This window comes from Nannobrachium achirus, assembly GCF_963921795.1.
Source record: "Nannobrachium achirus genome assembly, contig: SCAFFOLD_185, whole genome shotgun sequence".
Lineage (NCBI taxonomy): Eukaryota > Metazoa > Chordata > Actinopteri > Myctophiformes > Myctophidae > Nannobrachium > Nannobrachium achirus.
In genome coordinates this window covers 48,425-120,513 of record NW_027664575.1, presented here as the reverse complement: position 1 = coordinate 120,513, position 72,089 = coordinate 48,425, and the positions used below count along the sequence as shown (strand labels likewise).

The 72,089-nt window shown below is 48.5% G+C and overlaps 2 protein-coding genes across 2 annotated transcripts; both read left to right on the top strand.

Moving 5' to 3' along the window:
* Nucleotides 1–11,995: 11,995 nt before the first annotated feature.
* On the top strand, nt 11,996–15,198 carry LOC308280921 (von Willebrand factor A domain-containing protein 5A-like; the record flags this gene model as incomplete). Its single annotated transcript, XM_080755223.1, has 2 exons — nt 11,996–13,778; nt 15,164–15,198. 2 exons carry the CDS (start codon nt 11,996–11,998, stop codon nt 15,196–15,198), a joined length of 1,818 nt encoding a protein of 605 aa, XP_080611349.1.
* Nucleotides 15,199–15,866: 668 nt separating this feature from the next.
* Nucleotides 15,867–18,476, top strand: LOC308280920 (von Willebrand factor A domain-containing protein 5A-like; the record flags this gene model as incomplete). Its single annotated transcript, XM_080755222.1, has 2 exons — nt 15,867–17,682; nt 17,998–18,476. 2 exons carry the CDS (start codon nt 15,867–15,869, stop codon nt 18,474–18,476), a joined length of 2,295 nt encoding a protein of 764 aa, XP_080611348.1.
* Nucleotides 18,477–72,089: the final 53,613 nt, after the last annotated feature.

The window sequence follows — 72,089 nt, the reverse complement described above, 5'->3', positions numbered from 1 at the left end:
TGACAGATCTATACAGATGTGTTGGGGCATTTGCTGAGAACGTATGCATTCTCACTGAGGCCAATGCCAATGTAATGCTCATGTTTGAAAGCCCAGCAAAGGTTGAGCTGTTGCAGGGCAAAATTACTATGAACTTGATCTACGGCGACTCGCTGGCCATCATACATGACACCCTTCTCCATGAGGAAAAAACAAACTTTCAGGAGGATGGCAAAGAAGTGGATTACTACAACACTGACATGGTCAGGCTACCCCTTCAGGCACGCGAGGATGTGATACTGAGACGTAGGATCATGAATTTTTGCCTAGAATCAGGCATGACACTACAGGAATTTGCTGCCTACATTTATGCTGACTAGTGGGCTGAATTGTATGTTCAAGTAAAACTAATAAATGAAAACTCTGAAACAGGCTACATTTTGCATATCTTGTACTTATGAGAACACTGTGTGTGTGCGGGCGCGCACGCCCATGCCTTCCTGTTACAATGCACGTCTGACACAGAGCACAGAAAACAACTTCTATTCAAAATAAACATAAATGTATTTAATCATACATCCATTATTATATCCATTATAACATTTTTGAACACATATATATTGAAAGACATTTGATTACAGTAGGTTAAGAGTCTTTCAGATCAGGCCAATCTCGTTGGCAGATCACACAAGAGCGTTGATATGCGCTTGGGACCCATGCTCGTCACCGCTGTCTATGTGCTGTTGGAGTGCCTCCTCTACAGTGCTCTGGCTTACGGGAACCCTCATTGCATTTACATCCCTGGTGATGGCTAGAGTCAGGGCCTGGTTGTCGATGTAAGCAGCAGCGTTGAGGTTGGCAGCAGCACGTCTGACAACAATTTCCACTGCTGCAGCCAATTCGTCAGGGTGAATGCCATCATGTAGCAAGCTGAGGACATGGTCCAGATTACTGATTTCTCTTATTGTATACTCGATATCCTTATCGTACTTAACGATTTCTGAGTCTGGGAAGGAGTTGAGCACGGCTTGCGTTCTCCTCTCACGGTAGTCCTTGCACTTATCCTCCAGGTCAGCCTTGAACTTAGAGATTGCGTCCACTGAGAGGACGAGATTGGACTCACTCTTTTCATAAAAGCGCATCTGGGACTCGCGAGAGCGGTGATGAACATATAGTGAAGCAAAAAAGTTTGCACCCGAGAATATTGCAAGAAAGGCAAGCCGTGCCAGACCACGGCAGATTTTACCGGCAGGCCCCTGGGAGACCCAACTCTGCATCTCAGTGGGAGATGTAGCGATGGTGTGTGCTGACATTGATGAGCCTTGTCAATGCTATGTTCATGATGTTCCTTGCAGAGTCTGCACTTGAGTACAGGTACAAACCTGTTCCGCTGATCCTAGGTGATAGCTCACTTAAAAGGCCAGTTTGGGTCTCACCAACATTTCTTGGCTTCAGGGCCAGATCTGAGTAGTTGCCAATGCCATAAGTACCACAAAAAGCAACGCCTAGTTCAGGTGTCATCAATCTTTCCTGTGGTAGCGAAGGCGACTTGGTTCGGTTCACAGCGTCCTGGAAGGGGTCGCAGTTCAATGAATTGAGATAATCGTCAATCTCAGAAACAGGGTTCACTTCACAAAATAGCTTTATGTTGTGCTCAGGACCTGACCCCATTCTTTGCCTGCGCTTGCTCAGCTCGTAGATACAGTACACTGAGCTGAAGGGTGGTAGCAGCGTAGGCATGCAGCTGTATGAAACTGTACCACCAGGTCCGGCCAGGGGGTCAGGTTCCAAGTCCCCGTTCAGGTCCTGGGAGCGGCCACGGATGAATATGAATGGCCTGCGATAGCCGGCTGAGCGTTCTGACTCGGGGTAGAAGCCATTGTAGGCGTCGGCCACCACAATTGCATATGGATCAGACTCTGAGAGCACCACATCACCACCGACCACGTCCTTCATGTACATGTTGGGCACATGGATCCCAGGAGACTGGATCCCCTCGGGCATCACCAGTGCCTCACAAGACTGTGTCACTGTTATCTCCCTGTGGGTGTTGGAATCCGTGGGGTAGCATATGATCTTGCTGCCCAGGGTGTAAAGCACCGACTTCTGCCCGATGAGTGTCATTCCCACACCTTTGAAACGAGTTCCACGGAACAGCAGGTACGCGAGCCCCGAGTAGTAATCTTTATCATAGTGCTCCAAGATTACTCGTCGGGTAAGCAGGGTGGTGTAATGCATGGCCAGAAGCACCTTTGGCACAACCTGAGGCAACTTTTTCAGCATGTTTACTCTGGACGCCCATATGTAAGTGATTACCGAGCTGGAGCTAAGCCCCGGGTCACCTACACGCTTCGGCTTGGTGGCAGTCGGTTCGAAGGCCTTAGAACAGTTCTTGTAGTTCCTTGGCTGCACTGTGGCAAAGACATAATCTGATCCCTTCAATCTCCCGACTGTGAGCCCGGTATTGTCTACGGAGCCAAGCTCCTCGTGAAGGTTTGCGTCATCCGGTCTGTAAAGTAGTGGATGTTGATGAAAGGAGTCATCGTTTTCGTTTTTAGCATAAAGCCTTGCACCGAGAACGGGCAGGATAACCCAGTACATGAGGTTGCAGTAGTCAGTGTCATCCTGGGTGAAGTACTCTGGGTAGTCGTATTGGTTGACTCCGCCCGCTTCGGTTTCGGGGATCAGCGCTGGTGGATCACAAAACAGAGGCAGGGAAGCAACCACTGTGTTCTTGCGTCGGTCACCGACCACACTATTGAATATCTCCAGGAGAGTGTGCTGGAACTCCTCAAATAACGTAAGCACCAGAGCATGGTCTTTCTCCAATTTCCCATCGGGAATGTCCCTTGCTCTGAAATATTGTGCCGTGAAAACTGCAGCAATTGGGTCACTCATGATACATTGCAGCTCACGGATACCGTGCCTGAAAGATTTGTCTATGGTTTCACATTGCTCTTGGAATGGGTTTTTTCTATACGCTGCTTTTCTGACTTTTATCACAGAATCGGCGCCATCCGAGTTGTTCAGGCCTACCTTGATTATGTGGAGGTACTCTCCAATGCATATTTCCTGTTCTTTGCCCAGCTTGCCAAGAAGCTCGCTTCCGATCTGAACAAACTCACCCTGGAAGCTATTCATCATTGATGAGTTAAACAAGGCCACCCGGGGCCTTACAATCCAGTGTGTAGGCTCTGGGTCAATGGGCCTGTTTTCCTCTTGGTTAGTGGGAATTGCCATGTACCGAGGGCAAAACTCAAGCACACAGGCTGGGTTTGCCGTCTTTGCCAGCCAGCTCTCCGCTTCACCCAGCCGAGCCAGTTGGTCCACTGGCACAGAGGGTCTGCCTTTGAACAAATCAACGATATCCTTTGTGAGAGCCTTGGCACGATCTGCGCTGAACAGTTCTGGAGGGTTGGCCTGCTTATGTATTTCTGTACTGAGAACTTTAACAACCTTGCCATCATGCTGGATTATGTTAGAGACATTCGGGGATCGTTTCATAACTTCTACATAGGTCAACTCACCCTTGGCCGACCTGTCGCAGAGGATCTGGCTAGGCCTGATTGAGGCCAAAGCAGGGGCCAGGCAGCCCAAGGTGAAGTACTCCCACTTGTGACCCCGTGGGTTGGAGAAGGCTGTGGTCTCCAGTGAAGTGTCGTCATCCGAATTGATCTCCAACTGGTTTGTGTCTACACGTAGAATGGGCACTTCTGAATTTCTGCCTCCACTGATCTTCATGACTGGTACTGGAATCATCTCCCCCTGCTGCTGAGCCGAGGGTCTGATGAATGGCAGTTCGCTGCGAGACGTTGAGCTACCTGAGAACTGCATGACATAATCACATGTGCGATCTGGAGACAGCATCTCCTGGGTCAGGTCGTACTCCACAGATTCAGGGTTCATTTTTATCTCCCGTGTCTGGCACACAGGCAGTGCCTGAAATAGGCTCTGGCCCATAATCAGAACCTCGTCCCTGTCACTTTTAAGGACATTGCGCATGTTCTCAATTACAAGAGTGGTGGAGGCAGGGCAGATGTTTACGATTCCGCAGAAGAGCTCGGTTATCATGAGGGCCCAGTAGAGCCGCTCAGCACGATTGGAATACTTCACACGCTGCACCAGCAAGTCAACCAGCGTGGGCTGACGCACACAGTAGATCAGCACAGACTTAATCTTTGTGATCTGCCAAGATACACTGGCTGAGTCAAACACTTCACCAACTATTTGCGAAGCCTCTGTGCGGCTGATCATGGTCAGCTTATTTCCGAATCTCAGGGTAACAAACTTAGAGAGCATGGTGTATATCTGCTTGAACTCCCTTTTCTGAACGCTATTGCCAATTGAGTCGTAGGCACCCTCCTGGGCCTCTCGCTGGTCAATACTTGTGAACTTTTTTACCAAGACAGACGCCGTGGGCACGTGTTCAATAGGCACCATCATTTTGTAGACCAGCCCAGCTAGGAGCCGAGACAGCTCGTCATGTTCTTGGAACAGTGCCCTTCCTGTCTCTGCTGCACCAAACTGGAGAATGGTCTTCGTATTGATGGATGCGTTTTCTGCTCCGGGGCCAAAGATGTGACTGACCATAGCCTTGGCTAATGATCCCGGCGGCCACTTAAGGAACCCTGGAGTTTTCATGGAATATTTCATGATAGTTGAGGGCTTGACCACAAATGCATTATCCAATACTTGTGTGCCCGTGTTCCCGGGGTTAAAGGTAAACGAGTTGTGTAAAACATTAGCAGTCATCTTGGCGGGTATTCAGCTATGGGGTTGTGTTCATGGCCTAAGGTTCAGATGATCAGACTTGCGTAGTTCGGGAGTCTGACTGGCTTGAAGTCCGGCTTCTTCGTATGCTGCATAGGCAAAAAGCCAGGCACTCTATTCTCAATGTTAGCCAAAGACCTGGCCATTGCTTCCTCTGCTCTCTCTGCACACATTAGTAAGGTTGGATCATCAGGAGATCTGCGTGCCCGCTCAGAGAACGAAACTGAGGTTATGGTCCTCGCTACAGCACGGTGCAATTCTTCAATCTCATTTTCCATTACGGCCTTGTCAGCGCTGCCCAGAATGTCTCTCTCTCGGCTGTCATCGTCATCATCACTGTCCTGTTCCATGTAGCTGGAGCAGAAAAGCCAGTGTATGAGTCTGATCATTAAACAAGGCATACTCTAGGCCTAGCAGGCGATGGGTCAACATAACAGAGAAGCTTATAGCTGTTAGTATTGTTACCTCAGGACGACGTCAGCCCCACAACATCAAGCACAATGCAATAATGTACAATACACTCAGATAACTTGGGAGGTTTTTATTCAAGGGTCATACACTCATGGAAAAGGAAGAAAAGGAAGAAAAGGAAGAAAAGGAAGAAGAGAAGCTGGCAAATATTGCCCTAGCTAACCGGCGAAGAGAGCTGCGTGGAGGAAACTGTGGCTGGTTGGACGCATCGCGTGGTGTGAAGCAGCCTGAACTTATTCCTCTGCACAGTGCACCACACAGGGACACTGGGGAGCAGGCAATGGTTGGTGAAGACCCGCAGTTGAACATTGTCATTGACGAGATTGTCAACACGTTCAGTCCCCACCTTTCACTTGAACTGCTGCTTTATAATGTGTTGGGCAGCAACTGTGAGAGTGCCTCTGCCCTTGTTCGCTTTCTTGTCACGCACTACTCGTCAAACCACGTGTGTGATCATATCAGGGACACACTGAGAAACCTGGTGCGCTGGATTGTGCTCCACGGCTTCCTGCCCTGCTCTTTTGTGCCCTGGAGGGGGCTACGGAACCTGCGCTTGGGCCTGTATGGCAGGACGGCCATCACCAACGTGGTCCGGGTCACCGGAAGAAGTTTGAATTCAGGTGTAGTAGGTAGGGCCTTATCAGGCATTAGCCCAAGGGACGCAGCCTTAGAGGCCACACAGGAGCATGAGGCCCACAGGAGGGTGCTTGAGCTACTACTCGATGTGCCTGTCAGTAGGCTTGCGGATCGGCTGAAGAGGCTCATGGAGAACAGTTTGCCCAGAGATCTCACAGCCGTGGTTTGCAAGCTGATCGGTGACTGGATTCGAGTAGAATTCGAGAGAGATACTGATATCAAGATCTCTATCGTAGCCCTGTGGGAGGTGCTCAAGACGCTGGAGCACGGCCGGTGTCCAGTAGTGCCGGAGTGCAGGCCTTCAGACTGCCTGGCCTTCTATGACCCAGTCACAGACATGGTCACGGCTTCAGTCGATGGTGCGGTTTATGAACATGCATCGGTGTGGCGGGGAGATGCATCAGGTGAGACATTATGCACCCTAGCCAAGAGGGCCTACACCCGGGTCAAGGGATTTTCTGAGCTATTAGACAACACTATGAGGGCTTTGCTCACCTCGTCCAGCCGTCAAATCTACACGTCTTCAGGCCCCTCGCTGCAGTCTTCAGCTGTCGGCCGGCTTGCTGATGTGGTACTGTCGATGAGGCAAGATGGAACTGGTGCCCCTTCACCTAAGGTTCCCATAGACCGTATCACAGATCTACTGCTCAATGACAGAAGATCTGAAGTGTTGGGTATTCCCCCGGAGGCACTGAATGATATACTATTCAGGCCCAGTGCTGACCCGTCCACGCACAAGTCAGCATGCCTGTCTCATAATCTGAGCGCAATGCTCAGCTCCATGGTCGAAGACAGCAAAGACTCAGTTGTACTCAAGGACTTCCTCAGGACCTTGTCTAGAGACCCCGATGGGGCCCTGTGTGCACTCAAAGCTCAGTGCGATGTGTTCAAGGACGGAAGGTTGATCGCCGCTGCAGAGGCGGCTGTGAAGCGAATGAGGACCGCAAATGCTGTAGTGGAGCCTATCACAGACCTGGGACCAGACGTTAGACTGCTGTGTCACTACCCTTCGTCAGTCAATATTGCGCAGGTTGAGGATATCCTCAGCGTATGGACCAACTTCTGGCGGAGCACACTGTCAGGCTTCAGCCACTTCAACCGAAGGCATAACGCTATTCAGTACACCAGCAGGAACCAGCTTCGTGAGTTGGATTCGGGCTCCCCGAGCCACGCATTCCACAGTGTCTTTGTTAACCTGCTCAACACCTCGGGACGCACATTTGCTGACGGTCTGGCGGGTAGAAGGCCAGACAGTTTGCTGGCTGTAAATGAGATCATGTTGGCCCGTGACAGCCTCAACCCCTCGGCCTATGGTCTGCTGCTCGCCAACAAATTGGGTCTCAGGCTGTCGGACATAAAGCATGGCAGTTTGGATGAGAGCAGCGACAAAGAAGAACTGGCAGTCACATCAGCTCACACCTCAAAGTCAGACGATCGAGGGGATGGTGTTCTATGTCAGAAGCGGCACCAGGCAAGTGGGGATCGTGCTTTGCCTCGCTGGAGATATCAGGAGCCCTCTGCTTACCATGGGCCTTTGCGAACAAGTGTTCAGGATGGGCAGGGGTTGCGTTGTCATCGACACCTGTTCCAGAAACCGAGCAGGTCGCAGGGGATGGACTCACACAGGACTGCTGGTTACCTGGGGCACAGTAAAACCCAACATTTTTCTTCAGATCGTCGATGATTGGAACGGGATCAGGAGACTTGTCCGAAGCAGAAGACAAGACTGCAGCAGCCATATGTACTTTTGGTCTCTTGCTCTTTAGACGCTTTATGAGCTGAGAACCCCTGGAGCTTAACCGAATGCTTTTGATCTGTTCTGAAGAATGAGTTAAGGTTCCCATGCCACCTTTTCTGAGGGCTCTGTGTCCTTTGTTCACCTGAGGTGCACTGGGCTTAAGCATCTTGCTCTCGGTTTCAGCTTTTGGAGAGCAATTGTGGACCATGACATCTGCAGCTAGGGCAGCATATCTGTCCAGGGGGTTCCCGTTGGTCGTGCAGCGGACAAGCAACCGATCTCTATTGATCATCACGTCGGGTGTCAAGACGTTATCGAATGTGAGCCTCATGGATCTTTTGTTGCTCTGGCCCAAAGCGTCCTTATCTAACATGGGGCTGATGGGCCTGCTCTGGTCCAAAGTTGCTCGACCTGGCAGATTCCAGAGGACCTCCAGGCTGAGCTCACTTATCTCGTGGAGTGGCACCCAGGTCCACACTGACACCCTCTCAAAGGGATCTTGGATGTGTAGCAGTATATCATATGGGATTTGTTCTTGAACCAAGGTTTTCAGGAAATTGTTGATACGATCAATTGGCTCAACGTTGTTCGCAAAGCACTTCTTGTGATTTCGCGAGGTGTTGTAGCGCACAAATCGGAGACCCTTGTTGGTCATCATCACTCCTATGAATTGTTGCTGGAACATAATAGGACCTTCGCCCAGCTGCTGCAGAATATTAGCTTCTAGTGTCTCCTGAGGCAGCTCAGTTTCTTGCTGCTCCCGTTGCCTCTGTTGCTGAGCCATAACTAGTCCCCAATGATCCTACTCAGCACTAGGCTCAACCGGTCCAGGTTGTCACTAAAGAGCTGGTGCGTTTCCAGCTTGTTATCAATGTTGAGCATGCGCAAAGATTCGGCGAGCTCCTGTGTGTGATCGAGGTGCTGTACTTTGTAAATAGGTACAGTCCAGCCAGATGAGCCTGGCACGACCCACCTGTGGGTATTGTCCAGTTCTTCAACCCTGTGAGCTGGGACGCTGACGTTTCTGCAGCAAATCTCATTGAGTGCATGAAACCAAAAGTCATGTAGCTGGAAAAACTCCCCGCACGCTGGGCATTTTGCCTCCTTGCGGAGCCCTCTGGTTGGCCTTGGATCCAGGCCCCCTTCGTGGAGGCTCGAGCTCGCCTCATCCAGGACTATCCTCGGGAGATCGAAAGAAGCAGTAGTCCCTTCACTTTCAGTAGCCTTCAGTCGCATGAGGCCAAAAATGCGGCCTGTCTCCATATAGAGGAACCTCCATTCACCATCTAGCTCTGAGGTGGATGACTCTTTTGCACTGTGAGAACCCTGCGCCAAGTTCATACTCTCAAGCACCTCAACACAATCATTGGCCTCTCTCAGCATCTTCTCTTTGTTGGCCACCAAGTCCATCAGTTCCTTACAGCGAGCTCGCCTGGTGATCTGAGACCTGACTCTAGTCGAAGAGAGACCCGCATCTGCCAACAGATTCTCGTAGTGTTTGTTCACTATATCCGAGATCTTGGAAACATACAGAGGACACTGCGGGGAAGCCGTCAGGGACTCGGACTCTGTGCTTCTCGACATGGTCCCAAACAGCGATTATGAGTTCCGCCCTAGCGTGGAACTTACTCTCTGTCCTCAAGTATATCTCATGGTTAAGTATCATTTTGTGGTGCACCCCACTGGGGTTGTTAAGCAGCCAGGTGGCCAGTTGCACAAACTCAGGGTTCTTGAAATTGTAGTTCATCAGCACCTTATCCTGGTATGAGGAATTTGAACTCTTGTATTTTTTGATGAATGCCTGGCCAACCTCACCACTGTACTGGGTCCAGTACTTGGGTGAACTACGATCCACAATGTCGATGAACCACGTTTCTGTCAAGTAGAGGAGACACAGTTTCTCTTGTGATGTGAGCATGCCACATCTTTCCTGGGCTAGCTTGCAGCAGAGCCTGTTGAGGTGAACATGGAGCTCGACCAGGTGTGCCACCCTGTTCAGGGCATTTGGCAGCTCGAGCTCTGCATTCTTAACTTTCTGTGAATTGATGGCCATTGATGGGAAAAGCTGGTGACTCTGGCTGCCACACAAATTGACTGAGGAGAAGAAGAAAGGCGTGTGGAACTCAGCATTGTCCATCTTCATTTTCAGCACCACTGCAGCAGGGTTGGCCACGCCGTATATGTAACACGTGAGATTTTCATTGCTGACCGTGAACGCTTTTGCCGATGTAACTGCCCGGCCCTGAGCCAAGGAAATGGTCTCTAATGTGCTCCTGAAGTAAGGCTGCAGTGAGCGCTTAGCGTTGGACGTGTAGTTGGCGCTTTTGCTCACAGCGGTCGTGAACTCAATGCAGGTGTTCTTGTAGCCATGCTGCGAGCATAGCCTCTTCTTGTCTGAGACAAAGCTGAGCCTAGATTTTTTCTGTGTTTTGGTGGTGTTGGACTGCACCTCGGCATACTTGCGCAGGGACCTGGAGAACACTTGAGAGTGGAACTTCTGGTTGCCCACTGTGTTTACATGCAGCACGTGGAGCAGCACGTCGCCATCCAGGCGCACCACACAGCTACCCTTTTCCCTCAGCAGCGCATTAGGACTTTCCGGTCTATCTAATTGGGTGCAACCCGCCTGTCCAGCCCCTGTAAGGTTCGGGACTGAAAAGCCAATGTAAAGCCTGTCTGTGCATTTCCGAATCCATGCACCAAAGGGCAGCGAGCCAGCAGAGTCTTGAAATCCGTGACTCATACAGCCTGCTTTTGGACCTTGTAAGCGGACCTCCTGATAACAAGATTGGACACCAGCGAGTCCGTGAAGCCCATTGCTTGCAGACCTTGTGCTGACCCCAGTTTTTGTGTTCATGGCCATGAAGAAAAAGTGCCGATTTGAGCTCCAGGGGGCACAGCGCAAGCACAGGTTCAGGCCTGGAGAAGAATTCCTCCAGATTGAACAGCAACAACGTTAAGTGCCCTGCATATACCAGGGCCAAATGGGTCCACAGCAGTTCCACAGCAATCTTACAAGTGGGCGAGACGTCCGGTGAGCGTAAGACATGTCCCCACTCAGGGGGCAAATGGGCCGGGAGGTTTGCAGCAAGGTACTCAAGGACTCTGATTTTGAACGATGCAGTGCCGTTCAAGTGTGTCAACCGCAAATCTGTGGCCAGGGCCTCTGCATTCTCCCTGGCTGTCTTGTGTTTTGCTTTGAGTAAACAGAGACGACAGTAGGTGGGCACCAGCTTTTCCAGGAACTCCAATGGTGCAGGACCAGACGGCTGCAGGTTTGCAAAACCCCCATGCAGCCGCTCGTCGAACTCTATGTAGGCCAAGCACTGTGGTGACCACACTGCCCTTCCAGCAAGCAGAAGCCTGAAGTCGGCCAGGCAGTCTATTAATTGCCTTGAGGAAAGTATGTCACCCTCAAGTGGGACACGCCGAGCAGTGGCCCCTGCTGCAATCTCATCAACCAGGTAGCCTAGGAACACAAAGTAGTTCCTTATGCACACGTGTGTTCCCGAGCAGATGGAGAACCGAACCCCCGGGCGATTCTTTGTAGCCTCGGCCATCCTTGCATGTTACGGAAGGTTACCTGAGAGGGAGAATGATGGAAGTTTGTGTGTCAAACCACAGGCAAAGAGGCCAAGGACATATGAGGAGTGTGATGAAATCAGGTTTGAGATTAAAGATATACCAATGGCACTCGTTGCTGAGTATGAGCACCTGTATATCAAACTCAGGGCTAAGCTGCTCGACCTGCAAAATCTGGTGAAAGCCAAGGTGCTGATGATCACCTCAGAGGCCAAGTCCTATGCGTTTATGAACATCTATGGCCTATGTTCCCTAGGGATATCTAGTCAGCCGTTCAACACTGGTGTGGAACCTCTCACATGTAAATTCAGTGGTGCTACAGAGAATATCGTTACGGTGTTCGGGGAGCTTAACCCTATCCTGGGCGCTCGTTCAGCCCAGTCTGCACAAGGACAGATACAGCTCACATGCTGTAGCGAGTCTGATTACCAGAGAAGTGTCGAGGAGTCCATGAGGCTCCACTCTGTGGCTGGCCAAAGGTACCCGAGAGTGAGCAGGGTTGATTTGGGCCACAGCTTGGGTAGCATGGAGAACCGCTTCGTACTCAATGTAAGAGAGGACTTGCATGCTATGGGTCGTGCCTACGGGCAGCTGGTGGCTCTGGTCGAACTGCTGCACATCAACCAACTGCTATTTCTGCATGGTTGAGACTGTAGTGATAGAGCGCAGGGTTTGTTCGTGTAACAAATGTGTGTCTTTATTATCGTTTGATATGACAAAAAAGTTCAAGATAAACACTGGTTGATTTGGGGCACAAAACAACTAAATGTTCTACTAATCTAAGCATCTAGGTTCATTCTTCTAGCTGGTACAGACAATATGGCGAACTGTGGAGGTTTACTTTCTTCCTATGCAGAAGAGGTAGAGCAGCTTCCGCTGAACAGCATTGAGGTGTATGTTGAGGTGAGAGACCATGTGGCGACAGTGAGCTCCTTTCTGCAGTATGAGAAGAACCATGAGGAGAGCCCCATAGAGGCCGTCTTTGTCTTCCCTCTTCTTGGCAATGCTGCCGTCTGTCATTTCAGTGCAAAGATGGGACAGTCAGAGGTTGTGGCCGAGGTGAAGGAGAAACAGGGGGCTCGGGAGGACTATGATGACGAACTTAGCTCAGGCCAGCAGGCCTTCCTATTGGAGGAGAGCGAGCAGAGCCCCGACGTGTTCTCTTTGAGCGTGGGCAGTCTGCCTCCAGGGGAGAGTGCCTGTATCAGGCTGCAGTACGTCACCGAGCTGGCTCTGGGGGCTGACGGTGGGCTGAGGTTCTGTCTGCCTGCAGTGCTTAACCCCCGCTACCAACCTGAAGGTAGATGGGGAGGTCATCAGCCCCCGGTGGTGACCTCTGTCCCAGCTTTTCTAGCGCCCTACAGTCTGTCCTTTTCTGCCCGAGTGATTTCTCCTCGACCCGTCACTAAAGTTGAGTCAAACTGTTCCCTGGAACCTCTTCAGTACCTCAACAGGGAGCAAACCAAGGCCACGGTCAGCCTGGCTGCAGGACATAAGTTTGACCGAGACGTGGAGCTGTTGATTTATTATCAAGACGCCCACCGGCCCACTGCTGTAGTGGAGGCGGGACAGGAGTCTGTCGAAGCTGGCTCTCTGATGGGCGACCCGGTGGTCATGCTGAGCTTGTACCCAGAGTTCCCTAAAGCTGTGATGTCGTCAGTGACTACATGCGGGGAGTTCCTCTTTCTAATGGATCGTTCTCTAAGCATGCATGGTCATACTCGCATCGGAAGTGCCAGGGATACTCTGCTGCTCATCCTTAAAAGTCTGCCCATGGGCTGCTACTTTAACATCTATGGTTTTGGGGGTCACTTTAATCACATCTTCCCCAAGAGCGTGGAGTATAAACAGGACACCATGGAGGAGGCTTTGAGGAAGGTGGAGAAGATGAAAGCTGATATGATGGGAGGAACACAAATCCTTCCGCCCCTCAGACATATATACGAGCAATCTTGCATTCCCGGTCACCCCAGACAACTCTTTGTCTTCACTCGCGGTGCGGTGCGGAACACCAAGGATGTCATCGAGCTAGTGAAGAAGAATGCCGGCTCTCACAGGTGCTTCACTTTTGGGATCGGGGAAGGGGCCAGCTCAGCTCTCATCAATGGGATGTCCAAGCAGGGAGGGGGTCATGCCCAGTTCATCACAGGAACCGAGAGGATGCAACCCAAAGTGATGCAGTCACTTGACTTTGCCCTGCAGCCGGCTGTGGTGGATATTTCCCTTGAGTGGAACCTGCCAGTGGGGGTGTATGTAACACCTCTGTCTCCACCCATCACAGCCCTTTTCCGGGGTCAGAGGTCACTGCTTTATGCCCAGCTCACTGGAGAGAGTTCAAGTGCCAGTGACGGCAGTGTGAAGGTGAGGTACAGGCTGGCTGACCAACTTTTTGGGTGCCAGCTCCACTTCAGTCTCAAACCAGCAAAGGGCGAGAGCGAACTGACAGCCCACAGGTTGGGGGCTCAGACCCTCATTCGTTCCCTGGAGCAGATAGGCGAGCGAGGGCAGGTGGATGAGGTCAAGAAGAAGGTGGTGGAACTCAGCATCGAATCAGGAGTGAGCAGTGCCTTCACCGCCTTCGTCCCTGTCAACAGAGGAAACTGTGAGATATTGCCAGGGGCATTTAAAAAAAAAAAACGAAACGAAGCTAGCAATCCCACTTTAAAAACGAATTAAAACTAAACTGTACTTGAAAACAAAGCCTCAAAACTAATAAAAATACAAGCCAATTGAAAAAATCCAAAACTATTATTACCTTGCTGGGGAGCAGCAAGCATCAAGAGCAACTCAATTGCGGTTTTGACGGAATGCATTATTATGAACAATGAACGAAATCAATCTTTGAAATAAATAAAACACCATTTCAACTCAGAAAGCTTTGTGTATCTTTATTGTCCTTTGATATAGTGTGCAAGATGACTTTAAGACAAACTAACTCATTTAGCATGAGTAGCCCAAGTAAGTTCTCATGACTTGGGTATTCATACCCAAGTGTTATGCAATGCTTATGTAACTGACCATTCAAGGGGCTGCTGTCTCTCTGGACCCGTATCCTCCCTGAGCGAGCAGCGGGGATAAAAGAAGTCTCATCCTGCAACACAGGCTTACCACAACCATTGTGTTTCCGGCACCATGTCGTGCTGGACAGCGTTTCGGCGGGTACAACCCTTTTTTAGACCCCTTTGTACTTCTGTGGCAGTGGGCAAGGACTTGTACTGTTTCCGGGCCCGATATGGAGGGGACCCCATTGTTGTGTATGTCTTAAACACACATACTTTGCAGTGGAAAGAGCTCCCAGGGACAACCAGAGGAGGAGGAGAAAGTCCCCCCATCCGATGGGACTTCACGGTTGTGTCGATAGACGATACTATATACCTCTGGGGAGGTCAAGAGGAGAATGATGAGCAAGAGAGTGCGTTTTGTGAGGTCCTTCATGCATATGATGTCGAAACCGAAAGATGGTTCAAACCTGAGGTTTCTGGGGCTGTTCCGGAGGGGAGGTACTACCACTCAGCCTGTGTTTTGGGGAAGGTCATGTATGTACATGGAGGATACATCCCAAATCGATCTGAGGCCACCAACGACATCCACACGTTGAACACTGACACAATGGTCTGGTCTTTAGTTAACACCGGAGGCACTCCAGTGCGTGCTACAGAATGTCACTCTGCCACCTTTATCGGGACAAAGATGTTTGTTTTTGCGGGAAGGTCAGACAATTACAGGGAGTACAATCCAAATCCCTTCCTTGCAATGGGGACGAATGACATGAGAGTTTTTGACACACAGACCAACTGCTGGAGCAGTTGGTGTTCTGCACAGCCTCTTCCAAAAGACCGCTGGAGTCATTCGGCCTTTGCCTACATTGGAGAGCTGTACATATTTGGTGGTGAGACCTTTAAAAGAGAATTCTGCGCCGATCGTTTTAGGAGAGAATTCCATGAAGATATGTGGAAATTCACTCCAAATACCTTCTCCTGGAAAAAGGTTTCTCCAAAGGGGATGGAGGGCCCATCTACTAATGGTGATTATGGGCTTCAGTCGATGAGCTCGCAGGTGGTGGGAGATCGTTTCTTTGCCGCAGATGAACCCGCGAGACCCGGTGCCTTGTTCGTCTTAGACTTAAATCCTAGTCTGTCTACTTTATGCAAGCTAGCAGTTATTCAACACGATCTAGAGCAGTCTGAACTCCCACATCAGATCAGGCGGGATTTGGCTGAAATGTATATAGACACTTAGACGGGAAGACAAGATCCCCCTAGACTGATATTGTCATATGAAGATGTGCCCTTAACAGATGGGATGCGTTATTGTGGACTATGAATGACATCGAGCTTTGAAACAAATAAAAAAAAACTTTTCAAGTAACACGGTTTTGTGTATCTTTATTGTGCTTTGATATAACAACAAGGTGAAGACCATTAGCAGAGCTGAAAATCATGTAATTTCCGTGCACCCTCTATTTACAAGTTCCCTTTTGGGTCTCCAGCTAAAAGGTTTGGGGGCCCCTGGTCTAATTTATGTGATTGACAGGAAAGATGATCTGAGCAGTAGAGTTTTGTCAGCAATCATTATGAAATGGACTGAAGAATGGATAGAGGAGGGGAATGGGAGGCGCATACATTGGCTCAGCCTATATATTCTACTGCTCAAAGCATGTAGGTTCATATTTCTAGCTGGTACAGACACTATGGCGAACTGTGGAGGTTTGCGTTCTTCCTGTAACGATCAGGTTCCTCTGAAAGGCATTGAGGTGGAGGTTGAGGTGAGGGATCATGTGGCGACAGTGAGCTCCGTTCTGCAGTATGAGAACCAGGAGGAGAGCCCCATAGAGGCCGTCTTTGTCTTCCCTCTTCCTGGCGATGCTGCCGTCTGTCATTTCAGTGCAAAGATTGGACAGTCAGAGGTTGTGGCCGTGGTGAAGGAGAAACAGAGGGCTCGGGATGAGTACAACCATGTACTGAGCTCAGGCCAGCAGGCCTTCCTATTGGAGGAGAGCGAGCAGAGCCCCGACGTGTTCTCTTTGAGCTTGGGCAGTCTGCCTCCAGGGGAGAGTGCCTGTATCAGGCTGCAGTACGTCACCGAGCTGGCTCTGGAGGCCGACGGTGGTCTCAGGTTCTGTCTGCCTGCAGTGCTTAACCCCCGCTACCAACCTCAAGGTAGATGGGAAGGTCATCGGCCTCCGGTGGTGACCTCTGTCCCAGCTTTTCTAGTGCCCTACAGTCTGTCCCTTTCTGCCCGACTGAGTTCTCCTCGACCCGTCACTAAAGTTGAGTCAAACTGTTCCCTGGAACCCCTTCGGTACCTCAACACGGAGCAAACCAATGCCACTGTCAGACTGGCTGCAGGACATAGGTTTGACAGAGACGTGGAGCTGTTGATTTATTATAAAGACGCCCACTGGCCCACTGCTGTAGTGGAGGCAGGGCGGGAGTCTGTCGAAGCTGGCTCTCTGATGGGCGACCCAGTGGTCATGCTGAGCTTGTACCCAGAGTTCCCCAAAGCTGTGATGTCGTCAGTGACTACATGCGGGGAGTTCCTCTTTCTAATGGATCGTTCTGGAAGCATGCGTGATCATACTCGAATCGAAAGTGCCAGGGATACTCTGCTGCTCATCCTTAAAAGTCTGCCCATGGGCTGCTACTTTAACATCTATGGTTTTGGGACTCACTTTAACCACATCTTCCCCAAGAGTGTGGAGTATAAACAGGACACCATGGAGGAGACTTTGAAGAAGGTCGAGAAGATGAAAGCCGATATGGGAGGAACACAAATCCTTCCGCCCCTCAGACATATATACGAGCAATCTTGCATTCCCGGTCACCCCAGACAACTCTTTGTCTTCACTGACGGTGAGGTGAAGAACACCAAGGATGTCATCGAGCTAGTGAAGAAGAATGCCAGCTCTCACAGGTGCTTCACTTTTGGGATCGGGGAAGGGGCCAGCTCAGCTCTCATCAATGGGATGTCCAAGCAGGGAGGAGGTCATGCCCAGTTCATCACAGGAACCGAGAGGATGCAACCCAAAGTGATGCAGTCACTTGACTTTGCCCTGCAGCCTGTTGTGGTGGATATTTCCCTTGAGTGGAACCTGCCAGTGGGGGTGTCTGTAACACCTCTGTCTCCCCCCATCACATCCCTTTTCCGGGGTCAGAGGTCACTGCTTTATGCCCAGCTCACTGGAGAGAGTTCAAGTGCCAGTGACGGCAGTGTGAAGGTGAGGTACAGGCTGGCTGACCAACCTTTTGAGTGCCAGCTCCGCTTCAGTCTCAAACCAGCAAAGGGCGAGAGCGAACTGACAGTCCACAGGTTGGGGGCTCGGACCCTCATTCGTTCCCTGGAGCAGATAGGGGAGAGAGGGCAGGTGGATGAAGTCAAGAAGAAGGTGGTGGAACTCAGCATCGAATCAGGGGTGAGCAGTGCATTCACCGCCTTCATCGCTGTCAACAGAGGAAACTGGGAGATGGTGCAGGGACCACTGTTACGCAGAAACGTTCCGGTGCCGGGTAGGCATGCAGCTCCAAGGCGTGGCGGCTTTTCCTTTGGAGCAACTCAATCAGAGTTAAACGGACCATCGGGGACATTTACATTAGGGAGCAAGACCCCAGGCCAACCAGAGACCCCAGGCCAACCAGCAGGATCAACGTTATCTAGCCTTTTTTCTTTTTCCTTTGAATCAACACCATTTGGGGCCAAGCGCCATGGCCATCATGGCCATCATGGCCATCCAGCAGGATCATCGTTATTTTGCCTCAGAACACCAGAGTCTCCATTCGGGGGTGGCGGACAAACAGGGGGATCTCTATTCCGCGGACAACCAGGAGCAGCTCAGAACATGGAGTTAGACATGGGGATGGAGATCGACAGACCATCAGGGAACATGACCATCGGATCCAGTGAAGAAGGAAGAGGAGGATTCGAGAAGGCTCACAGTTATCCGTCGCCCAGAGTTAAATTGCTGTGGCTGATAGGACTTCAGAGAGCCTGTGGCTCTTGGATTGAAACACCAACACTGGAAGATGTGCTGGATAAGAGCGAGTACCAAATTGAAAACTCAAGGCCTGCACAGGTGGACGACGAAGTGTGGACCACTGTTTTGGCTTTGATCTGGCTCTATGGTACCAAGTTTGAAGCCCAGGAGGAGTGGCAGCCTTTGGCTACGAAGGCGATAGCCTGGCTCCATGCTCAAAATGGCTCAAAGCCGCTGGAGTGCTTTGCGGCTGGACTTGACTTCCTCGAACTCAGGCGGCTGAAAGATGCCAAAGGGCTTTGCCAGCTAGCTATACGCCTGTGTGTTTAGTGCTGCACAAGAAGAAGGCCCTGGATTAAATTAAAAAAAAAAACTTTATTCTTAGTTTATTCTTTTCAAATAGTTTATTAGGTCAACTTTGGTGCTTTTAGAAAGGGGAGAATTGATTGTTTTTGGAATGCATTATTATCAAATCAAGCTTTGAAATAAATAATACATTTCTTTTCAAATAACACAGTTTTGTGTATCTTTATTGTGCTTTGATATAACAACAAGGTGAAGACCATTAGCAGAGCTGAAAATCGTGTAATTTCCGTGCACCCTCTATTTACAAATTCAGGGGTGGGGCTGCTATTAGGGCCAGCCCACACATGCCATTAGAAATATAAAGAGCTGAAGTCTCACAGTGGAGGAGGACAAAGCAGTGGTGTTGTCGAAGGAAAAAGGGCATAGGGAGTTTGCAATGGAGAAGGGAAAGGCAGTGCTGTTTTTGAAGGAAGGGGGGTGTAAGGCTTTCGACATGCAAGAAGAGCTTAACAATACTGCCTTTGAACCAGGGAGCATAAGCATAGAGCTGGAAGAAAAGGAATGTATTGTTTTGTCCAGCTTGCAGCAGAAAATCCACACCAGAGAGAAACCCTATGGATGTATTCAGTGTGGAAAAGGGTTTCGTTCGCGGTCAGGCCTTAGCTCACACGTCAATCTCCACACCGGAGGGAAGAGCTACAGGTGTATGCAGTGTGGGAAAAATCTTTCTTCTTCGTCAAACCTTAGGACACACGAGAAAATCCACACCGGACGGAAGAGCTACGGGTGTATGCAGTGTGGGAAAAATCTTTCTTCTTTGTCAAACCTTAGGACACACGAGAAAATCCACACAGAAGAGCAACCCCATGGGTGTATGCACTGTAAGAAAAGGTTTAGTACGGCGTCAGGCGCTAAGAGACACGAGCGAGTCCACAGCGGAGAGAAACCATATGGGTGTCTATTTTGTGGACGACACTTTAGTCGACCGGAAAGCCTTGAAAAACACCAGAGAGTTCACACTCGCGAGAAAATCTATGGTTGTATGCGGTGCGGACAAGGCTTTGGTTACCTGAGAACCTTAAGAGCACACCAGAAAACGAACCCCTATCTGTGTGAAGTCTGTGGGCGGAAATTTGTTAATTGTTCTAACCTTTATTTACACCAGAATATTTACACTGGAAAGCAGTGTTCTTCACCATCAGGCCTTAAAAAACACCCGAGGATCCACACTGGACAGAAAGTCTATGAGTGTGACGCCTGTCCATTCATGTCTTCTTCACTATCAGGCTTTAAACGACATCAGATGGTCCACACTGGAGAGAAGCCCTTTGAGTGTGTGCAGTGTGGACAACACTTTAGGCAACGGGGAACCCTTGAAAAACACAAGAGAATCCACACTCGCGAGAAACCCTATAGTTGTGTACAGTGTGGACAACGTTTTGCTCACCAGGGAAGCTTAAGAAAGCACCAGAGAATGCACACTGGAGAGAAACCCTTTGAGTGTGACTTGTGTCTATGGAAGTGTTCTTCATCAGCAAGCCTTAGCCGACATCGGAGGACCCACACGGGAGAGAAACCGTTTGGGTGTGACTTGTGTGGATGGAGATGTGCTCAACGTGACAGCCTTAAAAGGCACCAGAAAATCCACACTGGTTCTCCTGAACATGCGGACAGAGACAAGCAAAACAGAATGTTGAATGTCAATTAAAACGGTTATTGTGAAATGAAAGTCTGAACTCCCAGATCAGATCAGGCTGGCTGACATGTATATAGACACTTAGAGGGGTAAAACAAGATCCCCCTAGACTGATATTGTCATATGAAGATGTGCCATTAAGAGATGGAATGCATTATTGTGGACTATGAATGAAATCGAGCTTTGAAATAAATACACTGCTTTTTGAAGTAACAGAGTTTTGTGTGTCTTTATTGTGCTTCGATATAACAACAAGGTCATGTCGATTGGTATGCGTGTGCTTGGCCCGCCCCGCGGTGTGGGGAAAAAAGTGCTCGGTTTGGGGCACCCTGTATGTTGTTCGGGCGCCAGGGGGCGCGTGTATTTACCGTGTCCTATCGCGGGAGGGCGCCGGAGGGCTTGAAGGTATTACGACTTGTTGTGTTCCAGGAGAGGAACCCGGATGGACAGAGAATCTCAAAGGGATCAGTGGGGCTGAGGGTGGGGGGGGGGGGGGGTGTTTTAAAATCGGGTGTCCATGACATGGACTGGTCAATGGGCCTCTACATGTCGATTGGTATGCGTGTGCTTGGCCCGCCCCGCGGTGTGGGGAAAAAAGTGCTCGGTTTGGGGCACCCTGTATGTTCCTGACGCCTCTGCACACTAGTGCAGGGGTCTTCAACGTTTTTCAGGCCAAAGACCCCTTATTTGAGAGAGATGAAGTAGGGACCCCCATTTCATAGATTCCATATAGTGTCATCGTTTGACAGTGCAATCATCAGTGTATTTTGGATTCATGTCCATCTGGGTTTTCAGAGATTTAACCACTTGAACCGTTAATACTTTCACTCTGTACTAAGTCTGCTCTTTTCCTCTCAACACCAAAATCTTCAAAAAAATAGCCGATCTACAAGCTTGTATATATATATATATGTGTGTGTGTGTAAGTTAACATGATGGTATTCATACCCAAGTGTTATGCAAATGCTTATGGAACTGACCAATCAAGGAGCTGCTGTGTGTTTGGGCCCTCCTCCCTGAGCTAGCAGAGGGGATAAAAGAAAATAATATATATATTGTTTTTCCAGCAACCATGTTGTGCTGGAAAGTGGTTAGGCTAACAAGGTACGATCACGTCTTTCCTCGTCACTTTTCCCATTCTGTGGCAGTGGGTCACAAGTTGTACTGCTTTGGACCACCTCATGTGTCTGTCTTCAACACCCAGTCTCTGAAGTGGAGCGAGCTCCAAGTGACAACCGAAAGTCACACCCAAGCTCCCCCCGCTCGAAGTGGGTTCACTGTTGTGCTGATTGCAGATACTGTTTATCTCTGGGGTGGTTGGGACTTTGACACCGATGACTGGTATGACGTTCTTCATGCATTTGATGTCAACACCCACAGATGGTCGAATCCGGAGGTTTCGGGCACCCCTCCCGGGGGGAGGAAAAACCACTCAGCCTGTGTCTTGGGCAAGGTCATGTATATTTTTGGAGGACAAACTGAAATACGGCAGCACGATACTGAGACATACATGTTAAACACGGACACGATGGTCTGGTCTTTAATTAACACCCGAGGCACACCTCTAGCAGACAGAAGCGGATTTGCTAGAGATTTTCACTCTGCCACCATCATCGGGACAAAGATGTTTGTATTTGGAGGACACTATGGGTGGGGAAGCAATGACTTGAGAGCTTTGGACACAATCACCAACTGCTGGACCCAATACCCTGCACTGCCTCTTGCAGATGGCCGCTGGAGTCACACAGCCTTTGCCTACAATGGAGAGCTGTACATATTTGGTGGCAAGAAACGCTATGATGAAGATCATTTCGATCTGTGGAAATTCAATCCAAAGATCTCCTCCTGGAATCATGTTGAGCCAAAGGGGATGGAGGGTTCTTATAATGATCTTTATGGGATGTGCTCGTCCTTGGTGGGAGATTGTGCCTTCTCCACATATGCATGCATGGAACCCTGTGTTCCCCCTAGGTGCATCATCTTAGAGTTAAATCCTAGTCTGGAGACTCTATGCAAGATAGCAGTTATTAAATATGGTCTTGAGCGCATAGAAGTACCACTTCACATCAGGAAGAGTTTGGCAGATATATATAGAGACGTGTCTGATACGTCTGATATTGTCATTTGAAGATTTCTTAAGAGAAAACTATTCATTAACTACTGAGACCTTTGTCATCTAATCTGTTCACTTGCTTTTCGATGTGCACATCTTTTTTTGTGTTTTTTTTTGTGTTCAATCTGTGTTTTAAGATATTTTAGTATTTCAGCATGAACGATGATGCATTTTGCATGATGACTCATATGGTGCAAACATATGTGTCAGAAATAACTATATGAATCATGAGTCATTCATAATTATTTATGTCATTCACATGTAGCCTATTAAACCCTATATTCTCAGTAAAAATGGACCCACAGTTTTATTTTTGCACTGAGCACTTTGAGCACTATGGGCTAAAAATAAAATAAATTATATTTAAGTCTCAGTCTAAGGAGTATTCCTTAAGTATATATGTAATGTGTCCTTCAATTCTATAAACACCAAATCTTTACCAAAAATAGACGATCTACAAAGCTAAGCTCTTGTTGCATTGCGACATGTGTGCTTGTAGATTGATTGAATGATTATGATAAGGGGAGACAAAATAAAAATGAAACTAATTACATCCAATTTTTTATTCATTACATCAAACACTGATTAAAGCATATTGTGTGTCTTCCGGGTAAAAAACAAAACAACATATTCTTTGTCTTGGTGACTGGTGTCTTGCACGCGCGCGAAGCAACTTGCATGGCAAAACCCTGGGTCCTTTATTTCTTGTTTACCCTGATCCACAAGGTCCAGTTATCGACAACGATACGTCTTGGTAAAATCGTTAGGGGTTGTACACGGTCCGCATTACAAATGAATGGATACAGTTCCTCCATGAAAGGGTATCCATTCGGATAAGTGAAAGAGTGGAAGCATCTATCAGTGTCAGGATCACGAAAGTTCAATGTGTTTTTGGGCAAGTTCAGGACCACTCTGATTTTATGGAGTTTCTGAGTTACTGAAATCTTATGATAGTGCGGTCCTCCTTGTCCTCCTCCTGCTACCGCCAAGTATTTGCCACGCTTGAATCTTAAGCACCAAAATTTTCCGCCGCCTTCTCCTTTCCTTCTGTACGACCCGTGTATTACACCGACATCCCAGTTTGCATTATTTCCAACTTCAACATCCCAGCTGTGAAACCCTGAGTTAAAGCCCTCTGAACCCAGTGCAAAGTATAGTCTGTCAAACCTTTCGGGGTTGTCAGGAAGATGAAGCCTATGACCACGATTTGCGCGTTCCATAACGGTCAGATCTCTAGACAGTTTGTACTTTCGATGAACGGTATTGGGATCGAGAATTACCGGAGTATATGTGACAAAGTCCTTCATTTTCATCCATACTCGGTAGGTCAGGTTGCCCAGGTGCGTGGCCTCATCTATTAATGCTGGGACTTTTAGTGTGGTCTCCAGTTCCACTGTGGTCTTGTAGTTCTGCAGAGATGAGACGTGTTCAGCTCTCAGCTCCTCCTCTAAGGCTCTGATTGTGTTTGAAATCGTGGACATGTCTCTGTTCAGACTATTCATCTTCTCATTAATCACATGATTTTTCTGCTCCTCTTCTTCCTTTAGTGCAGTGATTTTGAACTCCTCTTCCTCTCGTAGAAAAAGGCGAATCTTCTTAAACTGTTCCTTAATGCTCATCTCTGTGTTCTGGGTCTGGACCTTAATGCGGTCTGCTGTTTGCGTACACTTTTTTTTAGCTTTATCAAAGAACTTCAGTTTCCCCTGTAAGGTCACGAGCAATTCCTCAGCTGCCTCTGTAGGGTCCATCTTTTGACGTTTCTCCTCTTGGAAAATCTCACAGATTTTCTTCAAAGCCAGGTTACATGGAGGATCTGCACAGGGGATCGTCTTACAAACTGCACATTCTTTTGGGGATTTGTGTTCCCACCATTCTTCCAGACAGGCTCTGCAAAAACTGTGGCTACAGGAAAGAACTACAGGATTTTTAAATGTTTCATGACAAATGGGACAGGAAAAATCTTCATCTGAAAAACACAACTGCCTCTTAGATGCCATTTCCAGTTTACTTAGGATCTCTGTCTTGAAGTTTGCCTGCAGCTCGCTAAGTGTATGCAGCCTTGTGTAGCTGTTGGGACTGGGGTCCATCCACTGAGTTTGAGACCAGTTGTATGTTGGGAAAAGTTATTTATATTTAAAGCTCAGCCAATAGGAAGGCAGATCATTCCTGTTGGCCGTGTATGAACAGCCAACAGAGAGGTCAGATCTCATGACTCAGCACTCACATTGGAACTCCAGCAAACAAATAAATGGTTCACCTCAAGACAAACAAATGGTTCACCTCAAGACACACAGGACACCACCGCACACACAGGTGCACCCATGCAGACACACACACGGCCAACTATATATATATATATATATATATATATATATATATATATATATATATATATATACACACACACATTATTACTGTAATAATAATAGTAATAATCGGGGTTAAGTTCAAAGTATTGACCTCTAAAACAATTATTGAATACCTGCAGATACAAACGATACAAATATCAATTAGTATGAGTAGCCCAAGTAAGTCAACATGATGGTATTCATACCCAAGTGTTATGCAAATGCTTATGGAACTGACCAATCAAGGAGCTGCTGTGTGTTTTGGGCCCTCCTCCCCGAGCTAGCAGAGGGGATAAAAGAAGTCTTGTCCTACAAAAAAAAAAAAAAAAAAAAAGTTTTTCCAGCAACCATGTTGTGCTTGAAAGTGGTTAGGCTAACAAAGTACGATGATGTCTTTCCTCAAGACTTTTTCTATTCTGTGGCCGTGGGTCACAAGTTGTACTGCTTTGGACCACCTCGGGTGTCTGTCTTCAACACCCAGTCTCTGAAGTGGAAAGAGCTCCAAGTGACAACCGAAAGTCACACTGAAGCTCCCCCCATTCGAGGCGGGTTCACTGTTGTGTTGATTGCAGATACTGTTTATCTCTGGGGTGGTAGAGGCTGGGACAATGATGACTGTTATGACGTTCTTCATGCATTTGATGTCAACACCCACAGATGGTCCAATCCAGAGGTTTGGGGCAATCCTCCCGAGGGGAGGAAAGACCACTCGGCCTGTGTCTTGGGCAAGGTCATGTATATTTATGGAGGAGACACCGACCAAGCATGGCAGCCCAGCTCTGAGACGTACATGTTGAACACGGACACGATGGTCTGGTCTTTAATTAACACCAGAGGCACAATAACTGCTAGAAGTTGTCACTCTGCCACCATCATCGGGACAAAGATGTTTGTATATGGGGGACAACGTGGGTGGGGGACAAATGACACGAGCGTCTTTGACACACACACCAACTGCTGGACAGAGTCTTCTGCACTGCCTCTTCCAGGTGGCCGCTGGTGTCACACAGCATTTGCCTACAATGGAGAGCTGTACATATTTGGTGGCTACAAAGATTTTGATACGGGTCATGTTGATCTGTGGAAATTCAATCCAAAGACCTCCTCCTGGAATCATGTTGAGCCAAAGGGTATGGAGGGCATATCTGATAGTGGTCTTTTGGGTAAGTGCTCGCCCTTGGTGGGAGATTGTGCCTTCTCCACATATAAATGCAGAGAACCCGGTGCCCCCCCCTAGGTGCATCATCTTACAGTTAAATCCTAGTCTGGAGACTCTATGCAAGATAGTAGTTATTAAATATGGCCTTGAGCACTCAGAACTACCAAGTCACATCAGGGAGGATTTGGCAGATATATGTAGAGGCGTGTCTGATACGTCTGACATTGTCATTTGAAGATTTCTTAAGAGATGGATCATTCTAACTTAAAATGAGGGTGGGGCCATGGGATTCTTAAGTGAGGTGGACCACAGTTAGGCTACAGAGTGATATAAATAGCCGAAGTCACACAGTGGGAGAGGATCATAAGGACATTACCATGGAGGACAACCAGAGAGTGCTGTTAAGTGAGAAAGAGGACAGATATCCCAGAGGTAAGTTGCTTTTTCCAATATCAGGTCAAAATTTGATAATTGATCATCCAATATCATATCTGAGCACTAATTCACATTTTTCTCCTAGATGCGGGTTCTAAGAGTGGATTGGAGAATGTCCTGCCCCCCATGAAATGCAACCGCTGTCGTATTTGTGGAAAACTGTTCCGTGACAAGTCCCGCCTCAACAGACACCACAAAATTCACACTGGGTGGCTTGAATTGTGGCAGCCTCCCATTTCCGATGACGATTCTGATACAGAACCTGATGTCTCTTCTGCAGTGCAGCACTCTACCCACCCTGGTGAAGACGGTGTTACAAGACAATCCCAACGTCAGGGACCATAAAAGTACCAAAAAATGTACCGCTAATCTGCATATGCTTGTCTGTCAAGAAACATATTATGGAAGAACAATGATACCTGTGTTGACAACCCAAACATTGTTACATTTTGATGTGTAAGTAGTCACAATAGTAAACAAACTTTTTTTCAATTGTTCCTTTGTATGATCGTTTAATAAACACAGATGGAAACAAAAAGGTTGTTTAAAGTTATTGATTCGTGTTTTAAATATAATATAAATTGTGCTTTTATGAACATCTATATTAGCACTTTGGCATTTTAGAGTTTACAATGTTTTGCTAGGTATAAATGGTGAGTATAAAGGGTTTCGATCGCAGGCTCCCCAGAGTTAGTTTGGAAGAGTCCTTGAGCAAGACTTAGGGTAGGCTACTCTCTCAGCCCAAGCCTCTAAATCACGAGCCTTATGTTAGAGTTTTTGGTCCAGTCCTTTATTTCATCACAGCTGTGGCACAGTAAAAGCAGGGCGCTAAGAACATCATCCCGGGTGTATTCACCACGAACAGACTTTTTGCCACCTGTTTTGACTTTACCACCTTTATCTGACTCTTCCACTGTAACGAGGAGCATTTCTTCCCTCAGCTTATTCAGCATGCGCTTACCCTCCGCGACATGCTTTTCGTCTGTGAGTTTCTTGTTGCACAGCATTAGCTGCCCGGGCGCCTCCAGAAAGTTATCCAAAAGCCTATCGGAAGTGTTGAGGCCCCGGCTTGAGTTGCTGTACATGTGCACGTCCATGCCAGCCGAGGCGAGGCCATTAGAGCCATAGGCGGTGCCACCCAGTGTAGTCACTAGGCCGCTGGCCTTGCTCTTGGCCTGGGCAATCACAGCCCAGCCAAGGGACAGGATCGTATCACAGTACAGCAACTTGTCTCTGCGGATGTAGTCCAAGCACGTGAGCACCATATCCAACTTTTTTTTCATTCTCACGTGCTTACCCAGCATGGGTTTGCGGTTGGTTCGAGAATACTTCTGATAGAACTCCAGCTGCAGCCCCGAGCCACCAAGTTCACTCTTAATGAGGGCCATGACGTCTTCCAGCGAGTTTAAGTATGCGTTCTGTTCAAAGATCATGATTAGTTTCACATTTTTCCAGTGCACAAAAGGCAGCATTGCCTGCAGAAGCCTTGCATGGCCGCTTAGCAATGAGGAGTACGCCTGTCCCACCTTCCCACTGAGCTCCACAGTTGGCATTTCCTCCAGGCCCATGATCTAAGGGGAGCAGAGGAGAAAGCACATAGTGAATTAGCATTGAGAGTTCAGAGTCAAGCATTATTCCCATCCCATTTATCACATTGTCCCATCCCTTTCCGCAAGGCCACTTAAGTTCTCCAGTATCACCACTGGTCCACAGAAATGCTTTGCTCAGAGTGTCAAGACGCAGCATTGGCTGTAGAGCGACTCGCAGAGACACCATGGTCTGCACTTATCTCTGAGTTTGAGTTCATGATAGCATACAGCTCCTTCCAGAGGCACTTCAACTTCTACTCAAGCATGGATAAGAACCAGATGATGAAGGCATACGCCAAGGTGGTTAGCTATTCACCTGCTAGGATAATGCAGGCCTATATGCAAGCCAACTCCTACTCACAGCAGCCGGCAGAAGAAACACCCAAGATGCTACTGAAAGTGGTCTCTCTAATGCTCAACGGCTGTGTCTCACAGCAGCTTGTGGCTTACTGTATCGACCCTGCTCGGCCCATCTGCTGGGCTCTGACAGCCATGGCCGCAATGACCTCGGCTGAGCTGGTGCGTATGGGGCCCCTTAAGTTCTTGGCCCCACTTAAAGCCTTGCCTCGGGCACCTGGACATAGGCGACTCATTGTGTCTATGGCCATGATAGCGTGGCACAGGGAGCTTCAGGGATACTGCTGTAACTGCGGTCCCTGGGAACAGGCTTGTGCCACACTTTCATCCACGACCCCTGACCTGGAAAGCACACTGGCCATCCAGCATGAAGAGATCCCTTGTCACTACATATGCACTCTGCTAGGCATCTCCCCACCACCTGATTCGTCCACTGTCCCTGTTTCAGGAGACATGGAGGACCATGTCGACTATAGATACCTCTTTCGTGATCTATTGATAGGAAATATTGCGCCCCAACCATAACCACATACCTAACCCACCACAAATAAATAATAAAAAGGGGGGGGGGGGGGGGAAACTCACCACTAGCCTTCCGTCAGTCAGTTCCACTGCAGAACATAGCCCCGCTCCAGACTTCGATCCTCCTCCGAATGTCGGGTCGAAGCACAAGTAGGCCCGGACAATGAACGATTTGCAGATTTCGGCAATGGAAATGTTGTTATGCATGAACCTGCTTACAACCGCAGGCTCGAATGGCGTGGTGATGTCTGTTTTAAGGTCTGTGGAGAGGCTTTCTCCACTGCCAGTGACTTCGTTCTCAAAGCCCCTGGGTGACACCATATTCATAAGCTGCTTAAGGTGGTTCTCCACTGAGATGTGCTGTGGGCAGTAGACTTCTAGGCAGCAGCATGTCAGGCCAGGTGTCTTGGCATGGTACCTGCACTTGAAACTCTGTGACACAACATGGTAGGCCTGCTCCCCGTTGTCCGTGCGGATATCCGCCACCTTGTTGATCCATGAAGAGCTGTCGACATGGCTTGTGATGTGCACCTGCTTTCTTCCCTGAAATGCTATGTTGGGCAAAACAGCCAGGAGAACCTTTGCGCTCACAAAGCCCACCTCGTCTACTAGTGTCAGATCCGGACTCTGGCCACGGCTAGCCTGTGAAAGTGAGAGGAGACCACAGTTAGAACATGACAGAGAAACAAGCTATAGATGGGAGTGTTTCAAATAAAGCACGCATAGGGAAGAAGCAGGGGTCATTAAGCTGTAGCAAAAGCAGCGGTGAAGATGGAAGCGGAGGCAAAGTATTTAAAATGGAGCAGGCCATGAGGAAAATGAGATACAGACCTCAGGAAGAGTCCCCCGCTTTTCGCCTCAACATACATTACCATGCAGAATTCATGGACACTCCAGAATGGACACACATGTGCCTCAGGAACAAATGTACCTTTGTGCAACATGGAGATGCGTATGTCTGCCCGGAACACTTCTCTGTGCACATCTGCTCTCCAAGCTCCTGCAGAATAACAGCCTTGATGGCCCAAGAGTCTTTCGGTCCTGATGGTTGCCCCTTTGTTGCCCTGCTGACATTTCAAAAGCCACAAGTTGAGTTCCGTGGGCCCGACTACCTGCCAGGCAATCCAGGAGCCGAACCAGGTTACAGCTACCCCACGCAACAGGGCTCTGGTAAAGGGAGCAAGACTAAGTCCTCAGTGGATGGCCTGATTGAGATGAGGGAGAAGCTGCTCAGGGTAAGTGTGCCAGTGCTGGTTGCGCTATACGTGACACTTGTCACACGCACCTTCAAGGCTCACTACGAGGACAGCAGCAGCAGCAGCAACAATGTGTCTGCGAGAATGAACTCTTGGATGGTCCTGGTATCCAGGAGAGCCAAGGCAATGATAGGCAAGGGCCGCACCAAACGCCCCTCCAATTCAGCCCTCAGGAGCGCTGTGAGGGAAGCGACGCTTAAAGCGCTCACAGGCTTCGCACATATCTTCCAAGCACAGACAGCACCACGATTTGTAAATGAATTAATGGTAAAGTATAATGCAACACAGGTCAAGCCGAAGCTCTGGATCCAGCTTGTTACAATGATTGTAATATTAGCCCTCTGCCTCCACCCACATATTAGACATGGGCCAGAGTATAAAGGGTTTTTGCCAAAGGCCCTGGCCATACTGTTCTTTGACAAGGACCTAGCACCACACAAGCTCTGGTCCAACCTATCCAAGCTCATCAGCCTCGATGCTAAGCAAATCAAGTTGCTCTTCCACAGACCTAAGGAAAGGAACAGTTTGGCACTGCCTGCAGTTGTCACAGCAATCGTGGGTGATATGCTGTCTGAGCCACTTGACCATGTCATTGTGTGAGACCATCAACCCTAACTCAGTCAGAAGTGGTGAATGCACTCAGCCGCCAGACTCACAGTGTAGTGCTAAGGATGGCTCACAAACCACGAATCTGCCAATTAGCCAATCCTCACTGGAGACTGCCCAGCACAAGGGAAACTTGATGTTAAGTCCTGAAATAACAACCGAACTGACAGTGTCTATGGCCGACACAGACTGTGAATTAACTTGCGGGGAAGCCGGATGCAGAGCAGATGATTGTGATAATTGCTGGGCCCACCTAGAGTCAATGGAGGAAGCCATAGACTCCATTCCGGACCTGGATGGCAAGCCGTGCACTGATCAGCTGCTAGAGCAGGGCTTTGTGTTTCACGAGTTCGATGGCTGGATACCATGCAGTGGTTCGCCTTTGTTTCCCTCTGTTCGCCGTGGTGTATTTTTCGAGGACTGAAATGCAAATTCATAGACAGGAAAGTAGACTTATCCTTTTTTTTCAAAAGAAGACTCATCTTGAGGATATAGTTGGACATAGTGACAATCATACAAGAACAGGGGAGACTTGCTGCAGCCTGAGTTAATTCTGGACTTGAGACAAATACACCCGTTACAACTCTGGTAATTCTCTCCACATCCGCCTGGCCTGTGTCTCTGTGACACTTAAGACCACAGCTCCAAAGTAGGGCCATGACTAGCATGACTTTTAATCCCGCCTTTTTCCTTATAAAAGGAGACACATCTTGAGGATATGGTTTGACATTGTGGCATACAGAGAACAAGGGGAGACATGCTGCCTTCAGACTTGATTCCTGACTTTAGACAAAGATCTCTTTTTAAAAGGAAATACACTTCTTCGATCACCCATATTACTGCTTTGGCAAAGTCTCTTCACATCCACATGACCCGTCTCTCTTTGACACTTTGGACCAAAGCTCCCATTTAGGGCCATGACTTGCATAACTTGCTCTGTGTGCATGGAACAGGTCAGGGATGAGTTTGGCATCCTACCCAACTGCAACCATTGTTACTGCCTTGACTGCATCATGACCTGGAGGAAAACATTCACTTTCAAGCTACCAACGAGATGGGGCTGCCCTGTGTGCAGGGTGAAATCACCATTCGTAATCCCCTCTGCTGAGTGGCTGGAGGAGGGCTCAGAAGCAAAAAAAAAGAAACTTGAGTTGCTCTTCAGCACACGTGAAGGAATGAAAGGGGTAGTACTTGGCTTAATCGCCATAAGCCTGGTTGATCTGCTGGACTGAGCCACGGGACCATGTTATTGTGCTCAACCTTTAATCCTAAACTGTTAATGCAGCATTTATTTTCTGGTATAAAAGACACATGTTGAGGATATAGTGAGACATTGTGACATACAGAACAAGGGGAGGCTTTGTGCCTTGCCTTCCGAAAGGAAAAATCTACTACTGCTCTGGCAAGTCTGTTCACAACTGCCTGACCTGTCTCTCTGTGACACTCTGACCACAGCTCCTAATAATGAGCATGACTTGCTCTGTGTGCATGGAACAGGTCACGGTTGACTTTGGCATTCTTCCCAACTGCAAACACTGTTACTGCCTTGACTGCATCATGACCTGGAGGAAAACTCTTCATTTCAAGAAACCAACGAGATGGGGCTGCCCTGTGTGCAGGGTGGAATCTCCTTTCGTAATCCCCTCTGCTGAGTGGCTCGAGGAGGGCTCAGAAGCAAAAAACTATGTAATCAAGAAGAAACAGTCCATCATGGCCAAACAATTGTGTTGGTACCATTATAAAGGAAGTCAATGTCCCTACCCAAGCTGCCTGTACAGCCACGAAAACGTGAAGCCTTGGGGAAGATGTGTCTGGGACTCAAGTCAATCTTTTCATTCATATTGATATGCACAAGTTTCATAGCTCTATCGAAGACAATGGCATGAATAATGTACTGTACTGGGTTTTACTGAAGTTGTTCACTTCCTGCAGTTGTGTGTCATGTATTTGTGCAGAGAATAAAAAGAAGGAAATAAATGAGCCTGTTCTTGTGAAATTCTGTTAACATGTGTTCTTTTATTATTATTATCATTATTATAATTGTTTTCACCCCAACACATAGACAGAAGTGCAAGGAAATATATGACACAAACAATGTGGCAAAGGGTACACATAGTTCACCAGACTGTTAAGTTGAAGTGACAGGACATGGGTTGGTTGACTCCCTATGGCCACCTGATGTTCAGCAATACACCTGTGAAGCGATCTCCGGTGGGAATTGGACTGTCATTGGATCGTGTGGCGCTTTTCACCACTTGGCCATAGGCGAAGCCCTGCAAGCCTTGCAGGATTTTCAGAACAACGTAAACCATCTTGTTTATGAAACTCTTGGAGCCTCTGTCATTGAGTACCATTGAGAGCCTATTCCGGCTGTTCCCATGGTTCTGGTTTGCCAGCTCAGCTGCCGCCAACTTGACAGATGGCTCTATAGCCATGTAATCGCAAGCTGTAGCAATGGCTTCCAGAGTAGCATACACGGCCTCTGGTATGTATGGTGAAAGCACCTTTGTCACATCAAAATCGGGTTCACACTCAACAACTCGTATCAGCTGTTCCACGGGACCTCCCTCGCCAAAAACCTTCTTTGTAGCGAGAAGACCTCCCCACACTTCATCATTGACTGCTTCAATGTAAGCACTCGCAAGCCTTCTTTTTCTCACCACATTCTTCTGGGCCTCGACATCGCCGGAATTGGGCAGCTGCACAACGAAGTAGTCTCCCATCTTCAAAGTCTCTTGGCCTGTGTTGATGAGGTCCAGGTCACGCATGTGCGGCAGTACAAGCACTGGCATGCTGTACATGGACGTGGCGACAATGCTCACCGCTACATTCTTGTAGCTCTTGAGCTCCTCGGCTGTCTGGCAGTGAAGCGTGGGCAGGTAGCCATCTGGGCCCATGGTGAAGTAAAAAAGGCCACTGGGGAGCCCAACATGGTTCGGCGCCAGCATGTAGCTCTTGTACGGGTACAGACCCTTGGAACCATTGGTGACTCGGTTGATGTATGTCCTGACGGGTTTCAATGATCTAGTACTGCTCATGTTACTTGTTGGGTTGAAAGAATTGTGTCAAGGTTCTCAGTTAGTAGAGAACAAGAACCGATGTCCTAACTTGTTGTCAGGATGAAGGGGTGCCTGTGTCTGGTTGTGTGTCACCAGCAATGAAGTTGCGGCCACCACTGTGCTCCAACACACACTAGATTCAGAGGTATGTAACTGCATCATGCGGTGAGTGAGCTTAAAAATACCCGCATTGTCCAACGAACCGAATTGGCAGGAGAACCATGGGCACCATACAGTCAGCAAGTAATCAATCAGCTCGTGTTGTTGGTCTGCCGAGGGCGGTTCCACCTCAAGCGAACGGGGCAACAGCTTGCCCAGACTATGGGGCTCGTAGAAGGGTTTTGAAGAGGCTAGGCACAGCAGTTCATCCAGCCTTAGCTCGTGCCACTTCATGTCCCTCACACCGGCCCTGTCTGGGAATTGAGACCACCCCTCACTAGTTGAAGAGCTAGGAGACTGTGGATGACTCTGCCTCCTCAGCCTTCCAGGTTAGTAGGGGCCTTAGAACTGCTCTGCTTCCAGACTCATCACTTGTGATATATGCCATCTCCACCCTCTTCCTGTATTCCACCAGATCCCGGGGATAAAGTTCACAGGAGGCAAATTTAGAGTTTGTCATCCTGATGTTCTCCCGGGATAGGACACGTGACAGTGCAACATACACCGACGGCTTCATATCTGACAATTCATAGCCAAACGGAGGATGGTAGAGTACATCACCTCTGACTGTGCATCCCTGGCACTGGTGGGTGTTCATTGCCTCCAGGCAGGACAGTGGGTGGGTGCACACAGACCAGCCAAGGTAATTCATGACTGTGGGTGACACAACATACTTTGAACCGCTCTGAAGCCCCTTAACCGTGAACTCGTACCAGTTTTGTTTAGCGTTGTGCCCGATGCTAACTATCATGCCCTCTGTGTCGCTGACTAACTGTGCACATTTACCATAGCCTCCTCTCTTGGGCACATTGTAGGGTCTGGGATCCTTGTGAACTATACCATGGGGCCCAGCGTGCCACAATAGTCCAACCCGGCAACCCAGACGCAGCTTACCTACCCTAAGGTAGTCCTCTTCCTTAGGCTTAGAATTGTAATTGGGGGGCGGCACTGCAAACAGTTTTGGGGTAACCTCTGCAGCGTACTGTAGGACATCAAAGCGTGATTGCTTTGCATGGTTGTTGCGTACCAATTTCAGGTGCACGGGTGCCACAGCCGTGGTACCCAGCCGAGACTCGGTGTCTTTCATAAATGCTTTTGAGTACGCAGCCTGCTGCTCGTCCTTATGGAAAATCCGCAGGCTGGTAGGACTGAAGCTGGGATCCATCAGGTCCCTAAAGGTAACACTGCACCTGCTCTCTAGGATACGCCGTGACTCATCAGTTACCGTGTTGAACTGCAGGTACGTAACGGTCTCAGAATACCCTGGGTCTCGGAACTGCCGGCGGTTTACGAAGAGGGGCGTTGACATGGTCAATTTACTCTCGAACAGGCTGTCATGTGCCCAGATGGGCTTACCCTTGTCCAAGGGCTGCAGTTGGGACACGCTGCCCGCAAAGACTATAAGGGGTCCTCGCAAGGGTCCATAGAACAGAGCTAGGCACTTCAGCATTTTGTCCAGGGCCTTCTCGCTGAGCATACCGTACTCGTCCACCACCAGCACATTGACACCGAGGAAGGACGGTGCTTCCCTCCATGAGGTTGAGGACCTTAGCTTCTTGAATGCCTTGCTGCATTCGGTGCAAGACTCAGGTCTCGGCTGTGAGCACTTTGGGTGCCTCTGGTGCCCCACAAATTGCGGTTCCAGCCGCTGCTCACACAGCCGCTGATACTGTTCAATGACATGATTGTATTTACTTTTGTATAGTTGGACGAAGTCCATGGTAGAGAGATTATCATTGATTAACTCTTTCCTGTACCCCATCATCCTGTGGAAGGTTGTCACAGATTTGCAGCTGCTGGATTCATTAAGGTTCGCTGCAGCCTTGTTGGTCAGGGCACTCACATGGCAGCTAACCCCAAAAGCCTCCAGTCGCTTCCACAGCATGGAGACTGCATAACTCTTGCCACAACCCGCGTCTCCGCTTAGCAGGGTTATAGTAAGCTTGCTGCCCCTGCGGAGGTGTAGGCTGATTGTCGATGAAACCCATTGTTCCTGGCAGTAGCGAGACAGGGCTAGCAGGGCTTTAGTCTTTCCATCATTGGTTGAATAGTCATCATGCTCGTAGCGGGTCTTCTTGGGTGGCCTGGGCGTGGGTGATGGGGAGCAACACGGGTGGTTGGGACTAGGCAGTGAAGTTTGAGCACAGGATGTGGCTGATGAAGCCCCTGGGGTCTGGGCAAGTTCAGCCATACCTCAACCCAAGTAAGTGAACTTTTCAAAAGGCACCCGTTTTTTATTGGAGACCTTTTGGATGCAATTGGTCCCACCCACTGGCTGCTGACCCCCCAGAAGGTGATCTGATCTGCCTACAGGCTGCTGCCCCCCAAACAGGGGTGCAAGCTGCTTGTTTTTACCTGCCTTGTTGGATATACCCCGGGAGGTTGTGAACAGGTCAAGTGAATCATCTATGTGTAGGGGATCGTCCATCCTTCCACTTACTGCCTTTGATGAGTCTGTGCTCCGCGCAAGCATATGGTGGCCCTTCAAACTGTCTAGAACAGTGCATACAATCGAGCTCTTACTAGTCGACTCGGAGTCATTGTATGGGATGTCGTAAGGCATGTGCATGTTTTTATGGCTCTCACGGACCTTCAACGCCCGCTCGAGGTTTGGCTTAAATGTTTCACTAAATTGATTCACCCTGTTCAACAACAGTGAGGTTGAATAGCCTTGCAACCTTAGATTGGTGTTGCATATCTGGTTGGTGGTGCCGCTTTTCAGTGGGAATGACATGAGGCTCATCAGGACTTCAATGGCAATCATGTAGACGTCGTACTCGAAAAGAAGCCAAGCAAAGTCGTCAATGTTTATGTGCGCTGCCATCACCACTTGCTGATTCTCTTTGCCCAGGAAACCAAAGTGGCCATCATACCAGTCTGGTAGAGCGGCAGCCAATCGAACGTTCAGCATAGTCAACATGTGGATGAAGGACTTGCTTGCCTTGTGTCCAAACAGCCTCATTTCGAACAGCTTCTGCATCACGCCAATAGGCGTCACTCGTTCGCCTGGTCTGAAGCAGTAGTCTTCCAGTAGTTGCACAGAAAGATATCTGCACCCTGTCCAGTCCTGTGCAAAAGAGGACCCAGGGATTTTCGGGGCAGGCTCTGCGGTGGGTGAAGGCTGTCTGAGACTGGTCTTAATGCTCTCACACTCCGCGATGACCTGCTGCAACTCTAACCTGGTACTCTCTAGCTCTGCTTTACACAACTCAAGCTCGATTCCCTGATCTGCGCTGACATAAGCCTTCTGAACGGTCTCTGGTCTATGCTTTTGTAACAGCTCAAGTTCCTTAGTTAAATCATAGGACAGCTTGCGTTCTGTGTGCAGCTGGGTGGTGAGCTCAAGCATGTTATCCTTCAACTGTTCCACAAGCATTTTTAAATCCTCACTCGTATTGGCAAAGTCTGGTGGATTCCTTCTCTTAAGGATCCTCCTTCTCTCAAGGGCCATTTGTTCCATGCTAGGGCTCTCTGGGCTCAGGTCATGTAACCACAATGAATATTGTGAAACCCTTCAGGAACCATCTGTGTTATCAACATTTTTTACTTGCCACTAAACCTGCAGGTGGTTGCATCTCTCTGAATGTTCAAAGGGACTTTCGTGGATTGCAATAATAATGCAAATAATAAAATTACAATAAAAACAAAATAACACCAGACACATTTGAAGTTGTTTGCTTGGTTTTTATTTGGTTCAACATTTTCATATATTTTCTTTATCTAATTATTACTTTATTTTATTATTAATAAATCACTATTCAGTGTGTGTTTCTATAGGGTTTTTCTTCGATATGGCTCTCAGCACACCTTTTTGGCTACATCTTGCACGAAGTTCCAAATCAGATCATCTGTTGTTTCATGGGTTTGCTCAGTGGGAGCCTGGTACCCGGCCTTGAGAACGGTCCTCGCTGCAGGAGTTGTACAGTGCTCCTCAGCTGCTGCCATGGACACCTCGTTGCCAGTTGAGGAGGAGTAAGAGGAAGAGGTTGAGGGACTTTGTTCCATCAGCTCAGTCTCAGGGATTGTGTCAATCTGGCAAGTCTTTTTCTTTCTCTTATAGGGCGGTTCTTTGGATATGTCTTCGAAGGTGTCTGGCTTGGTGTCAGGTGGATGCAGTTCATTTATGACCCTTTTGACAACCTTATTCATCATCTCCTGCTGCTCAGCCTGCTTAGCCTCTGATTCCTTCTGCACCTTGTAGTCTTCCATTTCCTTTATCAGTTCTTGCTGCTCTTGGCTGAACATTTCCTTCATCATTACCTCGCGCTGCTCCTTTTTGGAAATTGCCTGAGAGCGTTCTGAGCGCTCTATCGGATGGTACCAAGCCTGGCCAGAGTCCTGCTGTGGTGCAGGTGGTTGAGGATAGTGAACGAAAGGGGACGGCAGGACGTTGGGATATTGCAGAGGACAGCACAGTGCCTGCGGAGCAGCAGTTTGGTAATGTTGCTGCTGGTAGACTGGTTGGCTAACAGACTGGAACGGAACTTGAGAGGAGTTGGTCAGGTGGTGTGGGATTACCTGGGACAACATTGGATGTGGTCCTAAGCCGTGCAAATGCTGAACCGGGAGCTGGGGTACATAGGACAGAGGAGCAACTGAAGCAGTTTGCTGTTGCTGCTGCTGCTTACCCAGAGCGTTTTGGGAGCCAACCTGAGATTCTAACTGCTGCTGTTGCTGTTGTTGCTGCTGCTGCTGCTGCTGCTGCTTAAAATTATTCAACAATTTTATAATGGAGTCCACATCATGGATCTCCATGGACTCTGTGTGTGATCTATCTGTTACTGCAGTGGAGGAGTCTGGTTTCGGTAATATGCCCGCACAGAGCTTTGGTCTTTTCCCGGCGCGCTTGTAATAGTCTTCGGCGCCGTATCTGTTGTATTGAGTCTCGGGATGAAACGGGTCATCCAGACGTTGTGTTAGTATGTGTACCTGGGCCATAAGTCCAGACAACAGGTTGCTCAGTGCAGCAAGCTTTGGTTCACTACGTTCCAGCACAGAGGAGGATGGAGAGATTGGGTTTTCTGAAAAGGATACAGGGGGTGACAGACCTGCTTCCAAAGCCGTATCTTTGATTGTTGAAAAGCCCCGGGATCTCAGGTTGTCCAGGAGCGAATCCTTTTTGTGCACCTCACAGAAGCAACCAGGCCTCATGGGCACTGTCACAAAGCTGCACTCATCTGTTATGGGCCCCATTGAATTCTCACCAGTTGTGCCTAGGCTATAGCTAAGCTCAAAGCACCTGCCCCTCATGTACTTCATCACTGTGTCTGTGTACTCATTGCGGTGGCACTTGACACAGCAGTAGAGGAAGCTCTTTTCCGAGTTACGGCTGTGCACATGCCAGTAACACTTGACATCGCCCAGCTCATACCTCGTATCATGCATGAAAAAAGCTTTGCCAGGCTGCATTTGGCAAGCGGCTGAGTAGGCTAGCTCATTCGGTACCTTGTATTTTGCTCGGGATTCGGGATTCGGCTCACAGCCATCATCGCCGAACACACAGCACACGCCGGTTATGAATTCGTCTTTGTCATCTGCGCTTGCCAACAGCGAGTCCAGGAAGACCTCGTAGTTGTCTTGGGTGGTGCCATAACAATCCACGCAGAAAATGGGCACGAAAAGCGTTTTGTCTGACTGAAGCTCTGTATTGGACGGAAATGCGATGCTGTCCTTCTCCACATATTCAGTCAGGGCCATGGTGGCTCGATCTATGATAGCCCGGTGCTTATCGAGTTGGGTGAGCTTGAGGTATAAGTATTTTCCATCATTGCTGAACAAGGGGCCAACCTTAAGCTGGGCCATGACAATCAGGCCTTACTAAGATCCAATGTCACGTTGTGGCCCCAGAGGAACTCTGAATCAAGTAGGAGCAGCAGCTGCAGGGCCTCATCCGAGATGTGGCTTACGTTCTCGATCGTGAAGAAAGGACCCTGTGAATTTGGTGTGTTGATGCTCTCTGGGTCTAAAGCTTTAAGGAGTTGCTCCAGCAATTGTACCTTTTGTTTTTTCAGATCAACCTCAATCTTACAGTTTTGGACCAACAGTAAGTACCTGAATGAAGACTCAGTCGGAAGGGTCTTCCGGACGCTACACCATTTGCAGTACTTACTGGAGACAATGCAAAATACGTCCCTGTTGCTTGTGCGAATCACACACTTTTTCCAATCCCGCAATTCCTTAAGCCAGCTTCCGCACAACTCATCAGAGCTGCTTATGATAAATGAGTAAAGACCTTTCAATGGATCGCTCTCCGGATCATTACCGGGTTTCCAACTCTTTGGAAAGGTCAGTGTCATATCCGTCGAGGGGTTCATTGCACCCAGGAACAAGGCCAGCCAAGGGAATTAAGCAGCAGAACTCACAAGATGGCAGATCAGCCATTGTTAGTATCGCCGAAAGGCGTGAGCCCCAGCACGAGCTGGGCTATGTGCCAGAGGCTGCCTGTGACGAGATCTTCAACATCTTCCCCTCGACCCCCCCACCTCGCAGTGCCCCCTGTGGGGATTCTGTGGACAGGGAAGGAGCTGAGCTAGATACAGAAGCCAGGTTCTTGAGGAAGGAGTACCCAAGCCTTTACCTGTCGCTCAACAAAGAGGCGATCACATCTGTCAATCGCAAGATGTTATTGTCCGACTTAAAGTGCTCACTGTGTAGCAAGCTTGATAAGAACACATTGGACTCCCTAGAGATCGAGGAACCAGGCAAGGTGAAGGAGTACCTGGCTTCGCTCAACCTGCACTTCAGCACAGCCGCCGTGAACACTCACCTGGCCCATGCCATCCAAGAGGACAACTTCCTTGGCGTGGTGCGGAACATGTCTGTGGATCTACTAAGCAAGACCTACTCGGTGGCCGATGCAGCATCACGGCAATTGATGTACTGTGTGCGTACTGAAGTGGGTCGCACATGCCTTGCCCCCGACAAAGAAATGCACAAGATCTATGCAGGTATCATCAAGAACTTTAACGCCCAGGTGAACACCTACCTGTCACTCTGCAAGTGTGCACAGAGTGAGCGGGATCGAGGAGAGGGTCCGGCTGATCACATTACTAAGGTGCTAAATAAGAAGCCAACGGAGAGACGCGGGACTGAACGAGTCTGACCCTATGCATGCCGCAGACTGGCTTCGCATGCTACTGGCTGTGGCCTTTTTGGTAGGCGATTCTAGTTCTGTGTACCACACTGATCCTGCCACCCCAGCACCCCAAACCGCTTATGGCTATGCACCCTACGTGTGGATCAACGTGGTTATTTGTAACACTAACAGTAAATGGTGCCAAGGCAAGAGTGCCACAGGCTTTGCACTTGCCAAGGGTCGTTATGACATGAACATTGACCGATGCACACACTACTGCCCCAGCCAGATCCTGGCATACTGGACACCTGGCGAAAATCCCGGTACCATGGTCAAGCAAAATGGCACATTTCTCGGAGCCTACGTGAGGAACCTGAAGAGGACAGCATGTGTTGAGGTCCCCATGGGCTTTGCCTGCTCTGACCGGATCGTGCGCAACACACCACTCAATTCTGTCTCTATCAGGCTACATGCCAACAAGCGCAACGCTGCATATTACTTTGGAGACAACCCAATGGCTGAATGTGAACCAGGTCCGCAGTGCTCGGCTTACAAACTGCTAAGGCGAACTCTGTACGCAAAGAAGAATGTCACATGGATATCCTCAAAGGAGGTGCACGCACTGCGCAAGTCTTTATATGGCTGTGTTCTCACTTACGTGGGTGCTGGATCCTGGGATAACATGGCCCTGTGCTACGCCCAGCTTGGAGACCATTGCTTTAATGCCAACGGCGCCAGGTTCTGCATCGGAGCTGATAATCACGGTGGGTCTACCATAGGCATCACAAACTATGATGCAAACACATCTGCGCCCACAGCCATATGTGAACTCTCCAACTTGTTACCAGAGACTCATCGGCCACACAACTACATGCCAACACCACAGGAGCAACGAAACTCCATTGCCTCTGCCTCATGTGACGTGTCCATGCTGCCTGTGGATCATGCTGAATGCGAGGACAGGACCTTTCGCATTCACCTCAACATGGCTGTGGCGGTTGAGGTGTCCGAGTTGGCACCCTTGGTAATCAGTGTGCCCTTTCACGAGTGCTCAATCGTGTGCATGGATTTTGCCCTTAATATTACTATTTCCAGCATCTACAAAGTATATGTTGCCTCCTCATCATCTGGTGTAATGATTGACATAGGCAGATGGGGCCAGGGCAAGTGCTCTTCTGAGGCATCCATCGTGAGCAATCCAACAAAGCGGTTGATCCTCTTGGCAAGTGAACTGCGACGGAAGAAAGTTAAAAGGCTCTTTCTCCAGCTACCCCTTGATAGAAATCACCTTGATAAGCTAAATTTAACTGGTCTCCAGCCTATGTTTGACCTCTTTGTGATGCCCCCTGGCACAGCTGATTTGAACCATGTGGAACACTGCCAGAACCTATGGGTGGAGCCCAAGGGTGGTGGTGCTAAGCACAAGGGGGCCCTGGCCTACATGAGTGCCTTGATCAATAAGGGAGTGAGGGAAAACAAGCTAATGTTCACAATCAACCTGATGGGTCGCAAGCGGACAGTTGAGCACACACACCCGTCTATGTTCAATGACTCAGACCTGCTGCTGGCAGATCTGGAGAACAACCCTGTGTACACGTGCAAGGAGGACCACAAAACCAAGTGCTGTTCGGGTATGATTACAACCCTATTGGTTCGCAGGACCTGGGCAAATGTGAGCTTGAGCTCTACCTCCTTCGAGACACTCAAGAGCCTCCCAGAGCTTGTAGCCACAACATTAGGAATCAACCAGTTTCTCATCACGCCACTCAATGCTGACTTTGAGCGCACCATGAGGTCCCACACCCCGGCCCTTTCAGGCGTAACCACAGCGGTGCACAGACTTGGCGATTGGAAACGACAACAAGTCTTGGCGGGCATCTCCATCGCCTCAGGGATCTTGGATGCTCGACGCGCCAGGCGAGCAGTGGACAATGTAGATATCTACTTGAACACGCCACTGAGTGGCTCCAAGGACCCAAGCGCAGGCTCCAAAAAGGTAATGGACCCTCAGTACATCGTTGGCACAGGCAATAATCTAAGCTGCTCAGGCCTGATCGCAGTGCATGGGTCGCTGGGTATCTTCGACACTCCGTACATGGAACTATACAGCACGAGGTATAACAAGATCTACATCGCTGATGTTTACAAGCTATCCTCCTGCACACCTGGCCCACCCATGGCCGAGGCTACAATTTCCACTCAGCCTCCCCAGCTGGCCATCAACACGAACACACTGATCCCAACTTCGGACCCCACCCACTACATGGTGGGCATTCTTGACTCAGACAAGGTTGTAGAGTACATGCCACCCAAAATCAAGGTCTGCCAGGCTGACAATACAGGAGAGTCGATACAAAGTGTCAATGTGTTTATGATCGACAACAAGTACGAGCTGCAAAGACCTTTGGTGAATGCCTCACGCGGGATCATCCTGAAGCCTGCAAAGCGCCTATACTTTGTATCAAACTTTACCCCAGGGGTCGACTACATCAATCTTAATGTGAGCTGCATAAATCACGACACAACTGCTTTGCAGCCCTGCCTCATGGCCATATGCGGTGCAAGCAGCACATGCCGCATCAACTTCGGAACATACTGTGAGAATGCACACCAAATCGTTGATGTTGCCCGGATTGCCGGAGGAATGATGCGCGAGGGCCTCGAGGAGCTATCAGTCCAGGAACAGAAGGCTAAGAAAAATTATAATATGGATGACAACGCTCCTTTGCCAGGTCTTGAACGACCTTTGAAGCGCAAGAAGCGCTTCATTTCTGGATTAGTGGGCGGAGTACTTGGCAGTGCAGGCCTTACACTAGCCATCCACGTCTCACAGAGAGTCGATGCTTTGGAGGAGCAGCTAGATCTTACCAAGAACACTTTGATTAGTGTCTCAAACATGCAGGTGGAGATCAGCAACAAGCTTGAGAAGAACATTGCACTCATGGACAGACGTGTGAATGAGCAGGAGGAAAACCTTAAGAAGAATTACGAGGCCAGCAACCACAACTTTGCTATGCTGCGCGAGAAACTGATGAGGAATACAGAGATGGTCCTGAGAGACACAATCGAAATGTTCTCAGTCACCACAAGCTTTCAGTTGTGGAATGCTCAGATCCAGAGCATAACACATCAGATGTCACTTGCGGCCATGCATATAAAATTCATGGCCCTCGGTGTGGCAAACTGCCTGCGTGAGATTGAAAAGGGCCGCTCGGGTAGCTGCCGCAGTGGCCTGTCGGTGCTACAAAATGAGGGATTGCGCGATTTTCCCACCGTGAGAGCGGCATTGTACAGGAACAGGAAGCTTTTCATTGTGCACCAGGTGCCAAGCACCATTGAAATGACAAAGGTACGGGAGATAATACCAATGCCAGAGATGAGTGACGACGGGGTGCCATGTTGGCCTGACTACCGAGTCTGGTTAATAAATGATAGCTTCTATGAGCCTTCAGAGTGCCACAACAGCTACTGCCACAAGCCTGAGATCCACACCAGGTACATGCGCTGTGTAGCTGACAGGAAAGAATGCAAAACTGTGTGTGCTCCATGTCACAGGGGCATATGTTATGAGAACGAAAAGATCACCTTGCTGGAGGGCTCTGCATCTGTTGAAATACAGACACCTCCACTCAAGCCCTTCTCCAGGCCTCATATCTCTGATGGACCCGTCTCCTTTGCACACTTACTCAAGGATGCACTGCCCATGATGCCTGAGCTTGAGATACTCAATTTCCTCAACACCAGTGTCCAGCTGTACAGTTTACGTGACCACTTTACGAACATAACAAATGTTTTGCTCAGTTACAGTAACGACTATGATAAGATCTCTGCCACGCGCATAAGCCTTGCGGGTTGGCTTTCAGTATTTTACGGCAACATCTTGCAGAGGGCCATCGCCGCCCTGAACTTGGTCGGGCTGTTGGTTGTGTGTTTTTACCTATATTTTTGTGACCGGCATCGGGGCAGCAGGGTGGAAAAAAAAGGTAAAAAAACAAAAAAAAAATTATAAATGTGCTGCATAAATAATACATTCGTAATAACAAGGGTAATTAATAACTTGCAGGGTTTGCCTATGGCTAAGTGGTGAAACATGATCCAATGAAAGTCTTATTCCCACTGCAGATGGTTCAGGGGTGGATTGCTGGACAGCAGGTGGCCATAGTGATTCAAACAACCAATGTCCTGCCACTACAACTTAACAGTCTCGTGAACTTTGTGTAACCTTTGCCCTTCTGCCTTTGGGGTGAAAGTAATGATAACAATAAAGAATGTTGACAGAACTCCACAAGAACAAGCTCATTTGTGTCCTTTTATTTTCTGCACACATACATGAAACACACAAAACTGCAGAAAGTGAACAGAGTATTTTGTTTAGCAAGAGTATTTTTTCATTTTCTTTATTTTACAGGTGGGTGTATCTAGGTTTATACAGTCTTTGAAGAAAGTATTGTGCTTCGCCAAGGGATCCGATGCTGGAGTTTTCGCTTGTTCGGTGTCCGCTACAGGTGCTGAAGATCTCATATGGTTTGAGGGTGCAGAACAAACAGAGCTGGAAGAGCTACCCAGATCAGGAGATTCATTGTTCAGAGTGACAATGGACGCACTTCCATGTCCCTGACCAAGCATCTGCCTCCATTTAGCCGGTTTGCTGTTGAGTAAGTTCAGCTGCCCATTCGGGAGGTATTGCTCAATTAAGCACCCTTGCTTCTCCGACTTGAGTAAGTTCAGCTGCCTACTCGGGAGGTAATGCTCAATTAAGCACTCTTGCTTCTCCGACTTCAGTAAGTTTTGCCACCCTTTCTGGAAAGGATACCCCTTGAACAAAACAAGTCTCTTGTCTTCCATCTCAGTTGATTAGCACAAGGTTGGCATGTGAGTAGAGTCTGGCTATCCAGATGCCTGTGTTAATAACCACAAGAAGTACAAGGAAGACTGACATGCACACGTGCATTCGACCACCCAGATCCATGAGCCTTGGTGGTCAGTAGGTTCAACCCTCACAAAAGTACACAGAGCTGATCCTCATCACGGTCCAGTAAATAACATAAGCAGGGGCACCAAATAGCAAAGGGGTCGTTTCTGACATTGGTACTGCAAACGCATGAACTGTATTGAGCAAGAGCAAGGCGAAGACAAAGTTCAGCCAGAAGACTGAATCTGCCCCATGTGAGCCATGTTGTGTGCCTGTTGGGTCACTCTTACCAAAATCATGTGGGGTGGAAAGGGCTGCCACTGTAGAAAGCCTTGCAGAGAGCTTCCTCTTCCTCTCCCGCTCCTCAGCGAGTGCCGCTAGCTCGTAGGTGTTGTCTGTGGTCAGCAGGGTTACATATTGCAGCCCCCGTATCTCATCCAGCAGGCTGTTAAGCTGTGTTCGAGCAAATTCAAAAAGTGAATTTACGCCAACGCCTAGGAAAAGGATCTTGTATCCGGAATTCCAATATGATGATCCACCTGAGACCAAGGAGAACAACAGGCACAGGCATACAGCTGAGATCAGGTACACCCGGTACCGTTTGGGCAGCTTGAGCATGTAAGTGCAGAAAGCTGATGCAGCCAATGCTTGGAGCTAGCCAATCATCCGCAGCAGGCCGACGATGTTGATCCAGGCGAACGCAAATGTGGTCCAGCAGAGAAGGGCACTGGTCTCCTGCTCTTGCTCAGCATGCAAAACAGTCAATATGTAACTGGCATAGAGGCTTGTCAACAGTAAGGCTCTGTGAGTCTGTGGCACAGACCCAAGGGGAGAAAAGGGGATGACCGTAGCCCCGACCTCTGAGATGGTCACAGAATAGCTGATACCAATGATAAAGGCTAGACACACAGCGATGGACCAGCAGGCTTCGAGGGGACTGAGATACAGGCCTGCCATGAGCCTAAGCATGTGCACCAGCAAGGTAAATATTACTATACAGTGTGAAAGTGTGTCACGGACCTCAGCCGACACATTCTTCATGGTTCTCAACCACAGGTAAGTCTTGTTAATCCAGCATACCTCGGGCGGTAGATACAGTGGGTGGATGTTTAGCGTCATGGTCTCATCACCTGAGATGGCTATAGACAGCAGCTCACGGTTAGTCAGTTTCCTCCGAAGCAGACTCACCTCAAACATAATTTCCAGTGTTTGACCCGTCTCTCAGTTATTGTCAATCCAGTTGGTTCCTCTCATCCTTATTGTCACTCAGTTTCTGTTACACAGCTCCCGGGCAGAGTTGGTGGTATCACCAGCCAAAAAAGAGTATTCTTTGTTTGCCGTCCAGCTCGCGAGATCCTCCGCAAGTGTATCATGGATTATGGGCCTATGAACACGCCAGTTTGTTGAGTGACTAATCTCAAATTGGCCTGAGGTCTCAGTGCCCACATGCAAGAAGTGTGTTGCAGATTTGCAGTTGTTGAGCTGCTCCAGCAGCTCAACATCGGAGGCTGCATAGACTATAGAGAGCTTTACACCTGAAGCCTTACCCAATGCATCTGTGATAAACCTACTCGTCTCCCAGGGGCTTGCCACAAGGTAAATGAGAAATCTGTTCTTGCTCGGCTTGTTTGGAAGCCTGGGGTTACTTACCTTTCCAGTGACACATTTGTCCTGGTTACACACCCATGCCAAGGCTCCTATGATGTGCACAAAGTTCTTGACCAGCTTTGGGCTGTTTACTAAGGCATGGACCACATTCCAAATGTCCTCCATTTTGGCGGGCACATGCTTTGTCAGCCGCTGGAGGATGGTGGAGTGGAGGTTCAGCCTGAACTGTTCCATCCCCGATCTATTGGAGCCATTGTTCCGCGCCAGCTCAGCCTCCACCAGTGCATGGTAGCTTTCGATGCTATTATTCCACTCCCTCGTGAGGTCCTCCAGAGTTAAAGCAGCCTTGATAATATCCTTTGCACCGGTGAAACCGTTGACCACCTTCAAAGTCCCTGCCGAGGCACCCTTAACAACGTAATTATTGTAAGCCGCAACAATGCGAGTGAAGACCTCTTGATCACTTTGGATCTCAGTGAACTCAGCACACACGTCGCCGATGGCCAACACTCTCTGTGAGTCTGCCGGGATAAGGTCTGATTTGACAGCCTTGAATGGGATGCCGTAAGAGAGGCTAGAGCAGATCTGGTAACCATGGCATATGTCCAGTTTCTCATCCACAACGTCCAAACTTTGCTCCCTATTTCCTTCAGGTGGTGTGTTACACACCACCAGACGAGGCCGTTTCAAAAAACTGGCTAGTGAGATACCTGCCATATCTGATACCCAGTCCCCAGAGGGCAATGAAGTCCTTATCCAAAAGTAATGGATGTATGGAGAACTTGTGGGAGTGTTCCACCACAAACATAAATATCTTGCTTAGCAGCCACATGGGTCTCACTCTCAACCAAGTGGCCCACCATGGGTCTGAGACATGATGCTCTGCATGCCATGCTGGCTAACCCGACGCTCAGTAAACTGGAGCTGGTGGAGGAGCCAGCTATAATTGAGTGGCTGCTGATCGACCACCTCATAGTGATCCACAAGATCAAGTCAGATGATTTGGTACAGGGTGAACTTGAGTTATCTATTGAGAAAATGGCTCGCAGGCTGGCAGACATCTATGCAGCAGAGGCTGGGTCATCCAACATGATCCTAGTCAAGGATGGGCCGGGACTACAAAAGCCATATGTTGCAGATGCCAGGAAGGCTGCCTTATCCGAACCCCACATTGTCTTCTGCAAAAGAAATCTAGAGGCCATTGAGTCACTGGCAGTTTCCATGCTCTGGACCAGGGGAGTCCAGGCCTTCCTCGTTGTGGGGGCTGTTGCATATGCTGAGTCATCAGAGCAGGGTAAGGCTCCACTGATTGAGGTCAGTGGCTCTTGCTCTTCACCAAAAATCAGGCCAGAGGGGTACAACGGTGTGTACGTAGTGAGTGGACACAGCATCGACAGCTCTTCAGAGGACCTACTGAGGGCGTGTGCGGAATGCTCTACCGTAGAGGCAGACACACTGATGATGGAGCTGGCATGCAAGCTGCCAGGCCGTGGCCTGAAGGTGCTGTGTACCAGCGATTCAGACATGCTCGCGCTGCTTACTGCTCATGGTAATTCAGAAATCTTGGTTAGGCTTGACAACAGGAGTTATCTCCCGAACCGCCATATGCATGAGTCCAAGTTCCCACACCTGCTACACACAAGCCATCATCAACCTGGCAGGCAGACAAAACGCATCAAAACACAGCTCAAATGCGAGCCCCACAGAGGGGTGGTAGACAGCAGGGCTCCTGCACTCCAGGACCTCATTGATGTCATGGACGAGAACCTAGATACCCTGCTTCCTGACGTTCGCGCACGGCACCTAATCTGGGAGCAAGCTCTTGGTGAGTCAACTATCGAAGTATTCAACTTTCTGCTAAGACGTGGAATACGGGGCTCACTTTACCACTACATGCTGACCTCCAATGATCCCTATATAGTCCGAAATCTCGTAGCCGAACTCGGAGGACACAACAACCCCGGCGAGGCCTGCTCCAGGTTGTTCACAGAGAACGAGGTGCTGACCAAGCAGGCCGTGCGCCTTGCCAAAAAATATGCTGCAGGCGTAGTGCCTGCTGAGAGCTATGCCAGGTTCCTCAAACTGTCGAAGTCGGGAAAATACTTCTACTGGCGTGTCAGGTGCAATATTAGTTACGAAGATCGCTGCCGCAGCCTGATATTCATGGCCCTTTGTGGCACAGACTTCAACAAGACCCCAAGCGGACTGGGCATAAAGGCCCTGACCACGGCAGCTCTTGGGCACGTTGACGCTTTTACAGCCTGGTGTGACCGCCACAGGGAATTTCTACTTGGTGAGAAGTTTCCCCCTTCCGCACTTTGCTTGGATATGTGTGCCCAACTAGCCAAGCTCACGGGTATCCGGAAGAACGTTTGGCCCGCTCCTGAGTGCAGTGTGGCCATCCTCACAACCAAGTTTGTCCTGAGGCACTGGTTGTTAAATTGTCCCGAGCCTGGGCCTAAGTATGGGTTCAAAGTCCAGAATGATGGCAAGATTGTGTTTGATCTGAAGGCTTATGAGAGCAATGAGGGGTTGTCCACCTCATCATAGATGTGTGAAATGGAAATCCCATGTAAAGTTTGTAAAGTTTGGATAACTGTGCACATGATGTGAATAAAAAAAAGGAAACCTGAATACAAAACATGGTGTACAGTGATTTATTGGTCAAGATCTGTCAGTGGATCCCCGGGGCTGATACATATGCCCAAAGTAAGAACACCATGAAAACCCTTTACACATTTAGAGAGATTCAACTCCCTACTGTTGTAAACATTTCAAATAATGGAAATTACAATAACAACAATATAACACCAGATAGACACAATTTTTGTTGTTGACTAGTTTTATTTAGTTCAGCGTTATTATTTTAATTCAAACTCTATTCAATTATCTGGGTTTGTCCACATGTTCAAGGAATATCGTTGTGATTTTATTCCTTGATTTTCTTCCTTGAGTGTTCCTCTTCCCATTTCTTCAATGCAATCCTGCAATCTTTTACATAATACCGGTATCAGCCATGGGAATATCAAGCACCTCATCTTCAGAATCTGTTGTATTTTGGTTGAGAGACTGTTCAGTACACAAGAGGTCCATACCATCATCGGATTCCGCAGAAGCAAAATCAGGCTGGGGTATGAATTGGCCACGGGTTTCTCTCCTGCTCATGATCCTCATGCTCTTCCTCCTCCCCGGCAAACATGGTGGAGGACATGATGGAGGAGTATATGAAACAGGCTCCTTATCCTCCATCTCCTTTCCCATGGGTGTTTTTTTCTTTTGGTTGAGAGATCCTTGGGTACATAACATGTCCATACCGTGTTCAGATTCAGCAGGAATTTGTCCTGGAGATGTTGATGATGGCGACAAGTCCATCCTTGTCTTCATGACTTGTTCTACCACACATTTTGTAGAAGCATCACTCATTGTGTCTCTTTGTATTGTCTTGGGATCCAGGTGGATTTGAGCTGGCAGTGGTCCTCTAATGTCCGTTAATGTTGTCCTTTTTGTGGAGCTTCTGAGGGAAAGATCTATTGAGGACTGAATAGTCACTCTTTATACTTTCTGTTCTTCTACTAATTTAACTAATATTTGTTTTGCAAGAAATATTGCCCCCAGTGGCCCGTAGTGATAATACAACTCCAACTTTCCCTTTCGTTTTCCTACGTTTTGCTCTGAAATCCTCCTCCTCCTCGTCCTCCTCTGTTTCATTTGCGCCCTGATCTTTCCCTTTTGGGTCATGAAGTTGTCCATGAAGATGTTGGGTAAGTGCTGGTAGTAACTGAGTATGCTTACTTGGCTGGAGCTGTGTTGTGCATCGGTGTGCTCTGGGTTGCATGGGTAGGTCAACAACAGTGTCAACAACAGCTGGTAGTCGTAGCCTACAATCGCCAGGGTCATCACTCTCTCCAGCTATAGCAGTGTCTTCTTGCAGGGTAAGACTCTGGCGATATATATTGAACAAATGGTTTCTGTAGCTTAGGTCTCTGCTGTCAGTTTTATTGGGCCTCCATCCTCTGAGCATAACCCTCTTGTTGACACAGTTGGGAGTTAGGCACTGGAAAACCTGGGGGCAGAAGCAGGTGATCCAGGGGTACTTTTCACGCAGGGCCCTGGTGATGGTGGGTCGGTAGCAGTTTAGTACTGTCACGTGGTTGGCTCCAGGCCTGACAATGACCAGGTAGCCGAGCGTATCCTCCGCAATGTTTGGGTAGGTGAGGGAGAACATCATCCACGTGAGCCACAGCTGGCAGTTGTAGCAGGCCAGTGTTTCCTCATCAAGCACATCACTGTTCCTGGTCTTGAGCTCAAACAGCACTGTCTTATTTGTTACGGTGTCATAGCCGACCATGTCCACCTCGGTGCTGGAACACCAGTCTTGCTGGATGCCCCTGCAGCCCTTCGAACACTTGTTGTGGTATGTGCGAGACACATTCTGCAGATGGTTGCGTTCCCGAATGTCAGGCTTGGGAATGCTAGCCACTTTCACACCCCCTTCATACCGATTCACCTTGAGTGCGGCCAGCTGCGTTAGGATAAGCCTGGCCACGTTACAGACCTGGAGCTCTGTTTTCTTACCATTGAAAACGTCCCTGCAGTCCTGATTGACTGCATTATCAATGTCGATCGAAAGGCCAAGCTTGTTCCACACTTGCTCTACACCGTTTAACGTAAGCGCAGAGGCCTGCCAGCGGGCCAGTAGTTCGTTTTGGAACATTTGTGCAAGTTTTTCCTTGATGTTGAACGTGCTTTTCATGTGGTTGGGCAACCATTCCAACCTGCTGTCTGGGTGTGTGCTTAGGTCATTAATCACAGAGTAGAATATGTTCAGGCTGATCATGTTTTCATGCTTGTTTCGTTGTTTCTTTTTCTTGTTAAGGCCTTCAGCAATTTCGCAGACTTTGTACCACTCATTGGGATTAGGGTCTTCCTTGTCCCCAATAGACCTTGAATACAATTGCAGCCTCTGGAACCCACTGTCTTCCGAATGGAAACGCTTTAGAAAATGTTCCTTACTTCTCTTCTTCTTCTTCTTGAATTGACCTTGAGTACTGATTGATCTACAAAAAACCGGTGAATTATTGTCAGTGTCAATATACCTCCAGGTGAACTCAATCACAGGCTCTGCGGGGATCCTTATATTAACTGTGTGGGAACCCATATTTCTGCAGTGTTTGCAGTACCACACTATTAGTGTATCCTTTGTCATGAACATACCAACCATGAGTGTGTACAACAGGAAAGATGTCAGTGGAATCTTTAGCGCCCTACCAGCTTTAAAGGACAGTACAGTTACAGCGCTGCAGAGTGTGAGCAGGTTTAAGGGCAACTTGGCGGTCACTCTCGAAATCATCAGGACTCTAGTCGTATGCTTCTTGGTCCTGCCAAGCAACATACTGTACCTGCTCGATCACGAACACGGTAACACATACAGGTTTCAGCTTGCTCAATGCACCAAGGATAACGAAAATGATGGCGTTGAGGGAGATGCATATGGACAAGTCTACATTAGAAGTGGCATGGGCTTGGTTTTGCTTGGCTGCATCTCACTGGTCGTATGCATCGTATTCAGCTACTTTGCCAGTGCTAGCAAATGGAAGTTGGCCAGCAAGCAAGGGCTCAGTAGGAGCATGACTGACAGCAAGAGCAATCTGATCGTATTGCTCTGCCTGGCAATAGGTAATATGGAGCTTGTCATGTCTGTGGTGGCAGGTTGCATGGAACTCCTATACAGGCCACTTGTGGACTCTCTCACCAGGTGGCACAGCATGGAGTTCGCCATCGCCATCATGAACATTTTGGTTGTAATTTCCCACTTCTGTGGCTCAGTGATGATAATTAAAAGCATACTTGGGAAGAAGAACGACCTGGAAGAGAGGGGGCTATCAGGCCCTGCAACTCACTATGCACAAGGCCCGTCCCATCAGCAGTACCAGGGTGGGGGGTGCTCAAGCTATTACACCCCTGCCTTCTCTGGGACACAGCACCACTCAGACTCCTCCGCCTTCTCTGGGATACAGCACCACTCAGACTCCTCCACGACCATGACATCGCGTCAGTACTAGGTCCCCCAACCTCCCACAAGCAAATGAAAACAGATAACATGAACCTCACGACAACCTCTTTCGATTACTTGTCTTTATTTTATTTCTCACAAATATAGACATATGAATTAACATCATGTGCAGTCAAGAGTTAGAACCACCTCAACTGGCAAAAAAAACAGACAGGAGCAATTGGGTAGTGGTGCACCACAAACTTGTACACAAGGCTCATGGATGACAGCACTGAGTGGTTCCTCTTAAGATCTGCTGCAGACCATACCCGCATCAATCAGATTCATCATCCTCCGTCATCCTCCACAGGCGAGATGGTTCTGCGGCACGCTGTTTATGATTCCACATTGCTTCCAAGTCACGGCTCTGGCTCTGCTGCTGCTGGTGCTGCTGTTGGTGGTGATGTTGATATATGTGGGTCTGAGTAGGAAGTTCTTCTTTGTCTATCCCAGTGTACAACTGGTTGTGATGCGACAATGCCTGCTGCTGTTCCGTGTGGGGTGGAGCCGAGGGGTAAGAACCCAAAGAATTGTTTGAGAACCAATTGGGTGGTATATCTTTCAGAGTGTGGTACCTATTGGAATTGCAGCATAGCCTTGCATGCGTGCTCTTCCGTGAGGTCAGCACCACTGTCATGCAGTAGCGAAACAGCAGGTAAATGTAGTATCGTCTCAGCTTGCCTTGATCCAAGATAATGGCTCGGGGAATGATTGAGTTCTCTTCTTTCGCAGCCTTGAGATCCATTTCATGAAGCCTTTCTAGATCTGCCAGGTGCACATAGCAGGAGTCAACCCTCTGCCACATTGCCCTCAGGTGATCCACAGTTGATTGCTCATTTCCATACCTGCAAAAGTGCAGCAGGCCCATTGCAGGAGCCCCAGCCACAATGATGATCTCAAATAATTCCAGAGATGCATCATGTGACAACACCAGCTCGTCCCGTTTCAGACTTGCCATTATTTACCTCTTCAACTGAGACCCAGGCTTTCTAGTTTGCCAATGGACAGTAAATACCCACCTACAAAATGTCCAAGTTTACTGAAGAGTTGAACAATCTGATGCGGATTCATTCGTTGTACCACGTGCAGACGGTGGACGCTGAGAACATTTCAGGGCTACTCTCGTGCATGCAAGTCAAAGAACCTGTGGGTCTGGCAGAGGCATCAGATCCTTCCGTGAACATGCTCGAGCGGCTCCAATGCCTCTTCCAGAAAAATTACTTATCGAACTCAGTGACGATCTTCGGCAAGGACAAGAAGAAACATTTGAAAGCCAGGACCAAGTGGGTTGTGGCGACGGTGCATGCCAGTGAGGTCGACTTTGAGCCCAAAACTCTGGTCTTGTTCTATGTGATGGGCCATAACAAAAAGCGAGACCATTCCCCTAGCAACCCCTTGGCAAGAAGTTGTTGCATGCTTGCTGATAAATCTATTGAACGGCTGTACAGAAACTTCTCTGCCCCCGGGCGAGAGTACACGTTGGCACAGGTCTGCTACGAGGACAGTCCCCTGATTGAGGGTTTCAAACCATCTAGCTACAATACAGTGAAAGGTGGGGTGAAGCCCGGACCCATTATGGACAGATTTGGTAGGAGCTATGTAGATAAGCGTGCAAATGGAGTAGATTCCGATCTCTCCCCAGAACCTTGGACCCTGCTGGTAGATGTCGGGTCTAGTCAAGGTCATGATGAGCAGGATAGCCTTGACCTGCTCATGTTCATGGCTGACAGTGATAAGCTGCTAGGCCATGGAGGATTTGGGGTTACTGTGGCCCTTGGGCCCAATGTCGTGGCCAAGATAGCCCTGTCTCCTGAGTTGTGCGACTGGTCTGTGCCGATGGTCAGAAATAAGTTCTTGGCTTACGCACAGGTGGCCTGCCAGATGGAGGAACTGATGTTAGCATCTTCCATGAGGCATCCCAATGTGGTAACCACGCTTGGTGGATACTGGTGCGATGGTGCCGAGTACGCTCTCGGCGGCAGGGCCGTGATTGTCATGGAGCGGGCTGCGTGCACCCTGCAAGAGTTCACCAAGGCACTGGGCAACTCAAATAGGGTGAGCAAGGTATTGCTCACAGTGGAGTACGACACGCTCAGCGGTCTGAACTATCTCCGCAATAGGTCTGTCCAGCACAGGGACATTACCAGCAGGAACATCCTGGTGTCAGCATGTGAGACACGGAGTCCCTTCCCCCTGGTCTTTAAACTCAGTGATTTTGGCACTGCTGGAACATTCATTACGCCAGACCAGCACAAGGGCAACCTGGTCAACATGCCCCCTGAAGTGCTGTGGTGTGCAGACCATAGCTTCGGCAGCGATATTTTCAGCTGGTACTGTGTAATGTGGGAGTGCAGGTTTTCCCAATCATTCTTCCGGTACCAAGCCACCCGCACTAACAGGAGCTTCTGCAAGAAAACGTATGCAGAATCAATGACATCCACGCTGGGCTGCTATAGACCAGATGACCCATCCACACTTGAGATGCCCCACATGAAGCTCATTGGTGCCTCCGAACTCTTCCGGAGGTATGGTCGCAACAGACCATCATTGAAAGAGGTGGGGGAGTCCTTCTACAACAGGCTCCATAATCTCAGTGTCAACCCCAATTACTTCCAGGAGTTTGTAAACATAGGTCTTATGTGCATCACCCTGTACCCCCAGGAGCGGAGCACACCAGCAGAGCTGCTCTCCACGCCAAGGTACACCTGTGCCAAAATGGATATCACACCCCCAAACTGTCCACCACCACAATATGAGATGCCCATGTCAATCGCAATCGGTTCCTACAGGACCACAGATGTGGTGCTGACCACCGACCTTAGTAATGTCACAGCACTCCAGCCTGTACCCGTCAATGGCTCTGCACAGCGCTACATTGCAAAACACCAGCAGAATGAATTTGAGTTTGGGGCAAAGTACGACGCAATGAGCAAGACCCACTATGGCCTCGATACACTGAGGCTGGTGCCTGATCACATACAGCCAGAAGAATGGTACAAAAGCAAGGTCAAGGAGCTCTGCGCCAGGGGTGCCCTTCTACGCAAGCGATTCCAAGGCAAAAAGCAGAGGCCTACTGACAACTCCACAAACAGAGTTCTGGATGAAGGACCTAGGCTGTCCACATCCATCACTTGGGGCTCTGGTGTCATTGATACCTCTTCGGGGCCCAGTGGGCAGCAGGGAGAGAAACTGGACCACATCAGCCAGGACAAAAAGACATCACAAGAACAGGCCCCTTCAGCGGCTTCCGCTCCTACAGTAGTGACAGGGGCTGACTACCCTGTAGTCGCTTACAATCACGTAGAGGCCGCCCATGATGAGGATCAGAGAACCACAGAGGGTGTTACTATCACAGGGAGAATAAAGAAGGACGAGGTTCCTGTTGCCGTTGTGACTCTGGTCGCTCAAGACCATGCCGACATGATGTTGTTCAAGCAGAAAGTGATTAAGCTGTCACAGACTGTTGTCACCACAAGACCGGATCTCTTCAATGGTCCACATGGAGGAACGGTATCTTGCAGCAGTGCTAAAGATATACTGGTGTTCCAATATGCACAACTGGTACCACATATAGTGGAGATGACACATTACAAAACGGTCTCTGAACAGCCAACAGGGAGGTCAGAACTCATGACTCAGCTGCTGTTGACACTCCAGGCTGCATCAGAAGTGAGCCTTCTTCCGACCCAGAAGCTGCTACCCTGTGACATCCTGATGAGTAGAGGGTCGGTGACGATTGACCTGGTAAAATACCTTGCCAGATACTTCAGGAGCACAGAGGAAGTCTTGGGCGACGACAGTGAGTGGCTGGTGGACAATGTTGCAAATGCAGCATCTATACTGGTGCCCGAGATCTCAGCACTGTGCAGTCCCAGGAGAAACCGTATCTCTGCTCCGGAGTTCTTCGAGTGGGCACTGACCGTGTGTAACTATAACTGGAGGACCATAGAACGTATAACGCCCAGTTTTGTGGACTGTAGGGCGAGTAAACTAACATTTAGAGACCACTGCTATGGAGCAGGATGGCTCACCAAGAAAGGCGAGCCAGCAGACTTCAGGAGGCAGCTCGAAGTGTTTACAGAAACCTTCCTGCCCATTGAGGTCTTTGGGATCCAGGATGCTGACGCAAACCCAATGCTCTTTGACGAAATTGCCAGAAACATTGTGTTGACCTTGAGGACAAAGGTATTCGGCTTTGAGGAAAAGGTGGTGACCACGGTTACCGACTGCATCCGCAGCCCCACTACTCTCTCAGAAGGAGCCCTGGCCGCTGTGCCACAGGTCAATAACATAAGCATGGACACAGCCGAGATGGTCATTCACAGATCCTACTACGGGCATGGAACAACACTGAATATGGTGACCACGCTCAAGTGGACGCCCTTGATCATGTACCAGAAGCTGTTTAGGGAGAGCCCTGAACCCAAACTTTGCTACTACTACTATGAGGTTAAGGTGATATTTGTGCGAGTAGCCAACAAAGGCATCGAGAAAAGCGTTAAAAGGCTGTTCAGGAACTTGACCTCTTGGTCATTCACAGACTGCTGACAGAGGCAGCCACTCCCCTAGTAACTTGGGTAATCTTCAGATGACCCAGCATTTGTCCAGGTCATATAAAACCAGGCTGTGGGGTAAAGTATTAGCACAAGTACTCACAAGCAGCAGAGGCAGCAGCAGAGCAGGATTCCCCATTGAAAATTGTAACATAATAAGCCTTAAAGTTCAATTCCAAATCATCATGCTGCATTGTGCAGCAGAGACCACGCTCAGAGGATCTGAGGCTACCAGGGAGGGTTCAGGACATGGGAGCAGAGGGCTCAAGGTGGTTTTGTCTAAGATCCCACCTTGGTACAATGAGCTTCCCGATGGGAGTGAGCAGGAAGATGGGAGTGAGCAACAGGGTTCTGGGGATGTGGAACAACCAACATATAAACAACTCTCGGAAATCATGACATCAATGATGAATGAAATCTTGTGTGACCAACGGTGGAATAGCATACAAATGAAGGAGATAAACTTGATGAAGTTGATCAAAATGAAGACCTTTGAAAGGGCTAAAGAGCTTAAGTGGAAATCACTGGAGCTGATAAAAACCCTGATGGACCTGTTCGAGATTCAGCACTGTCATGGACTCCGGTGCTTCTCCGATCCTGCACAGGTCGATCGGGCCGGCATAAAGCATGAGCTGCTGGCGGAGCACAACTATGTCCTCTTCTATCTGCCAGCAAAACACCTAAGTGAGGGCATCAAGCCTATCATACCCGTGGTAACTTATTGGAAGGACTGGGATAACATGTGGTATCTTGACTGTTCAATCTCCACAGTTGCCACGTACCTAGTGCGCTTGGGCTCGTTTGGCAACAGGCCATCCTACTTTGTCCAGGAGGTACTGGCACTGCAGGACATGGAGACTCTCAAAGCCCTCAAGCTCATTGTAGGCCACTTGTTTGAGTTCTGGGACCTGTGTCTTGAGGTGCCAACCCACTACGAGGCTTTGACGCCATGCTTTACTCAAGTCAAGCTTGACAAACTGGTTGGGCCTGATCCCGGGCAGGGTGAAGGAAGCTTGCAGCCTATGCTCTGCCTAAATGAAGGGACTGGGGGCTCAACCGACACCAATAAGCTTTGGTATGAGGCGAGTCAGTTGCGGCCAGGGCTGATCACCACAAAGTTCGTAACTGATTATGCAGAGCGAGCCACACCGGGCCTACAATTAAAGCATGGCTCAAGCTCTCGGAACTGTATATTGCCGATCATCAGCCAAGAGCAGGTTGGAAAACAAACAACTTTGTTTGTGTCAACAACGTCCAGGTTCCTGAAAGCAGTGGAGCACACTGTGATGCTGGGTAAAGGGGAGCTTCCGCTTTGCAACGTGCATCTCCTATCAGATCTGGCCCTGAGGAAAGACTTCTTGAGCCCACCTGAATTGAACAGTGAGATCTACACACAAGTCCTCAGACGGTTCAGTGAACGTGTGAACTCTGATTCCATGGTTAGACTCACCATGCCCAACCACTTGGACCGTGAGATTAGAAATCCACAGCGCAATGAGTTGGTGACTACTGGTATCAACCTACTGGACCACAATATCCCGGATCCCTTCGCTGTCGCTGAACTCCTGTGCAGCAATACCATCAAGGCAGAGTCATACTTGAAATGGTGCACCAGCATGGCTAAAGATGACACTCTTGTACAGTTGGCCAAACAGATAAACATTCAGGGTCTGAAAGAACGCATGGACAAGATCTGGATGGAGCTACAGCAGATGGCCGAAGAGTATTGCAGAGCCATGATGGGCCTCAAGGAGGATACAAAGGAACCCCTGTTTGAACAGTGGGCCACGCTGTTCAGCTGTGAGTTCCAGACTCCAAGGAATGCAACCAGGGCCCAACGTATGTGGCAGAATATGATGAGAAGCTCACAGTGGGGAAAGAAAAAACAAAAGGACGCATTTGTTGCCAAGAATGGTGTTGAGGCACCAGAAGGACAAAAGTGCGAGCCTGACTTCAAGAAGGCAAGGGTATTCGCAGGAAATGCCAAGGTGTTTATGCAAATGCTCAGAGAGGACCAGACTGCCATCGAAAAGTGTCTAAAAACCATGGGGTTGCCACTGCAGCGGAATGACCCTGGTCAAGGTGTTGAAGGCAAGTTCATCAAGGGAGGAGAACAACAACTCGAAAGTTTCCTGCTACCACGTGCTCACAGAAACAACAATGGCAAGCTGAGCTGGATCAAAAACTTGTTCTACCTGCTGAAGCACCCATGTTGGATCTATGGAAGTCTGATCAAGAGAGATGCAGTCTGTACACTGCTTGATGTGCAAAACACCATTCTTGCAGAGAAGAACGCCTCCATATTCAGACAATGGACATGGGACCACCAATTGGACTTGGTCAAATATTTTGAGAGCATTAAGCACAGCAAAAAAGACAGACTGAGTCTCGCACTGGAGGACAGCCTATGTGGAATCAGCTCAAGTTGGTTCAACAAGGGCCCCGAAAAAACAATGCTTCAGGCCAAGGGACAACAGCAAGATCGTTGCAAAGTGCATGTGAAGGAGGAGGGCCTTATCCTGAGTAACTTAGTGGACCGTCTGTGGCTCAGCGTGGAGGCGGACAAAGAAACCTTGAACAAGGTCTCGAAGAGGGTCCGCAAAAAGTCTAAAGAAAGCAGGAACTCTAAGAAGGCAAAGTACAATGCACATGAGCAGCCCAGTGAGGGGCCTCACAAAGCTACAGCTCACAAGGGTAGGAACAGGTACCACTCGCTTAAGTTCAGAGGTCCCGAAGAAGAGCTCTTGCACAACCGCAGAGAGGACATGGCTACCAAGGAACCCAGAGCAAAAGTTCGCAAGACCAAAGCACACAAGCCTGAGAACGGGAACATAGTTGGAGGCTACGAGTCAGATCGCGAGTCCTTTGAAAATCTGAGCCAGTGTAGTGAGATTTTCGAGGACAACAGAGGACATAGCTGGATTGGCACCGAAACAGGGCAGCCATGGTCTGAAGAAGACAACTGCAAGAATCTCACAGAGGCCTCAATGGGGAACATAACTTATGATAAACAGGGTGCTCAGGAATTGTGGCAGATGTGACATGTACATATATAGTGTGTATGTTAGATAACTCACAATCTTGTTTTTTTAATGCATTTCGACTTTAATGTTTCAATTCAATCATTAAAAATCTAAACTCAATCAGCATTTGTGCTCCTTATGTCATTTAGTGCACCCAACAGAAACAAAAAGTACTGAACACTGTATTTGTTGAAAACTGTATTCCATCAATTATTTGTAGTTGATGTTCCAAACTCAACTGAATGTTTATTTATTTAAAACCTTATGCCCATACCTAACACCGTGTAAGATATCTAAACTAAAGCTTTCACCAAGTGCACATGGCACCATGCAATGTCAAAATAGGAATGCTGAAGCTAATAATGCTACTGCTTACATAAAGACATTTTCTTTTCTAGTCATCATTATTACTACAAATTACAGTCTTAGATAGCATAAGTTATTGAATGTGGGCAAAATAAAGTAAATCCAACGTAAAGTATGTGATTTTATTAAAGTGAAACATACAGCACATAACTTAACTTGATATAGAAAAGGCAATCCTTGTCTCGGCTACTTATTGTAACAATTGTTTTAATTATACAGCCTTTGTTCAACCAGTACAACCATGTTTTATTTTAACCATAAGCACATTAAGTATAACACAACAAAAGACATGGAATGTCTCCATTGGTCCACTGAAGTTGGAAGGTGTGAGGAGAACTGTGCATGGACCTGAATTGTCCATGCAAAGCCGGTGCGGTTCTGGGTTCGGAACTCCCACTCTCTCGCCAGCGGACCTTAGCGGTTCTTCACAGCTCTTCTTCCAGGTCTCTTCTTCCTGCTCTTCTTCCCTGGCTCATAGGATTCCTCCACTGCATCCAACATTGCTTCTTCCTCATCGCTAGAGAACATCTCAAGGATTTTCTTCTCTATGACCTCTAGTGCATGGGAGTCCTCCACTGCATCCCTGGCTTCTTCGTCCTCATCACCGGAGACCACTGAGCGCTTCTTTTCTACAACCTTTCTACAAGAAGCCTCTCCACTTGCGCCAGGGACTTCGGTGGCAGTTCCTCGAGCACCAGAGACCACGGAGCGTTTCTTTTCTACAACCTTTCTAGAAGAGGCCTCTCCACTTGCGCCAGGGACTTCGGTGGCAGTTCCTCGAGCACCATACTCAAGATACGTGCGGGTGGTGAAGGCCTCTTTGATTGATGGGGGGACCACGTACCATTTGGAAGAAGTCTCTACACCATGGCACATGGAGGAACACACAAGATCCCGCTGCTCTTTGCTGAGCTCCCGATGGGCCTGATCAAAGAGCGAGTATTTAATACACAGAAGTGGAAACCAGAGGCAGCAGGACACATGTTGTAATTAATACATTTTAATCTTAGAAACTTACCAATGTTGCTAAGGAGGAACGGATGACAGTTACTGTCACATTGTGCATTTGCATGGAATCGAACACCATCGCCACGGACTCCCCCAGTTTCTTCATCTCTCCACCAGCTGAATTGAAGAAGAAGTATTGTCTGCGGGTTAACTGACAATGGTAGCCGGGTATCTTTTTGCGGACCTTGTCAAACCCCAGGAACCAGTCATACTCTGGTTTCGTTAGAACAATTCCTGCTTGTCCAAAGGTGCCAGAGGTCTTGTGAGCAGCCACCTACGGTTGTTGATGAACATGTATCATATTGTTAGAGCCAAAATACAAATTGTACAAATGAACAAATAATACAATGTGTATATACATGTACATAAGCAAAAATATACATACATAATCAATTTAAACAAAATAGATAAATGATCAGATTTGTGAACAAATTATGAATTAATATAAGAATAAAAGCAATGTTTGCAACACATAAGCTGTTACATACATTGATGACCACTACATCTCCCTCTTGTTGTGGGTTCAATGCTTCCTCGTGGGTCATGTTGGTGAGCACCCCTGTCCGATGGCCACTTATGGAGAAAACATAACCTGCAAGCCACCCAACGAAGTTTTTGAGTGCTTCTGCGTTCCTTGGGCATTTCATCAGTTTTACTGAAATAAAGGTTTTGAGAAAAATTGAGATTATTCTCCTCAGAGATGATACCCTGTAGCTGAAATCAGCCAAGATGTTTGTCGCCTTTTGAACCTACCCAGAGAATCGGGGATTTTACACTTTGCCTCACTGCGGAAATTGTCCAACTGGCCCCTGCTCAGGACCAAAGCTGTAAAGCAATAGTAATATCAATGGTATTAGTAATAACAATATCAATAAAATAATAACAATAATGACATAATGAGATAATATTTTACTTACAGGCCTTTTCCAATGTTTTTCTCTGACGATGACCAAGGAGTTCTGATTCCAGTGCATCTTGTTCTTTCTTGAGAACTTCCAAAAGGAACCTCAAGCGGCTGGAACTCAATCTAACCTGAGTGGCAAAATAAAGTGTACATTAAATTGCATTACCCCAAAAGATAAATTCATCACCAAAGCAACAATAGGGGCTTAAAAAAAACTATTAAATCGTGTATGGGTGTTTAATCGTCGTTGGAATTCATAACACAGTACATTACTACACAACAGGAAGAATAAAAGCTACCAGCCCTATAACACTGCTAATCTTACCCCATTGAATGCCTGATCACGCACGTACAGCAGGAACGCCCTCACATGGTAGACTCTGAGCTTGATGGTAGGAATTGCATACTCTGAGTCTGATCTTAGAAATTTGAGCCACCTAAACAAATATATAAACAATAGTTTAAGTAAAGATAAATGACACAGCAGGAATTGAAAATCATTTACGTTTTGCTATTAAAGTAAACTAAAAAATAATATGCAAATTAATATGCAGACAACGTCACCCTTTAATTTTCTCAGGGTCATCTATATATGTAAGGGCCACGGTTGGTTTGGATTCGTCACTTCCCCACATCCGTTTAATGAACTCCATTACATGCTTGACTCCCTGTTTGCAGTTCTCAATTTTCTTCTTTGATGCATTGGAATGCAGCTGACTGTTCAGCCAGTGCTGAGTGAGTGTTTCTACAACCATTGAATGAAGAGAATCAGTGTCAATATAAAGGCAAAACAGTCATAACATCTTATGTTGATCAAACATACCGATTGTCATGCGTCCTTGTTTCTTGTGCTGGGATTGAGAACTGGATGGCAGATCCCCTGGTTCGCAACGCATTTGGTCTCTCCCAGACGTTCCCCGAGGGTTTTCGGTGTGTGGTTCATAGGCAATCTGTCTTTCATCCCCATTTGCTGTGTTGTCTATGCTCCTGCTTCCACTGTTCATGGCTCCAGTCAGTTGACCCTGCAAATCTGACACCATTTTCTTGACTTTCTCCAAATCATTCCTTAAGGAGTTTTCTTCTCTTTTCCTGTCTTCCAACTGTTTAAGACGCAGGCGGATTTCCTTCATTTTCTCATTAGCCACTAATTCTTTCCTCTGGTCCTCCTATAAACACAGGACATAGGGTATCAAAAGGTGCATCTGTAAATAAAATCACTAATTGCGTAACTGGAGAAAGGTTTTAGAAAAATAAAAAATCTTCACCGTCATATCAATGTGTTTTTTTTCTAGGTGTGAGTCCAGCCTTCTCTTGTACTGGCCAGTGCACTTTCCTTGGTGACAGGGGAGTGACCCAGAGTACCTAAAAAAAAAAAAAAAATATATATATATATATATATATATATATATATATATCACAATAATGAAATTACACCAAGTTTTTCAAAGTAACTTCCCCAACAGTGAAAATAACCCCGTTTGCCAGTTAATTAAAAATAAACTGTCTATCCCTTTTTACTCACCTCCCATGGTCAAGGGAAAGTCTGAGTTTACGCTCCTCCTCATCAATCATATGATGTTTGGACATCAAGTGGTCAGGCAGATTGCGCACTTCGGACTGGCAAACGGGGCACATTCGATGTAAAGGCATCTTTTAAATCTTCCGAATATGTAGAATATGGAAGCGAAGCGAAGCAACTGTAAGTATGCAGTATTTTTCCTAAGGCTGCTTCTAAACGGGCATAAACGCTCTGACAAGTGTGAACGTCTGCTCATTACAGCCAATATTTAAGGTTTTTCACAGAAATCCACCCCCACCCCCCATCTGTGTCATTGGTTGATCTGCAAGATCAAAGCGTTTCCCTATGACATTTAGATATATTTTTTACAGACACACGCACCAACATAAATTGCTTAAGATTGTCCACCATGTCCAAACACAAAGTCACACAGGACACATAAAAACACAACAGGTAGCTTTATTGTAAAATCAAATTGCATGTGTACTTGTTCGTACTGCCTGGGACATCGGTAGAATAAGCTGGTCTTCTCAGGACTGAGGCCTTTTCTCTATTGGCATCATAGATAGGGCGGTCCCCACCCGTTTCCTTGGTTGAGTTACATGGCTCTTAATCCACAGAGACATCTGAGATAGTAGAGTAAAAATGTTCTTGGACTCAGGACCCCGCTAATATTGCCATTGTTGTGAGCACCCTGGTGCGCAATCTGTGACGCAGCAAGAGAGCATACCTGAGCTCAAGGGAATCACTGTTGACCAGCCTCTCTGCGTCCAGGAGCCTGACCTTCGTGTTAAGGTATTCATCACTTTCAGTTTGAATGTAATGGAAGTAGCTCTGGTAGAGGGGCCTCAGCTCTGTCAGCAGTGCTTCTCCATTGTGTATGATCACACAGTCTATGAGCCTCTCTGGGATTAACACAGGGCTTGCAGCATACGGCTGTGAAATCCGCATCTCTGGAGGAGCCCGTAGAGGGTGGTTGGCATACACATTGTGGAAGGGCTCACCCCTGTCCCCTGCTTGCTGTATAGCCTGCGCACACAGTCTCGCCAGGTGGGCGTCTGCTTTACACCGGTCCAAACACATGTTCTTGTAACTTTCTGGGGTACCTTGGACAACTTGATCAACCACCGCTGCATTTCGCAGCCTCCTGAAAGCCACGTCCTGAGCAAATGAGGACACCCTTACAAGGCAGCCGTCCTTCCTCTGCCAGAAGCTTTTAATGGGGTGGGTGGCCAGGTGGCTGTGGAGTTCACATGTGCCTATGTCTGTGTCGCCCATCAACCGCCTACCTAGCATTGGAGATGTTGCGTGAAGACACAGGGGACCTGTGAAGGCCCAGCAGTACCTGAAGTAAATCTTGACAGGTAGTGCCACACGCTTGATGTGCACTTCCCTTTGAAAGTCTGCAGACGAGGCTTGCATCACAAGATCGCTTCTGAGTATATCTCCTGGAGAGCACAGGACTCTGGCCATGTCAACGCCACAAGCATCATCATCGTCATCGTCATCATCATCACCACACAGTGGTGGACCCAATCCAGAAGCCTTGAGCTCGGACCCTTCTGATATGAGCTGGCTGCTCACTGCCTCGGTGCCTGACATACTAGGTGGTGACCAAATGGTGGCACCCTGCCTGGCTGTAGACTGCATAAGGATTAGGCTGAACAAGTCGCTTGACGATGAGCGTGAGAAGCAGCGCCTCAGGAAGCAGCTACTTGAGTACAACCAGATCAGAGCTGACAGCACAGCCTTGGCTCATATGGTACGTCAGTATGGAAAAGAGGAGACTAAGAAACACATCGAAGAGCTCACGCTGTGCGGGGCAAACCGGGACAATAAGTACAGTTCTGTGATGTGGTTCGCTTTGGACGCATGGTAGACAGGGTGTTTGAGTACTTCACAGTCAAGCGCTGGCGTATGGAGCCATTTCAGCTTGAGTTGTTCCGTGGCGTCGTGCTGGGCATCACCAACAACCAGTTTGGTGACTCACTATTCAAGTACAAGCATGCACTTCTCGCCAAGATGCAGTTGACACCTTTGGGTTCAGATCGGTATGATTATAACCGGCCAAGTGTCTCACATGCCCGCGTCATTGACACTCTGTTTGCCCGCTACGCAAACCCATACACACTGTGCCGAGCCCCGCGTCAGTGTGGCAAGAGTCTGGTGATGAAGCTCATACTCGCAGCAGTCTTGCTCCACCTGGAGATAAACGTAATGGTCCAGGCACAGAACAGAGCAATGTGCACCACACTGAAGATGGGTGTGGAGACCATGATGAATGAGTTACAGATGCTGCCTTCCTTCACTCGGGCAGAGAGGATTGTTGAGATGTGCGGTAGCCCTGACAACAGGATCTACAACTTCAATGGGGAGTACAGGGAGCCTGCCCACGCTCACTTTCTGTCCTCTGGAAACGACGTGAGTGTTGATCTCCAATTTTACTTTGCATGCCTATTCTCAGCTTTGCATGTCCCCTGTCTTTTATGCATGGCTATGCTTTCTTTGCTTCTCGCACCGCCTAATGGCCTAGTGTGTGTGCGCTTGTGTGTATGCGCTTGTGTGTGTGAGTGGGGGGGGGGGGTCTCTTTTCACGCCCTCTCCTGAATCCACATATGGCCACCAGTACGGGCCTGGTCCTTCACAATACCCAGAGCAGCATATAACACCCATTGTGAGCATATTGTGAGCAATATTTCAGGTCGTCAATGAAGAGGTCCAGGAACCAAGAGGATGACAAGCCCATTGTTCACCTGACCAGAGCGTGTGATGGTGTCTCATGGGATATGTGGAACACACATGATGATCTGCTGAATGTGATGAAGGATCAAGTCCTCAGGGGCATGGCCCTTGCCTCCAATATGAGCTCTCTGACCCCAGTCAGAGTTCTCGCTATGAGAATGTTCTCAATCAGGTGCCAACAGAGTGTGTGTTGCTCACTGGGGAAGGACATTGTGCTCGATGTTATCCCACAAGCAGCATTGACCACGGAGATGACAGAGCTGGTTTCGAACCAGGGCATAGCCCCGGCTAGATACCTCCGATTGGGGTTTGTGGACTCAGAGGACCCTGAGCTGTCACTGGGAGTGCGGACTCATGAGTTATTCTGCTCTTCAGTGGCGGAGATGATGAACATGCATTATGACATCAAGCACCACTGGCCGTTGTTCAGCCGTGCCCTGACAATGTACTACCAGGACTCGTCTGCAGGTGATCTCCCCGGGGAGCAGGAGATGATTGGGTCTGATGGGCTTCTACACCACAGTAGCAAGCAACACTGTATACTCCACAATGTGCAGTTGGAAGGGGAGGACCACAGGCGCTACTGTGAGTGGAAGTACTCACCCCGAACAGCCCAGATTGTCCAGAGGGTTACCTGCAAGACATCTGAGGCTCAGGAAGAGGCTGAGGATGATGTTTCCCTGTCGGACCTTGGCACAGCTGATTCAGCCAATGGGACCTCAACCCACCAAGAAGAGTACTCCTACTCCCTCTCCGAATCGGACGAGTCTGGCCTTGTGCTGGATCCTACGATGCAGAAGATCTCTGACTTTAACAGTTTGGCCTCGGTTCTCACGGACACTCAGATGGGTGCGGAATACAAGTTGAAGTTGGTGGGAGACGTTGACTTTGACTACCTTGTCTCTTACTGCACGCGAGCCGATGTAACAGGCCGAAGGGGACTTCCTCACCGCAGTTCCTGGGGCTCTGTCAACCCAGTGCTACTGATGGATGACTCCTGTCTCATGCAGGGGAAAAAACCAACATACGTGGTGACTTCTCGTGCCAACCTCAGTCAAGTTATGCCAGACAAGGAGCTCTGTTACAATGAGGTTTTCTTGCCTGGAAGGCCAGTGAGCAGACTGAACCTAGACCTCGATCTTAAGTGCTGCTCTGTTCACCACAAACATCTCTCGGTTAAAGGGAGTGAACAAAGCATGTTCAAGCTAGGCAGGCTAATTGCCATCAGCCTGATCTCGGCAATAACCGACGTACTGAACTCGATGTGCTCTTCCAGGCATAGTCCCTTACACTATGAAGATGTGGGGAAGGTTACTGTGTACAAGCGAGAATCGAAAAAAATGAAACTCAGCTTCAGGATGCTCTGGTATCTGCCAGTGGAATTGTGCAGTTTCAGTGACATCAACTCGTACCACCACCTCATTAAGAAACTGGTTTGCAGAGCCCTCTGCTACGAGCTCCTGTCCTATCCCATCTCCAACGACACAAAGCTTTCTATGTGTGGCATGTGCAATATAGTCAAAACCAAAGCCACTGTTAGGAAAATTGGGTTTGGTTCCAAGTCACTGCTCGTTTTGTCTCCCAAAACGTCCCAGAGAGAGTCAGCCGTCGATGCGGGACCATACAGCGTCAGGAAGTGCGTGAGGCTTCCCAACTGCCATAAGAGAGAAATTCAGGGCACTGCAGCATTCAAATATGTGGCCACGTTCAACTCAAAGTATCCCGAGACTCACTCCGAGAGTCCTGAAGCCGCTTCTGTAGGTCTCTCGTCCAACCGGATCTTGCCAGACGTCACCTCCTTGGGACCAGGGTTTGATAATGTGCTCTTCGGGAGTGTGCAAACCCTGTTCAGGCTGTCCTCGGGGTTGCACAACAGAGAGCAGGTCCGGGAGGCCCAGGCTGCTCTTGAAAAGCTGTGGGAGGTACCCACCACAGTGACTACATCGAGCTCCGGCCTGACCATTGTGCGGGCAAAACTCAAGTCCAAACACAAGTGTCCATTTCACAACAAGGTGCACACGACAGCCCTACTGCGGGCCCTTGTGATGCCACACGGTGTAAAGTATAAATGCTTTGTGCCAAGAAATAATGTAACTCATGGGAAGAAATAAAGACTATGACAACATTTGTGTGTTTGTATTTTTGTTTTTATTTTTGCATGTGATTTGATTGTTTATTGATTGATTGATTATTTGATTGCTGTGCAATCTTTAATAAAAACAAAGTTAAAAGACATAATAATAAAATAATAACCAGAAAGATGCAATTGGAAATTGCAAGTGTGGTTCCCATGACTACATTCTACAGCAAGTTAACTGTCATGAAGTTCGAGAAAAACTTGAGCTAGCGACACTCCTGAAATGTTTTTCCATCGATTTCCATCAAGAGTGTTAAATATAAATATTTATTGGAGCTTGTTGAAGGTGGTGCCTTGATATCTTCCGTTGTGTTGGAAGATACACTCCAAGTTAATGGTGTTTCACCACTTAATGATTGTTAGCACCTAGATATGGACCCAAACAACATGACCCTTGTTATGCTAGCACACCAACTTCTGTCTGTAGCCTGGCTGGGGACCAACCCAAAGACTATGCCCTGGTATGTCAGTGACCTTTACAAATGCACATCCATACCTGGAGTACAAAGCGTGATCAAACTGGCCAAAACCGTGTGCAGCAAGAATGAACACCTGTATGCGTGCTCAGGAACAGAGGCCAAATGTAGGTACCGCTGCCCTCTGGGCCAACCCAGCTGGCTAGACACCCACACTTGCGCTGACGTGTGCCCAGAAGGATACCATGTTAGCCGTATAACCAACTCGGAAATCTGCTTACGTCACAAGAGGTGCTCAGGTGACCAGGTCATGATACTCAAGGGCAGCACATGGCATGACACAGTGTGCAGCAAGCGAGGGGAATTTCTCTCCAATAACTCGATACCAGCCACACCATCTTTGGACAGTCATGAAGTCGACCCCATGAACCACTTGACCCGTCTGTGGATACGGGTCCTTCCAGAGACAGTTGTGAAGGAACTCTGTGCTAAGCAGAGCGCAACATCAGAGCTTTGTTGGCGCAACTACGAGCTGCATGGGAACTTTCAAGACACTGAAAAGCTTTACATCGAACTGCTCAATTCAGGGTTTGAGGTATATGCCAACGAATTGTACCATGATGTGATCGAGCTCTTTCTCAAACAATCCGTTATCAACGTAAACTTGCAGAGTCCGTGGTCTACCCGAGATGCAGAGGAATTCATAATACATGCCTACCTCACCACACCGGTTGGAATGCTGAACCAATATCAGGTCAAGAACCTGAACCTGACATGGACTGCGAAAGGCGCAGATGGTACTGAGGTAACCTTGATCCATGTAAACCGTGGTGTCCTCCAGCTCCCTATCATATCGATGTATTCCCTGGGCGGAGGAGAGGATGCATTCAAGCTGAGGAGGGGTTATGCAGAGGATTCTGTCTACCTCCCACTGATTATCAGTGACTTCAACTGTTTAAGACAGCGCAGCTTCGAGCTGACCCTGAAACTAAAATCAAAACTCGGTGTTGGCGACGAGGTGATCTTAAAAAAAGACATTCCTGTCAACTGCCACTGGGAGCCGGTGATTAGCCAAGGGTGCGAATGCAACCAGGCGGTCAGGGACTACATAAACCCACTGGGTCCATGCTCACCGGCTTGCCTGGTCGGGGCCAATGCCTTGACCCCCCAGTCCGGTTGGACCCTGACAGTTTCTCGCAATCCCCCTGATCCTGCTTCCCCACGGACTGGCAGGAGCCTGTTTGGCTCTAGCTCACCGAGCACAGAGCGCTTCTGTCTGGTTACTGAGTTCGCCTTTGACTTGCCCCATGGCCCTAAGCATTCGAGCCCTGCAGCACCATTGGACATGCAACATTGTGACACAACCCTCATTGAGTTGCGAGTTCTCACAAAGAAAATTGCGCCCATTTCAGGTATGTCTCACCGTAACAAATCGGGGGAATCAGACATCTACCCACCCAACCTTTATATCTCTGAGAATGCAAGGAGAACCATAGCCACCGCTAGGAGACAGAAGTGGCCAAACCGTCTTGGCATCAAATTCCACTTCGACTCAAAGCCCACGCGGGAGAAGATGGCCTCGGTCTTCAACTGGATGCTAGAGCTAAGCCGCATGGGTGATGGTGCTAACTCTCGTTTTCTCGTAGCCGTGGTTGAGATGGCTGTCAAAGAGGTCTCAGTTCGGGACTTTGAGTTTCTGCAGTTAATGTATGGCTCAGAGCTTGAGATCATACCAGCCCTAAGGGCTTGTGATCTGGCAGAGGCCCTGAGCGTCAGCAACCACATGCCGCATGGTGGCCGTAAAGTCACTCAGAGCAAGGCCTCTCAGGCTGAAATCTTGCTGAAAGGGCTCGGTGAGGTGGTGGCAAAACACGGGTTATTTCTCAACACTGAGAGCACGGGTGATTTTTCACCGGAGCTCTCCCAACAGAACAAATGCAGCAATATTAAGCCGGGTCGCTGGACATTGGGTCCCAAGGCCAGTCTCTCTCTAAATGTACCGTCTGTAGAAAGATACCCAGAG